General features: G+C 34.4%; 2 protein-coding genes across 2 annotated transcripts; one reads left to right on the top strand and one right to left on the bottom strand.

Moving 5' to 3' along the window:
* Positions 1 to 1,895: 1,895 nt before the first annotated feature.
* LOC144446264 (slit homolog 2 protein-like) lies at positions 1,896 to 40,911 on the top strand. The gene is made up of 30 exons (XM_078136016.1): positions 1,896 to 1,900; positions 5,649 to 5,720; positions 7,641 to 7,712; positions 8,578 to 8,649; positions 9,180 to 9,343; positions 12,823 to 12,964; positions 14,713 to 14,784; positions 15,290 to 15,361; positions 16,981 to 17,124; positions 18,531 to 18,602; positions 22,720 to 22,886; positions 23,366 to 23,516; positions 23,829 to 23,903; positions 24,411 to 24,482; positions 25,862 to 25,933; positions 27,176 to 27,247; positions 27,778 to 27,849; positions 28,382 to 28,545; positions 29,114 to 29,246; positions 29,751 to 29,816; positions 30,200 to 30,271; positions 31,099 to 31,170; positions 32,444 to 32,515; positions 32,862 to 33,025; positions 33,642 to 33,855; positions 34,641 to 34,780; positions 35,311 to 35,404; positions 35,678 to 36,426; positions 36,946 to 37,155; positions 38,739 to 40,911. Exons 1-30 carry the CDS (start codon positions 1,896 to 1,898, stop codon positions 38,969 to 38,971), a joined length of 3,951 nt encoding a protein of 1,316 aa, XP_077992142.1. The 3' UTR covers positions 38,972 to 40,911.
* Positions 40,912 to 41,045: 134 nt separating this feature from the next.
* On the bottom strand, positions 41,046 to 47,226 carry LOC144446125 (uncharacterized). The gene is made up of 2 exons (XM_078135838.1): positions 45,445 to 47,226; positions 41,046 to 45,207 (listed from the first exon to the last, which is right to left on the bottom strand). The coding sequence occupies exons 1-2, from the start codon at positions 46,565 to 46,567 to the stop codon at positions 43,544 to 43,546; spliced, it is 2,787 nt and encodes a 928-aa protein (XP_077991964.1). The 5' UTR covers positions 46,568 to 47,226; the 3' UTR covers positions 41,046 to 43,543.
* Between the last annotated feature and the right edge of the window lie 7,832 nt (positions 47,227 to 55,058).

Raw genomic sequence — 55,058 nt, 5'->3', positions numbered from 1 at the left:
GGAATTCAAGTTTTGTCTTACCAAAGAGTGCCGTCATGCTGTGTAGTTGGTGTCTTTCATTTCTACAATGGGATGGTGTCAACACTTCTCAAACTACAGGACTGGTGCCACTTTGCCCTCAGTAAATACCTCCAGTGATAATCACAAGTCGAGACATATGGCATCTGCTGTTTTTGTCACTAGAGTTGCATCACACCCATATTCTGAAATTATACACGACTACTCTTGCTGATTAACAAAAAAACTCTCATAATATTGTACTCCTGTCAAAGATGCAGTAAAAATGAGAATGATACTTTCTTTGTAAACATATTCTTGTGCACCAAGAAATTTTGTCAAAAATTTTGACTTTAAAATGTAAATCACATAAATTTTTCAAGTCATATTAATTTATTACAAATTAATTCGTGAACAGCCATTCAAAATATAAATATTTCATGGTGACATTGATCAAAAGCAACTTTCTGAGTTGAGATTCCACGATGGTAAAATTACAGTTGTTATATTTTACCAGTCAACCGCCTTCCTCCCAATAATAATATTGTAATGTATTAAGTATGAGCCTACGTGCAGGCCTTTTGGCCTTGGAAAATAGTACAAGATCAACTGTTCTGAATCATAGTGGCATATATTGTACTCAGGCCTGTGTTACATTCTCCAATCGGTCAGATCTGAGAAAATATGCTGTTTTAACAAAATATGGTTTCTCTTAGAAAGTTTGTTTTGACTTCGCAGAGATTCCACAAGCTAGGTTATCTGGGGGTCTTAAAAAAACCTCATTTTGTTTTTGAAAAGAAACAAAAAACTCTATTTATGAGTACTTGAGTTAAATTTCATGTCTTAAAGTATTTAAGCTGAGATAGAATTTCACAAAATACTAGGTTTACAACTGTAAATCTATAGAAAGACAACAGACAGATTGTTTTATGCTGTAATGGATAGGATAATAACACTTACTTGCTGTAATCCTGGGTAGCTAGGGTACTCAAGTTTTGCAAGGAATATCAAAATTTCTGCAATTTTCTAGATGCACGGATAAGTAAAAATTATTACATTGACCAAATACTACTTATTACTACTAATATCTGACGTATGGAAACAGACTCATGCAGTCATCTAAATTGTCTGTTTCAAATTGTTTGTACTCACCAACTATTTTTGATCACACCACACACACACACACACACGCACACACACACACACACACACACACACGCGCACGCATGCACACAAACACACACACACACACAAGCATGCATGCATATGTGCGCGCACGCACACACACACACACACACACGCACACACACTCACACACACATATACACACACACACACACACACACAAACAATGTGCATGCAATTATGATGTGAAAAGGATAGTTGTACTTATTTTTTGTTCCTATAATGACCACTTTCCTCTATGAATTTATAAAATTATAAAATGTACCATATTTTAACTCGAGGTCAAAACAGTTTTGAAGAGTAGTTCCCAAGTGTATCCTGAAATCTCATCAGCGTCATATTAGGGGTGTTCTACTCCAGCTACTAGGCTGACATCACATTCTCACTCACTTCGTTTAACCTGTCCTAGACTAAATGCTGCTTGGTCTATACCTACCAAGTTACCTTATTGTAGATTTCAATGCAAGTACATGCTCAGAACTCATGTACAGCCTAAATGTTTAAATTCTATAGACATCTTCTGAAATATGTACTTGGCTATTGAAAGTCTGGCATAGAAGACATCTAGCTGAATTATGTGTTTAGAAAATTGAAGATGCAAAAGATTTGCTTTGGAGACACTTCGTAGGACAAAATCAAATTAGTCTGTACTATGACCACCAAAGGAGATATATGTGGTCTCCATACTAGGTTTAACGTTAAAGTCAGCCTAAATGAGGTAAGAAATTTAGCATGTCAGCAGGAGGGGATTGAGGCTAGACTCTGAAATAGGAGACAACAGTGTCATCCAAGTTATCATTGCAAATAATCAGTCTGTACTTCAGGGTTAAATAAGGTCATGAATACAGACTTCATTCTATTTTGTTTCTGTCTGTGACCTTTGACATCGAGGTAAAGCCAAATAAGAAATACAAAACAGCTGCAGTACAGTGATAGATTCTTATTTATGTTGTGAAAGGATAAGACTATGAGAGAGATTACCTTACACATTCTCTTCACTGCAAGCAGTTTTTATCTGATGGATATCTCTACAACTATTACTGCTAATGATAGCTACTGTTCTGATCATCCATACCTAATCACTTAGCCAGCCAGGGTAAATTTCCTTCTATCATACAAAAGCATTTAATAAATGTTATTTTTTCATTTACATATTTTAAAACCAATACATCTGTTACTGTTATCTGAGACTGAATAAATATTAAGATAGTCTGATGTAGATATCTGTCATTGCAAGTTGTTTATGTCAATGATTCTGTCTGATGTAGTTTCTGTCATTACAACTTGTTTATGTCAGTTATTCCATCTACACATTATCAAGTGTATTTAACATTCCATAATGCTTAGAATGTAGTGTGTTTCCCACAAAGAAATGAAGTTTCCAATGACTACAGTGATGTATGATGTAGTGATAAATCTCAGTGACCAGACATTGGACTACCATAGTCATCTTCTTGATGTTTACCATGCCATTCATTTGACCTTTGTACAGAGTAGACATACAATATTGCACTCCTTAAACTTCAAGAATAAAATATTACTGCAGCTAATCATACAAATAAATCCCAACTTTTTTCAGCCTGTACATTTATTTTTAGAAAACATTGGTTATTATATATGTTAGAAGTTAAAAGTAAGAAAGAGAAAAATTAGCCAAAATTGCCATGTTATGTGGTTTTTTGCAATTATTCAAAATATGTAATTTCAAAATTCTCATTTTAGGAATCAATTTTATTTACAAATAATTTTGGATTTTTTTCATAAATATGAAAAACACCAACTTTCATTGGATTCTGGGATTAAAACTGTAATTTTGATTACATATGTATTGAAAATGATACTTTCTTCTTTAAATACTATCCTACAAATCATTTGGAGGTCAGCACAATTGGTCACTAAAACCAGTATCTTCTCTGAAATAAGTCATATTTTGGTATATTTTGTATTTAAATAGCTCCACATTGAGCTGACATGACACAAAGTTTACGAAATTACATTTATTTCTTGGAGTGGCACCCCCCTTTAATATTATCACTAAGTAAAATTCAGAAACAGTCATAACATTTATTCACCAACTATTAAGATTGACACAGTTTGATTCAAATAACTGTGTGTGTGTGTGTGTGTGTGTGTGTGTGTGTGTGTGTGTGCGTGTGTGTATGTGTGTGTGTGTGTGTGTGTGTGTGCATGTGCGTGCAAATGTGTGGGTGGGTGTGTGCATGTGTGTGTGTGTGTGTGCATGTGTGTGTGTGTGTGTGTGTATTAGTTTTGAGAGTCAAGTGTGACAATTTGAGGTTTTCACGGAGTCAAGTCATGTCTGTATCTCATCAATGAAGTGGTATCTAAAGGATCTGATCAATAAAACCAAAGTAATCTATCACAACTAACGGTCTTAGCAAGGATCAAGATTCTAGCTCTGTGCCAAATGAGAAACCCTACAAGAGCAGAATAATGAATGAGGTACACTAGAGAATGGTTGCATTATTTATTTACACAGTGCTTTAGTAGGGCCATAAGAGGAGCAAACCACAAGAAACTACAAACAAACATACCATTTGGTAACCCATGTGCACCTAGAGATATTTATTTTCATTCTCTTTTGGGAACAGAGGTCAGAATTTATTCTTGCCGCTCATTTGAGAGTTGCATTCTAAATAAAAGCATGTCGGCTATAATAGTATTGTAATAGTTCAGAACTAGAACTGAATGGAATATCAGGTTATTTGCTAACAGACAAAGGATAAGTTCTGGGGATAAGTTTGGGTGGGTCACAATTTATGTTACAGTGGAATTATTATTGATGCGAAAAGTGTGTTCACATAGCTCAGAGACTTGTTCTGGTCTCACTAATATCTCAAGCCTATCCACCCACCTAGTTTTGAGGTAGTGAGTCCACAGCAAGTCTCTGGACTAGTGTTCTTGTGACTGATACCTTTGAGTTAAGAATCCTCTCCTTTCATAACCCTCTTCGTTCATTTGAAAAATTGTCAAAGCTGATCACCTTTTTTCATCGAGAATGTATTTGTTAGTCAGTGTCACAGGTTCCAATCTAAAAAAATGACAAATTGACAATTATAGCTGTAAGAGGAGAGCTACTTCATTAATGGCACAAAATAATATTCTATGCACCTGTCCTAGTTCTTAATGGAAAAGATTGAGAAATAATGTGAGAACGGCGATTGTTTCTCTAAAGCTTGTGTCTTAATATATATATATTGGTTGGATAGAGAAAAGAATCAGTCTTCAGTCGACTATTAAAGGTATAATTTATTGTGGTATTAAAGCGGATTGTTCAATAATGCGATAATTCATCCTAAAACCAGGATGAAGGATGACGTGATCCCTCAGAGCTGTGAAAGCTATGAAAGCGTATTATATATTAGCCTTCAGGTGGTGCACCTACACAAACAAGCAAAGCTCCTTTTTTGTGTTGATGTCACAGTTTTCACCTAATTCTTACATTTAAACCTGGGTGCTTAACTCTACAAGGAGGGTCAAACTCTTTCTAAAAATAAAGTAGGTCTTAGTTACAATTATCAGCTAGTTTGTACTATTTATTTAGATTTCTCACTTCCAACATTCAAACTTTAGATATCCCAGATATAAAAAGTCATGTTTGCACACAGTTTAGGGTCCTGGGATCAGGAGACAGTTGTGAATCAGAATTTTGTTGATGTTCATGGTGTGGTTCAGAGATAGGACCCTCATAAACAGAGCTGCTTTATATTGTTTGCTAATACATAAGGTAAACCTGATCAAAGAAGAAACTTAAGAGATTCAGTGCTGCATGAATAACTCACAAAAAGCTGTAAAATAATAAAGATGTAATCTTGCATGGGTGATGTGGAATTTGATCTGGTAGTTAGTTGGCAAGGGATAACATACACCACAAGTCAGTGGCCAGAGAGCATACTGTCACTTTCTAAACTTAATCAGGGAGAACATAAAATAAGTGTACGGTTCTTAGCTCCATACTTCATGCCTAGCAAAGCAGAACACCCCAAAAGATCAGATTTTCAAGTTTGCTTCTTTGGTTTCTCGGTTGTTGTGTATGTTAATTGTCAACAAACTTGTCGTTACTTAGGTTGCGCATTAACCACAATTTGACACAGAACTTGCAGTCTAAAAGCAGAAAAGTTGTGATCAGAGATATAGAATGACCTATATTACCTGTAGGATTGTATGGTTGGCAAAATAGTGCATAGAAACATGAAATTAAAGGTTACAGTGGTGTCTGTAAGTTCAAGACAAACAAACACAAAATTATAGAATTAAAAAGTCTGGTATAAATGTCAACACAAATTTGCCTTGTAAGAATATATTTGTCTTTATGTTTGGAGAAATGATATATTTGTACGTTTATAAACAAAAAGCATTTTGAAAGCAAGACTTGATCATAAATGCAAAGTAATCATTTTGAATTTTGCAAATTTAATTCTCAATTTCCATTTCATTATATTTGACAGAGATCTGAGCTATAATGAGTTGGTTGTAATTCGAAGGAAGCAATTCAGAGGGGCAACTTCAATGACAAATTTGTAAGTATAAATATTAATTTGTTCTTATTTTTCAAACATCGTTATTGTTGTTTTACTAACTGTCTTCCTTGTCAATCTTGTTTTTAATAGATGAATGGCATTGTCTTTGTCATTACATTAGCCACTGTTTGTTGTTGTTGTTGTTGTTGTTGTTGTTGTTGTTGTTGTTGTTGTTGGAGGATATTTTACTATTGTTGTTACCTATCATCCTTGTCACTTTTTGTATCATATGATCAGCATTTGTTTTAACTAGGAAATGATTGATAGCTAAATATAGTTACTTCAGAACAGCAAGTGTGAAAAATGTTTGCGACAAGGTAAGAGAGCAAGTCAGTCAAATGTGTATGTGACAATATAAGAGAGGTCAGTCAAATGTGTATGTGACAACATTGTAAGAGAACAAGTCAGACAAATGTGTGACAACATAAGAGAACACTGAGTCAGTCAAACAGGTACATAATAACATGAGAAAGCAAGTCAGTCAAAGGTGTATATAACCACATAAAAAATCAAGTCAGTCAAATGTGTATATACAACAATGTAAGACAACAAGTCGGTAAAATGTGCTCTTGCGTACAGAAACACCTGTATGCTTGTACTGTATGCATGGATGCTTTGCTTTCAGGGTGTCTTCACTGATATGTAACATGACAGTAGAAAGTAAAAAAGAAAATAGGTGTAGTAAGATTTGCATGGAAGGTTTTGTTTTGCTGTAGGCATACCACTGAATGTCAAAACTCATAAAGTTTCCTGTGATAAAGGTGTGCTAAACATGGTTCTTGTTTTGTTGTATTCATTTATCACACAAACATACAGACAAGTACAAATAGTATCCTTGGATACATATATGCTTATATAGTCTTAGTGTTTAGGATTTGTTTGTATTTAGAAGTACTTTCAACTTGTTAAGAACACTAAAGTTTCAAGCTAATTTACCCAAAATGAATACTTGGTTTCTCGTATTAGTCTATACATCTAAAGCTGTAAAATAGGGTGTTAGTCTTTAGCCGATTAAAGTTCTTAATACAGATACGGATATTAATGATAAAACTCATCAAAAGCTTTTGGTAAAAATGTTACAATGAAATTTCTTTAGCAGAAAAACAAATAGAGGGAAATTAAAGGATGATCAATTTTGTTTATATCTAGATCTCTCTGACACTACCAACACTGAAATCATTAATTGTTAGTTCTCAAATAATTCCCTATTACCCTGTCTACTTGCTGGATCTATGACTAAACTACATTCATTCACTATTGTGTTGTGGAGACACATATCCTACAAACAAACAAACAAACAAACAAACAAACAAACAAACAGACAGGTTGATTCTGCATGGACGTTTGACCAAGTAGCAATTCGACACTTTCACTTCAGTAGTCAGAGAACATGATTCTTGGTCAAAAATTTACAAGCAAGTGATGGCCTTACATTTTACAAAACCATATTCTCTTGTAATTTTCTCCTTCTATCATTTAAGCTATCATTACCATATATTTTGGACAGAAGGTTGTTAAATTAATACATAAAGAATTTCTTTGCCAAATAAAGTAACAGACTTGTGATCCTGAACCACTCATGGCAAGATGTACTACTGTACAGCAGTGTCCGATTGTACAGGGTGTACACAATTAGTCCTGCTTGCAGACGGAGTATGGAACTCGATCGATTCTCATGTTGTCCCTAAACCCTTCCTAGAGAAGGAAAGGGACATTGTGAGAATGGAATGCTGACTAAATCCATCTGCAACATGACTGGTGTGGTGGTTTTAGTTGATACTTTTATTTTAAATAACTGGAAAAAATTGACATGGAATGCAGTTTCAAACACAAATGATATCCTCTAGCTGTTCTACATGATGTGCACTCACTTCAATTCAACATGGTGTTTGACAGATACCTCATTTTTTTCAATTTCAGGCAAATAGATCACAACCGCATTGCATGTCTTGAACATGGAGCTCTACGGCCTCTCAGAAACTTGGAAATTCTGTAAGTTTGTAAAATCAAGCTATATTCAACTATATTGACCTATTTTAATCTTGAATTGTTAAGGCCAAGAAGTAAAGTGAAAACTCAAAGACTATGTCAGATGTTTTGCTACAACAGAAACTTAGTATACCCACCATATGCAGTTGACATGTGTAACAGTGTATGAACTAAGGATATGCAGCAGCCATCTTTCTTTCAAAGTTTGTGTACATAATTATGCATGCAAATTGCTCAACCTCAATACTTTTTTTATCATTCTAATGTGCATAGAAATTATTTTAATAATAATCAGTGGTGAAAATTTTGTTATAGAAGAAAAATTCTTTAAAAATTTGTAGTTTGATTTTTAAAAAGAAAGAAAGAAAAATAAAAAGATGTATTTACCCACAGTCCTTTGTTCATACAAAATGGCTGCTTTGTTATTGTTGTCTTTGGTCGTCTGCCTTTCAGAGGGAATTTCAACCCTCCTACAAACCAAAATTTGGTTTTACAGCATTGATGTAACTTAATGGATGGAAGCCATAGGATAGAAAGAAACATGATTATTTCTAATGTGATAGAAAGATAAAGGGAGAGAGAATATATGTCACTTCTATGACTGCTGTGATCCTCAGGCTCAGTGTGTGACTGCGATTATGTTCTGCCAATGTTTCAAAAGTTAATGGCATATAAATGGCCATCATAAATTTTGAACAAAGTTTAGGTTGTGGACCTATATCAAGAGAAAGGTAATGTATTTGCTTAATAAATACACACTTTATATTGTAGTACTGGCACAAGACCCTGGCAGACTCTGATATTCCATACAATCTGCTTTTGCGTTGTATATATGTTTATACCTTTATTATTTTCCCTTCATCTTTAGCACTGTAAACAACAACAACATTACAACAATGGAAGAGAATGCTTTGATACCAATGACTAAAATCAGAACATTGTAAGTTTCAACTAATTTATGTACACTATGAATTTTAAAATATCGCAGAATAGCGATGGTTGTTTTATTTTGTTTATCTTTGTCTATCTTGACTTGAATGCACTATGAAAATGACATGTAAATTACCATAGTGATAGGTCAATATAGATTAAAGGTTTAGGAATGTCTACACTTTCACTTTGCATTTGTAGATATATTCTAATGTTTTATACATTTCCTTATATGTGCCGACAGTCTGAAGGGTGATCAACATTCATTATTATTATATGGGGGATGGCTTGTGTTTACACTTCAAAAGAAAAATTTGCATGCCCATTACACCAATTACTTTAAAGAAGTTGTTATACTCATGTTTTCTGGTTTTGCTATATTAAATGTAATTTTTCAATTGATATAAAATCCTAAAAAAAATTTTTTGATTGCATAAAGTTTAACGCTAATAATTATAATGTTAAAAAGATTTAAAACGGGAAATATAGAATGAAAAAAACATAGTGAAAAACATACACTAACTTTCAAATTATTTGCAGGAGAATGGCATACAATGATTTCTCTTGCGACTGCCATCTGACGTGGTTAGGAAAGTATCTACGTATGCACCCAACACTTGCTTTATTTGCAAGGTGTACAGCTCCTAGGAATCTTAAGGGACTGAAAGTAGCTGAGCTCCAAGACGTGGATTTCAAATGCAATGGTAAGAGCTTGTAGTTGTACGATATTGCCACCATCAGCAGCATCACCATTGTAGTGAGTTAAATATAGCCTGCAGTCATGCCTCATGGTTAGACTGCTAAGTAAACAGTTCAGAAACTTCTGAAGCCAAAGTCATTAACTATTGAAGAAAAGTTTAACTTTTAGTTAACTCTGAATGACTAAATACTTTGATGAGATAGAAGAATACAGGGAGTTGAAAAAACAAGCCTTGAAAATTGAAGCAGGTTTGTAACTTTTCTGAGGTCATTGTAAACATTGACAACATTTGCATACCACTGGGTAAGTTAATTAAATGTGATTTGGATGACATGTTTCTGTTTGTAATAATACTATCAGTGGAGCAGTTACATTCTGAAAATAACCTTGAATGCCACCACACCTTTAAACCTACATGTGTGTTTAATCAAAGACATGAATATTTTTAAATGTCTATTCTGGGGGGCCTGATGCATTTTAGCACATAAACACAAAATTATTGTGCCATTGCCAAATCTAGACAGTGCTATTTTAATAATCCTGGGTGTCAAAGTCATGAAGGTTGAAGAGTTCAGATTGATCAGATCGAAAAATAAATGAAAGATACTGATTTCCTTCTTTGTAATTTTGTAGAGAAAACTTATAGCAGTTACATTTAGAAATAGATGGATAGATGTGCTCAATCTCACCCTCCCCCTCTAAAAAAAAAATCCAAAATATTTGTTATGTTTGATGTTAATTCTTAAATAGAATGACAACTAAAAGATGCTTTGCATTTTCAAAGACTTTCTGAGATGAAATCATCTTCAATTCCCCTCCCACCAAAAAAATAAGTAAAAAATGAATAAAAATATTTGTTATGTTTGTTGATGTAATTCTTAAATAGCATAACTAAAAGATGCCTTGAATTCTCAAGGACTTTCCCAGATGAAACTTTATATGTTGCAGATTCTCTTTCTTTCTTTTCGGTTGAAGATTTCTGTTTGTGTCTGAAAGGCATGTGTGAAATGAAAAGTTGCTGTACCATAACATTGAATTATGTGCACATCATGAACACTCAAGTCTGTGTCAGATCTTACTGCCGGTATCATGAAATGGAAAAAAATGAATAATTTTTTAGAGAAGCTGTGCTTCACATGGCGAATGGACTTAGGGCATCAGAGAACTGCTTTAATGTTATCACACTTATTATCATTAAGAATTCACAAGTTGGTTTTGGTCACAATTACCTCTCTTTCATTTTCAGTTTGGTATTTTAATTACCTAATATAGAGATTTACTTTTGGTTGTGATGAAAATATTGATATGAAGCTGGGGTAAAAGTCAGTGTTTTGACGGGTGAAAGTTGTTTGTCGGTGTGAACCTCACTTGAGATAACAATCTATAGATCATATTGGTCAATAGTATGGCCTAAAGCATCAATTAGTTACAATTCTGTTGTGCACAATGTCAGCAATCAGGATATTCAGGAATTCCCCCTTAAGCCATCATTTCTCGGATAAACTTACATATTTTTGAAATGCCACACTGCAACCTAACAATCGGGTAGTTGCTGTAATTTCCCCCGACCTTTACACCAAATGGTTGGTGAAAATTAAAAGTTCTAGGGTGGGAAAGCAGTTGTAAAGAAGTGTCTTCCAGTACATTTGGTAAACTGAATTCCAGAGTAATCAATAAGGCTGCAGAATTAATGAAGAAAGTAATGTCAAGGAGGAACATCCTGAATGTGGTCATTGTAGGACACAGAATTAGACTTCCAGCTGAATAGGGTATTATGGCCTTATGCTGTGCTGCAGATGCTTCGTTTCTTTCTCCTCTTGTACCAGGGTGTGAATAAAAAACAAACACTGTCCAAACATGGCCAGGTACTAGACAATAGATGTATCACAGAAACAATGGTCCAGTAGCTAGCAAGTGTTCCAGGTGTTCTTTAATGAGATATCAAATCATCTTAAATGAAATTAACCTCCTTGTTAGGATCCCCCACCTTTTGTTTCAGATAGGCCCCCAATATAATGCACATGTGTGAATCTCTCATCAAACACTGAATAGTCACACAATTAGTGAAAGTTAGCAGCCTTCTGATATTTACCTACCCCTTTTGGTTTATGTACAATATGCATGTACTGCTTGAGATTGACAATCAAGCCTGCAGTCTAATCCATACAGTGAAACGTGTCCAAGTCAAAGAATTCATTCGCTTTCTATTCTTTAGCCATACAATTCTAGCAGTAAGAGGTAAAACTAAATAAACAGGTATCAGATGTTCTGCAGGCATATCCATGTATTTCTAAATATTCTTAGTAATTCTCACCAGTCAAATTGGCAGATGTCCCCATGGTTTTGTAAACATTGCTGAGAGCCTTTCCTTTCTTTTCCTAAAGAGAGAATTTACATTTATCCTTTAAACTGGCATGACTCCTCTCAAGGTAGTCCTTTTTTGAAACCAGATATCCACTATGAAGGGAAAGTAGTTTTTGAATTAGTATTGCAATTTACCATGGGGATTTCTTTACCCCCCTGTCCATTATAAACTCGTTTGTCTGAAGTACATGAGGTAAATGACACTATGTCATCACAATTTTGTTTTTCAATAGACAATATAAACAAGTATTGGAATTCTTAGTCACGTACCATTACAGGTACGGTGTACACAGGGTGTTGTCACTATTAAACTTTTAATACTTTGGTATTCTAATTGACATAATGTCTAATGTAATTTTCATGTCTTCATTCATTCATTCGGTTGATGTATTTATATTCAGGATTTGCTGAACCATAATCAGGCAGTGGAATTAAGCCATTATTAATTTTGTCATTCCATATTTCAACTTCCCAATGAGACAATTTCCTGTTATTAATCATTTAAGTGTTTTTTTTTGTGAATAACCACCAGATTTGTGAACATTGTTAACTCCAACTGTATCAATATACAAATTGGTTCTTAAACAGATTCATCTTTGACCACTTTATTAGCCCATACTCAAATAACTAAATTTTGATTTGAAAATGCAGGATAAGCTTAATGCTATCACTTTTTTTGGCGGGATATACCTGTAAAAGTCATTGAATTTTCCCTCTCAAAGTCCAACATATTATGTTACTGTATTTCTTTATTTCAAAATACTAATGATAAAAACCAAATCAGCTAATGCAGCTGATAATACTAACTGTAATTTCAACCAGTGTTATGGCTCAGTTTGAGAAATTTGATATTTTAGATGGGAACTTTGGTAGAAGTTATATAGGGTCCTCGATATACATTAAAACATAAGTTGGCTATTTATTGCTGTAAAAAAGTAATATCTTCCCTTCTGATGAAACTATGAAATCAAAGACAGAAAAATATTCCTCCCCCACTTTAGTTTCAGGCTCAATTTTTGTGACAGATGTTAGTGATAATAGCTGATAAAGTTATGATGAAGTATGATATTAACTATTCAACCACAGTGCCTGATTATCAGTATTTATGACTTTTTTTAGGTATGGAAAGAGACCACAGTCAGCTGTGTAAAATTGAACCACTGTGTCCTGTCAAGTGTTCATGTATTGAAGGAGTTGTAGATTGTCGTGGAAAAGGATTGACAGCGATACCAGAAGTATTCCCAGAAAATTCAATAGAACTGTAAGTTTATAAACTTTAGATGTTGATGATATTTTCTATTCTACCACACCTCCAACAGACAGACATTGTACTCTTGTATGCATGCATACATGCATACATACATACATACATACATACATACATACATACATACATACATACATACATACATACATACATACATACATACATACATACATACATACATACATACATACAGACAGAGACAGACAGACAGACAGACAGACAGACAGACAGACAGACAGACAGACAGACATGTGCATACACACACATGGACTAGCACAAATCAAAGGGTAAACAGTCATGAATTTTGACAGAATTAATCTTATGTTTACAGTAGTTTATCTCAATGACAGCCTTGGTACTCCATACCAGATTTTATATGTAATCCTAATCACAGATAATCTCAGTAGCTTTATGCAAACACAGCAACTGATATGATAGAAGCTTACTAATAAAATGTAATGTAACAGTCAAAAACATTAGCCATTGTCTGGGATGTAATTTTGATTTTGGAACTTATGGACACTTAGTCTAAGAATGTTAATGTATCGTAGTTAAAATCCACAAGTTTTGGATATTAAAAAATGTGTAGGGTGGTGTTTGTACATTGTGTACAAAATTCTGCCCAAAGACAGATATATTTACTTCACACAAAAAGGAAATACAAATTGGAGTTGCATGATCTTATCAGAAATAGAAAAGTACTTGTTATCCTGATCCAAATTTTAACACAACCATCTCGAAAGTTAGATTGTGTCTCTACATCGGCTTTCAGGAACTTCATGGTCTAAATGAAATCTTTGTAGTAATCACTAAGACATATGTAATGGAAGCACGATTTATAGATGTCAGGTGTTGTCAGGTTACATGTCCTAGAAGCCCGAAACAAATCGAACACTATTTACATTTTACTTAGGATGAAATTCATAGGCAGTGAAGTGGAAAGGGTTTGAATTGATCTAAAGTTGCACAGCTCTACTCAAATAGCTGCTGAGAGGTGTAGACACAAAGTTTAACGTGTCAACGCTGATGTTTCGACTGAGGTTTCATGTCTGTAGAAATATACGATACTGGATAGCAGTCCCAACTGTAATGAACAAGTCAACCACAAGTAATGCAAATTGTCAGGTCACTGCTACACAGTAGGGAACCTAGACGTTCATTGCAGGGGAAAACCACCACAGCTATTTTATCAACAGCATGGGTTTGGGTCCAAAACAATTGCTTTTGTATAATTGTAGCAGCATGACTCTAATTATATCAATTTGTTTTCACTGTTTTTTCCTTAGCTTTGGGAACCCAGTAGCAGACAAGGGAAATCTTGTAAACTCCTAGGTTTCCATACTTTGAACCATGATTTTGATGTCGAACCCCAGTAAAATAACACAGCTTTTGAATATTTATGTTGCTATGTTTAACATTTTGGTAGTTAGATAATTCTGTGCCATGATTTTGATGCCAGATACTATTCTATCATTGTATCAAGTCCATCAAATATATTAACTTCATTTGGATTTAAGATAAATGCCCTGGTTTGTCAGAATTGTGAAAATCGACTGCCATCATTTTTGAGTACGTAGAAAAGAAAAACACAAAAGAAATCACATTGCCACCCTGCTAAAGTGTCATTTTGAAATTTGTTTTATTTCCATGTGTATTTAGTTAATTAAAACCTTTTTTTACCCATATCAGAAAAACTCCTTGTATTTCCTATGTTAATACTTTAAATGTTTATTTTTTTGCAGGAAATTGGAACAAAACCAGATTACAAAAATTGGATCCCGATCATTTGCTGCCTATAAGAAACTAAGGAGAATGTAAGAATATTTACAAGAATATTTTAGAGGAATTAATTGTAAACTTTATGAATATGCAAATATCAACTTGAAGGTGAAATTGAATCCTCAAAACTCAAATCCGCATTAGTTTTATATGTTGCAGACCAATACAACTATGACAATTGAGGGATCGTAGACACAAACTAATTCCATTGTTTCAACATGTTGTTGAATGGACAGTTGGCTTAATTATACTTTCAGTATGGGTGGTATTTCTGATGACTTCCATAATCTTGCAATGTACATTTTGGAGATTGCCAGAGTTTACACTGTCTTCATTACAGGGTGATTATCTGCACACCATAGGCTCCACTATCAACCATTTGTGTACGAATATACCACATCAAATAACATTAATTTTCGTTTCTGTTGATCTTAGTAAGTTGAAACTTTGATTGCCACTGTCATATTTCAATGACGACGTTGCATGTAAAGTGCACCTATGTATTAAACTACCAATAATTCTTTCTTTTTCCTCTTTCAGTGATCTAAGTAATAACTTAATATCCGAGCTTGCTTATGACGCATTCAGTGGACTTAAATCACTCGCTTCATTGTAAGTTATTGCCAGATTTTATCAAGTTTGTCTTTTAAGCAGAGTTGGGAAGACGTATGAGTAGCTGTGCATTTGAACAAAACTGGCACTTATTATTATTAAGGTGTATTTTACAGTTGAATCCATGGGGGTTATAATGAATGTTGGTGACAACACAGGAAAAGAACAACTGAAATAGACGCATCGGAAAAGGACTATGCTACATTTTATGTCATGTAAAATATATAGTGACATCAATCTAAAGTATTGATATATTTTTATCAAAATCTTACATACATTATTAAGCAGATGAGTTTGAAATATTTAGGAACTAAATGTATTGTTTAAAATTCCTGATTCATATGTATAGCAATACACAATTAATCTGTACATTTGTATCAAAGAAAAAATGTCAATTTTGAGTTGTGATAATGTCTAACTTATAAAAAAGCAGTGTTTTAATGCTCTAGGTTTCCATAGAAACATAATAGATTTATTTTAAAAAGTAGACCCAGTTGAAGATTTGTTTTATAACCTTTTCCATCCTTAATTATTATTTAATGGTTTTGTTTGATATATTATATGACGAGAGTGATAACCCGTAACCCGTAGTGATGGAGTAGAGAGAAGTAGATACATTAATGTCAGGATGACAGTCAGATAAGGGTTTATCTTCTTTGCAGCAAATTTATCCATCTAACTAATGTTTTCAATCCATCATCATTTGTGAAGAAAAAGTAAGACAGTCAAGTCCTAAATGTACTTGTCACTACCGTAGAAATATCAAATAAGATTGTCTAGAAAGTAGTTCAATCCTTGTATATGGTGGCAGTGTCAAATTCTAATCAAGATAATGATCATTTATCACATTTTATACCATTTATTTTTGTCACTTATAGTTAGTCATGACTTAATCTTCATTCTTTTGCTTTGTGAAGCATACTAAATCATATGATGGGAAAATTGTGCACATCTGTACAATTATATAAATGCATAGACATAATACCAAAGATTTGAGGTACATGCACACTTTTTTGCCAAGGTTTTCGACCCCCACTATTAAACAGAGATGGAAATGTAGTAAACTTGCTTAGATACACATATCTTAATTTTTGTAGTGAACCCAGTAAATTACATGAGAAAGTCCCAGAGATTTGACCTTACTGCCATTAACAACACACAACATGCAGAGAAAGCAATCAAACATTTTGCAACCAGTTTCATTTAATGTTTGCTGGTATTCTTTCAAAGTAAAAGCCGGATAATTTATTAATCTTATCTCCAGTGATTTCCTTTTCCTGGTACATGTAGTAATTATTGACTGGCAACAAATGATTTGTTTGAGTTGTGTCTTGAAACTGTATAGGGCAAAACAGTTACTGTAAGTCTTTGAATTGTATAATGAATTCATTGAGTACATAACAACATGACAAGAGCATCAAGTTAGGTCTACTTCCAGCCTCTATTCACATATAGTATTTAATTTCAAATAGCAAAGTAGTACAGTGAAACCAAATTTGTGCGAACGTTCGGTTGCATCTTTGATTACATGGGAAAATTCAGTAATCGTGAGATCTCTAAGTAGTGATATTGTAGGTGTAATGTAGTAGAAGTTGAACTGTACTTATGTCTCTTTGCAGGGTGTTATATGGAAATAAGATAACAGAACTTCCACCAGGTTTATTCAAAGGACTCACCTCTTTACAGTTATTGCTTCTGAATGCCAATAAGATATCATGTCTCAGAACTGACACTTTCAAGGATCTAACGTTACTCAATTTACTGTAAGTATCAAGAGTTTCTAGAAATGCAAAAATCAGTCTTCACTTTTCATCATTTCATCAATGTCGATGTGTGATTGTTGAGTTGGTATTTGGGGAATGTTAAATAAGAAGTGTCTTTGATAACTGAGTCTTAAGACTTGTTTGATGATGATGATGATGACGACCTTGACTATGACCGTGGCCATGATGACATAAATGACCGTGATGATGACGACGATGACGATGACGATGACAACGACAATGACGATGATGATGATGATGATGATGATGATGATGATGATGATGACGATGATGATGATGATGATGATAATGATGACGACAACAATGACAATGACAGCTATGATGATGAGGATGATGAGCAGATGATGAGAAAAATGACAAAATGATGAGAATGGTGTTAGATGAGTATATGAATAATCAAGATAATTAGTGTAAGATGATAATTGTGATTACATGATGACCAATTTTTTTACACTAACAAAAATGGAATGAAATTATGATGATAACCGGGATGGTGATGTTTATTTGATGCATAACATGAAAAACAGTTCAACAATTAGGGAATAAAAACTATTTTTACTGAAACAGACTGCCTACATTGCATGGAATTATGTCTAACAGTTTCAAGCTTATTTGGGTATGAAAGTAAAAACATGACATATTTTGACCGATTCATTAATGTTTTCTTTTCTACCATATCAATATGTGTTATATTGTATAAACTAATATCTTGTTATTCTTTGTGTGCATATGTCATAGAATACATGTACTAACAGTTGAAAGTTGAATCAAATACTTGAAGGAAATAACACGTGTACTTTAGTGCAGCACTGGTAAATAAAAGTGATTTACTTTGAACTCATAAAATGTCATTGTTAAAGGTGGAAATAAAAAGGTGCAGTGATGTCTAATGAAACAGAGTGAAACAGGTCAATAACTAGCCTAGTAGTGAATATCAATGAAGGTTATTTGGCCTTTAATAAACCACAGTTATCACTTCTTGAATGTTAAAGATACAAAGAGAACAGATATGTTAGGTTTGGTGACAAAGTAGGGAATCAGGTAAATCGATCACACAGCAAGGAAAACATATTGGAATGATAATTTACTTTCCTCCTTTAACAAACCACAGTTCCACTTCTTGAATGTTAACACTAAAAGTAGTTTTGATGAAACCATCTGATTGCATTGTAGAAATAAATTTGAATGCAGAGCGGATATGTAAGGGTTGGATGACGAAATAGGGAATCAAGTGAATTATAGAAATTGGTCACAGCATGGAAAAATGTTGGAATGATAATGTATTTTTAATTTTTTTATTTGAGCAGATATTACATCTTTTATTTGAACACATTTTATTACAACTTCAATATATTAGAATGACAGTTTTCACTGTTTTATTCTAGCTCGCTGTATGACAACAACATCCAATCAATAGCAAATACAACTTTGTCAAGTTTGACCAGCATACAAACTCTGTAAGTATATGTGATTTTCATTTATTTCCACCATCTATACCATCATTGTGATATCTGTCGATGCAAACACAATTTGACCCACTCAAAACCTTTACACTTCAGACAGAATATATGGATGGCCCCAGTGCTATTGTTAAAAAACTTGTACAGCCATCTGAAGAGCTGACAATTAGCACCCATCTTGAATGAAAAAAAGATGTGTTGTTGTTTGTATGTTGAGGCTCGTGAGTGTTCAAGAAGTAAACATTTATATAGAGTGAGTAGAGAATAAGTGGTCAGTCTCACTATCTCTCATGTGCACCTCTCATCTTACCTCATTGAGTATTCAAATGACATTCAGCCACATTTATTCTTGCATGGCAGTTCTTTTCAAAATGATAGTGAACATTTGCATATGAGTCGAAAACCTGGCTGCTCAACCTACTCAGTGCATGATGCATAGCAACAACGTAGAGTTGACAAGTTGAGACAGCAGTCGGAAGATTTACGAGAAATGTTGAATGTCGGCTGGCGAACATTGGTAAAGTCAGTTCCGAAAGACAGATCAAGTGGGAAATGATAGGAGAGACAGTGAGAACGATTACTGTCTTGTATTGTTCTTTTGAAATTCATCGGTGCAAAGTCCATAAAATACTGCCTAATCCAATTTGCCAAAATAACAATAGAGACCAACCAAGCATAAATCTTCCAAAGCATGGTACCATTCATCCCGATACAAATCACGATCCAACATTTCCATCTCTTTGCCGAAGACACACAAAACAAACCCTTTAAAATGTTCACACCTTTTAAACAACTTGTAATCAACCAGAAAAATAAAAAAGAGAACGACTTCAATAATGATGTGATCAAAGATCTCACAAATACGATAAATATCTAGCACTCTATCTATTTTGTTTTGCGTTTACTGTATTTAATCGCTTCATTAGGAGAGTTCAATTAATGCTTAAAACTCTTCTCTTAAATTCTAAAGGAGGTAAAGAAAAGTAGCTAATCGCATTTTCTAGTGAGATGTACTGCCAATGCTTCACATTATTTTCAATATTTGAACGTCAGACAGTGATAAACAGAGTGAACATTTAGTGTCTGTTGATGCATTACATCACCTAGCAATGCATTCTTATACTAATCAGTACTTCTTAATTTGTATTAATTGAGATAGCGGACAGACATATTGTTTTCTAATTGTCTCAAACTTCCTGTGTGGTTGAAACAAATGAAAAGGAATGCCTTTTCAATCTTATAGACAAAAACCATCCATTTGGAAACTTTCATCTTGCTCGATTACAAACTTTGTTGACTTTAATTGGTTTTTTCTTTTTCTTTCTTTCTTTGTTAAAAAGGAATGTCTTTTCAATATTATAGACAAAAACTACCCAAATGAACACCTGCTTCAGATTTTTAATTACAAAATTTCCTTGGCTTTAATCACTTTTAACTAGTTATTTTTCTTGTCTTTTCCCCTGCTATGAGTCACAATTGTTGCATTCTTAAGAGTTGAAAACATAAGTATTTCCTACCTACACCATGAATTACAATCAAACAAATATGTTTCAAGGAGATCTCCAAATAACAAAAACACTATTGGGCATGAAACTTTTCATGTGATTAAAATAAAGTTATTTATATCTGATCATAAACTGATACACCTTTTCTATCTTATCAACAAATCTCTCTGAAGGTTACACCTTTTCTATTGGAGACAAGTTACATAATTATGCTGTATGATTAATATTCATGGTCACATAAAATGTCCAATCAACACCTTAACTAGATTTAATCATAGAAGTTCATATTCCTGTGGTCTGATACTTCTATGATTCAACATTCCAGCCATTTCATGACCACTATTCATACCTGCTCCTTTGTGGAATTAATAGACCTGCTGTCTTTCAAAGATAAATTGTGTGCAACCCCCCCCCCTATACAATGCCATGTATTCTGTACACACAGGGGGTTTACACACTGCTTAGGGGGATGGTTGTAACCTAACCATGCCCTGGGTATACCAGTAAAATTATTCTCTTGTCATTGATGGCATTTAGTCTTTGTTCTCTAAAATCAGTCATAATTGAAGAGGTCAACATGGCTTTACATCATTTGACAATTAAAATGTTATTTCAAATGTAATAAAGACAATATAAGCCTAAATGTAACAACATAAGTGACGTCTCATGCAATGCACCTTGGCAACGGAAATTGACTATTGTAAAGGTAGTGTAGGTGTCAAATTGGTAGTCTAAGAGTATTATGCATATACATTAAAATTAAATCCGTTAATGCCAATTTCATTTTATGGTGGCATCCATTTTGATAATGATAGCTACAATTTAGCATATGCATAGTTCAAGTGTTAATTACATGCAAGTTCCAAATATGTTTTTCAACAGTGACTTAAAATGCTGCAACTGGATCATGTTTTGTTGGATATAATGATATAATTATCCATAATATTGTACACCTTGCACAGTATTGCATCACCTGTGTGTAAATGTAGCACCCGTACACGTAATATGGTATAATAAATCCAACCAAACCGATATTTGGGTCTGGATCCAAAAATCAGCACCCCAGATGTGATCATGATTTCAACCTATTGCTATAGTACTGGATACAACCAGTCCCAAATTTATGTACATCTAATTATTGGTGTTTATAACAACTTTCTGTGTATATATTGTTGGTTGTCTGATCAAAAACATTATACTGCAGCTATACAGCTTGTGCAGATTTTATCTTATAGCATATATCATCAAATACATATACGAGACTCCGGAGAAGATATTAGGTTAGATTGAAATCAGCATTATGACTTTAATGTATAAATAATTCATCAGGTGAAAGTGATATCATGTTCAGTGAATTGTATTTGGACACGGTACAGGAACTGTAATCCCTTGTATTTGAGCTTTTAAAAGTGGAAATTTATTGCAAAACAGTTGACAATATATCTTTGTACCCATGATGTCAACATCTCAACGACCTCAATTTGCTTGCTGGAAAATCAGCACTTAGCAAATTGTAAATAAATTACTCTTTATTTTTTTGATGTACACTAAGAGCTTTCAAGGTCCCACAATAGCACCAGTGTTATGGATCCCCTCTCTCTTGAGAAGGTACTTAACAAAAGTTGAAATTCTTGCATTTGTGCAACCCAACGTAGCAACTGTTAACTAGCATATATCCCAATGGAGGTGGAAGGTAGCTAACTAAATATTGACCTATCCCAAGTTAAAAAAATGAACATAGAGGGGAAATGAAATTGAGTACCACACACGTTGTTTGAGGAATCTAGCTGGAATAAAAGCCATTGAAATTACAGGAAAACTTGTCTACTATCAAAAGAGAAGAGTGTTGTCTCAGACAATGGGAGTGATAGTGATTTATCATCAAAAATTAATGATGATAAATTGCCAATAGAGGGCGCTGTCACTTTCAATTCAAGAGTGGTAACTTTTACAACCAGGACATGTTATCTGTTCATATCCAATGTACCTTCTCATTGTAATGGAAAATGTTATAGTGAATATGCCCTTTCATGTCCTCTCAACCACTTCTAGTTCTACATACTTCACTATTATATGCAATTCACAATACCAACATTTTTCATGTCCCTCTGTTAGCTTTTGATAATGAGGTTACTGTGTACAATACTGAGACCACCTTTAGCAAACAAATTTAGTGAATGGTACATGGTTTACATGGCAAAGGAGCATAATTAATGATGATTGTATTTTTAAAAAAAATCAAATTTAACTCTATACGCCCTTGGTTTCTAGAAAGTGTATGTTTACACCCTAAAAATAGAGAGAATTAAGTTGCACAGGGAAACAAGTAACAAACTTATTTATGAATATATAATAAGATTTGAATATGGTTGATGAAATAATCATGTTAATGTAGAATCTTTAAAAATTTAGAAAAAGATATAGTTTAGGCGGAGTTTTTAAGTACAATTTTCTTGATGTGTATACTGTCATGTTTTGGTTGATAGAAGGGGAATCAAATATGAGACCAATAATCTTAAGTATTCTGTTGAATATATCTGTTGTAGACATTTAGCTAAGAACCCATTCATATGTGACTATAACTAACAATTCTTGTATATCTGTTGTAGACATCTGGCTAAGAACCCATTCATATGCGACTGTAACTTGAAATGGTTGTCTGAATACATCCATAATAATCCTGAACTAGAGAAAAGTAGTGTTAGATGTGAGAATCCCAGACGTATGAATAATAAGAGAATGGAACAAGTTAAACCAGTCAAGTTCAAGTGTAAAGGTAAGGTAACCAAAGAGACTCATGTCAAGTACATCTTGCCCAGGTACTAGGTTAAAATTAAGTGAGTTGTCATTATTCTATTTTTGCATATTTGATGTCATATATTTGATCAACCATTTTACAATGACTTGTTGTGTCATAGTGAAGTATCAGCTATTTTTTCGGTACTCCAAAAGTGCTAGAAGTTTTGATTGGCCATAAGTGTTGCAATTTTTTATTGGTCATAAGTGACTCAAAATGAAGTATCGACCACTACAAAAATGTTACAAGTCAGGGAAAACACTTCAAGGAATTATTTATGCTTTCAATCAGGAAATGATCATTTGATATGATATATTTTTGATTAATTCATTGTGACATCATAGTAAATTATTCAGCATTTTTTTGGTCATCCTCAAACTCAGAAAAAATAGTCAAGGAATTACTCATTTGACAGGAAATGATCAGGCATTTGATATATTTGATGTATGTATTCACAGGTTCAGAGGAGTTCCGTACCAAACAAGCTGGTGAATGTATTATATCCACAGACTGCCCTGATAAGTGTATATGTGAGGGCTCTGTTGTTGACTGCTCTGGTGTTGGCATCAAAGAAATTCCAGAAAACATCCCTAGATTTGTCACAGAATTGTAAGTCCTATTTATATCCTAATTATCTCACTCCATTAATTCTTCTGTATCGTACTTATTGTTGCGTTGCCTTGAGTATGAAGTCTTGCTATCTTTTATCTTTCATGTAAACAAGTACAAAATGTTTCTACAAGTACTACATATCTAGTAAACATGTTTTCCTTTATTTGTCGGTACTTTTGTACTACATTTTCTACCAAGTAAACATGTTTTCCCCTTATTTACCAGTATTTTTGTTACTGGTACTTTGTAATACATATATATCAAATTTAGTAAACATGTTTTTTCTTTATTTACCATTACTTTTGACAGACGTCTCAGTAACAATGAGATAATTTCAATTCCTGCCAATGGAATGTTCCTTATGCTGCCAGACCTCAAAAAACTGTAAGTGACATACCGACCACTCTATACTGATAACAACTCATAGATTTTTATTATGTAAATGAGTGTTAGATTTGTGATGGTCACCTCTAATAATTTATCTAGAATGTCATGATTGGTATGGTGTATATGTGAAAATAAGAGGTAGTGGATCAGTTGTATAATGAATATCATCAAGTCATCATCACAAAAGGGAGCCATGGTATTAGAAGGATATACAACTCAATAATAACATGCCTTGTTGTATTTCCTTTACAGATGGTTTTAATTCCATATATAGCATGGCAAATCAGTAATATCTGTTGTATTAAATGTGAGAAGATATTACCAATATCTTTTATGTGTACTGTGACATAGAGTCTGTATTCTGGGACATGTTGAATATCATACTAGAATATATAACATATATATATGTAACTACACATTTGTTTGCTAAAATCAATGGAAGATGGTGCCAACTGGTTTACTGAATACCATGATATTAAACCCATGTCACATTATGTCTTGTAGGGATCTTCGCAATAACAGAATCGCTATTATACAGGATGGAGCCTTTGCTGGTGCTTCAGAGCTAACTGATCTGTAAGTTGAAACACTAAGCAAAACAAAATGACAGATTATATGTCTTTTTTTCCCTAACCTTCAATGGGTCTATGGAATCACATTGTACATTCATATTGGGATTTTGATCATGAAACCAATAGACCTGACAAACTGAAAAGTGGAGATTATGTACAATCTAATCATATCATTTGATACTAACTAAACCATGTGTTGGAGTCAAGTTGAGTATGGTGTTGATTTTAATCATGATAATGATATACTTATTGAATATACTAAATCATGACACATTGTGTATATATGTGTAACTGGAATATTATTTTGTCAAATATGGTAGTGAAAAGTTAATGTCATACAGACTTACCAGTTCACAGGATCATACTGAACAGCATCAATTATTCATGACATGAAATATGTAAATGAGTGAATGACATCATGGATATGCAAATGAGTATGAGTATGATTGACAGCTCATATTTTTTTTTATAGTTTATAGCTGTATGAAGTAATGACACCCCCTCGTAGTAGTAATCTTCAATTCATTATAATTTATACTCCTAAATCAGGCTATTGTTTCAAGGGACATGAATATATAAATGTCTCGCTGGGAATTATTGCTCATTTTATATCAACAAGTTTTTGTTATAGACCAAAAATGTTGGCTACAGCATTCACGTGTGCAAAATTCAATCATGACAGTATTGGAGAGGTACACTTGAAATTTCTAAATTCAACAACATCATGATGATCGATGACAGTCATGATCAACACTTACTTCACCAACTATATGTAAATCAAGTTTTCCTTAATTGTCAATGTCATGGTCTACTAATCGTTATTTCAGTGAATATGTAAAACTAAACTTGGAATCTATCAACCAACTTCCATTTTGTATAATGTACATTTGTAATCGTAACCCTATTGTGGGGATATAGGGATGCAGCCTTATATGCAGTCAGTTTGGCAGCTGACTATTTACTGAATATGAAAAGCTTAATATAAAACTATCAACCAACTTTAATCGTTAACCATACTCATTTTGATATATTATAAATGTAAAGGGAGTACTTTTACCTTATCATATGCACTTTGTATAATGTCAAAACTGCACTTTTTTGCACTTAGTGTTTATCAATATGTGCGATAGAAGGTGTTTTTTGAATCATAACAATTTTTTTTACAGATAAATTTGAATTACCTTTTCATTTCTTTTGTCTCGTAACTTTTATGATAACAATGCATAAACAGCAGTAATATTTTGTATTCTTTTTTTTTGTGGTCACTGTTAAGGATTTTATATGTAAATCATACGTTGCTGTATGGTAATCATTTTCTTTCTGTGCCTTTAACATTGTTTTGTGCCTGTTTTGCTTTCTATGTTCTTCTTGCAACATGCGAAGGTTATTAACTAGTAACAAGCTGGGTAACGTTAAGGGAAGCATGTTCGTTGGACTTAGAAATTTGAAAACCTTGTAAGTACCATACACATGGGTACTTATTCAACCCTCCATCCCCAAATTCTAAGTACTGTGGTGCCATCTCATCATTATCAATATGTGGGTTGGACCATTCTACTGGAAAATGGGGGTGAGATGGATGTTGAAGAATTGGTGACCATTTTGAATTGCAGTGTTTTTGGAAAACTTTGAGTGTTCATTTTTCATGTTTTTCTTTGTCTGCATGTTTTGTGTTTGCATGTGTCATCATCATCCATTAATTAATAAATAAATAAATATTATTTATTTACGTGGAAAGAAATAGATAGAATGCTAGTACCTTGAATAGTATTTCTCCAGTAGTTACCAATGAAATGAAACATGCATTAACAAAGGAAACCTGCATATATACCTTGTTCCTTTTAGAACTGTACCACCGATAACTATCCAATAGATATGCCCTTAAGTTTAGTGAAATATTTCCAAATACCATGATAAATATAGTAGTTGGTCTCTCTGTACATATTCGTAGATATTGAGATTCTCTATGTACATAGGTTGGGGACCAAACTACACAAGATAAAAACAAACCTTAGAACATGAGAATCTCATTCTGCATAGTAGATGTCTTGTCACCCCATCTTTTTCAACTTGGTTTGGTCCTATTATTGTGACTCGATGGGACATACCAAAGCATAGAAATGGTAGGGATGACAGGAGTCAGTTAGATAGCTGTAGTACCTTGTTATGCAATGGAAACTTTAATCTTGTCCACCCTGGCTACCTATAGTATAGCATGATGATTTGACATTTCTTTGTTCAGGTTTTTATATGCATCTTGTAAATATTACTAGCTCACCAAAGCTTTCACGAAGTATCTACTGTAGCTTCGTCACACTTACAAAGCCATGGTGGATACCTAGTGAAAGCTTAGTGAGCTAGTAGTATTTCTCGGTGCAAAAGGAGTAAATTTATGAAGATAGACTAAACTTAAATTTACACAGATGAGCTTGCAGCATTCCATATGTGCAAACCTGTCCTTGTGTTGAAATAGTAGTCAGTGACCATTTCAAACATTTACAATATCTACAGTGACATCATGACAAAACAATTACAGTATCAAACTTGACTGGACGACTGGGTTTGCATTTGACACATGTAGTATATTGAAGACTTTTGTGTAATAGTTAAGCTTTGCAGTTTGATCTTTTCCAAACAGAAAACAAATTTCTATTGTTTTGTTTTGTTTTCAAAACTTCATTAATATTGCTTCTACAGGATGTTACGCAGTAATCGTCTGACGTGTATCACTAATGACACTTTTGCTGGCTTAACCAATGTCCGCCTTCTGTGAGTAATACTTCTGATTTCATCTTTCTTCTGTCAAATATTTTACTCCCGTCAATTGAGACCTGTCTTGATGTGATTAACGACAACTCAGTATGCTGTGAAATACTACATTTTAACTGAACAGTAAAATAGGGTTTCTGTCTAACAACTACGGACCTTGATCATGCAATGATTTAATTACTAGTATATAGTGTTAATGTCTCACTCTGAAAACACAAAATACGATTCCACCAGTTTCGGAGATACAGACATTTATGTTATGTAGTTTGATCGTTACATGATCAAAGTCCATAGTAGATAGATCAAAACATTGCATTCATTTCCAATTTACCATCAAAGTAACTATAATTTACTGGCCTATTGGTTCTTGGAACCATGAACATTTAGTGGAAATATTTCCAAATAAGCTTTCTTTGTTGAAATTTTTCATGTATATGTACTCAAAACCCCACAACTAGAATGGAAGTAAAAGTTAATCATCCTAAGTTTGTAAATCAGTTTTTCTATATTTCTCATTTTCCATTTTCCAGATCACTATATGACAACCAGATCAGGACAATTATGCCAGGATCCTTTGACAATCTCAAAGCACTTTCAACTTTGTAAGTTTTAAGAGATTTCTCTTTTACATAATATTGTATATTATTATAAACCAGTTTTGAATCACTTTCTCTCAAAAAATCTAATTTTTGCAAATTTTATTTTTTGTACAAGATTTTTTATCCTCTGTATATTACTACCAACCAATATAGGATCACATTCCCAAAAACCCATTAGTTGCATTTTTGAATTTGAATGAATGAATGAATGAATGAATGAATGAATGAATTGAATGAAATAAAGTTGACTGAAATAAAGTATTACTAGCTTGAACCACCACCTCTCATTATGAAACTTAGAAATTGTAATTTTTTTAAATTAATAATTTTTACTGGGCCCAAAACTGTTTTACATCAATACAAGGAAAGTATTGCTTACAATGCATTACATGGTTGCACTGTCATTTAACAATCTATAACTCACCACATGTATGATAAAAGCACTTTAGGTCACAATATCAGGAATTCAACCCTATTTCTTGATAAGTGAGGCTCACATTTGTTCTTATCTTGTATGTTATTTTTTTCCACTCAGGAATCTTCTATCGAATCCATTCAATTGTAATTGTCATATGAGTTGGTTAGCAGACTGGTTGAAAACACGTACAATTGTGACAGGAAATCCTCGTTGTCAAGTACCAAATAATCTGAAGGAAATACCAATCCAAGATTTAAAGAAATACGACTTCAGTTGTGATAGTGAGTGTCAAAGCTTTAATTATTATCATAATACAAAACAAGAAAACTGGATGCTCTCAACACTCTGGCTAGGTTTCACTCTTCACAGGGTATGATCGAGCCAGCAAAAACAAAAAGACACAAAACAAACAAGAAAACAATGAAAATCAAATTGTCCTTCCTCATGCATCTATTGTGAATCCCGCTGTATGTGTGTGGAGCCTATTGGAATAATGCTAGCCATAAGTTTGATTCCTTACTTGTGGTAAATGTTATCACTATGGGCAGTTAGAGTCACAATACTTTAGGTGTATTCAACAACTTATATTATGGGACCTGCATTTACAGGGATGGCTCGTAACAGTAAGACAGACACTGCTTTAGGTCAATTTTACAGTATGACACAATTACATTGTAGTGTAATGTTCTTTACGTAATGGATCTTTCAGACAGGAATTGAAATATAACATAAAAAGTATTTTGCCCAGTATGTGAATTAAGAAAACAGTTAAAATGTAGATGGGTAGAGTATGAATTTATTTATGTCTAAATTTTGTGTAATTTTTTACATTTATCCAATGCTATGTAGACAATAATGAGAACAGTTGTCTGCCATCTGTTGACTGTCCAAGGAACTGTGCATGCTCTGGTACTGTTGTCAGATGTAGTAGAAAAGAACTGGAAGAACCACCTCATAATATCCCATCAGAAACTACTGAACTGTAAGTCTTTCTATGCATTGGGTCACGTTTCATCACATTAAGTTCTGAAACACAACCTAGCAGAACTAGTTTGTAAATCTTTCAAATTTATTTTCATCGTAAAGTCTTGATTTCCAGTCCTGCCCCCCGTTAGTTACTGAAGGCTCCCTTATGTAGTGTACTAGTCACAGAAGTTTGCTCGTGTAGAATCGATGATGATGATGATGATGATCATAGAAATGTTAGTACAATGGGTTTACTGCAGAACAGTCCTAAAGCAGAATGCCCCAGTATACTGTCATAGTATTCAAATAGACATTTCAGTAACCCATCATCTAACAATTCACAGTACGGGAAGTGTTGCTATGAAATGAAGTTATGCATCCATCATCCATGCTGATTAAAATTCTCCATTCATGTAGTGTTTATTTAATTTTTCATTATATTTCAAGTATTAAGATGTCGATAATTTGATGAAAGCATTCCATTCATTCAGTGATTATTTGTAATTCTTCACTATTTCAGGTATTTAGACGTCAATAATTTGAAGAGTATTCCAGACTTGTCATACTTGAAAAATCTAGTCACAGTGTAAGTTATATATGTATCTCTATGTTTTTCAAATCATTGTTCAATTTTTGAAGAAAAAGAAAAAGAAAAAGAAATGTTGAAAAAAACTTTGACCTACTGGTTTCCATCTGTGAGGATGAGTGACATGTGTTGTCATGACGACTATGTCTGTGGAACAGTACCAGTGCAAATATTCTTATCCATAGAACTTTGAGGACATTAATAACTAAAAAACTACATTTTTTATTTTGTTTTCAACTTAGTTGTGATTTGTTACTTTCATAACGTTTTGGTCCAGAATGTAAAAACTTTTCTCTGATTCATGAAATCTCAAGATTAAATATGTATGTTTGTGAATGAAGTTATGTGTAACTTTGGTATGTCTGTCTGTTTATTATTTTCAGTGATTTGAGCAATAATAATATCAAAACCATCACCAATACAACGTTCACTAACTTGCCCAAGTTGTCTACCTTGTAAGTATCAAAAAGAATTTTGTTTACTTTGCCAATAAATCAAGTCATTAAAAATGACAGATCAATTAAATAGGATGTTGAAGCACTGAGATGAATTTTGATCTATGAGGAGATATTTGAAAAAAGCTGTCATGTGCTTAAAGGATTTTTAATGGCATAATCATGTCACAATTATTAACACAAAATGCACAATGAACTGCCCAGTTGAGGGCACCAGACAAGTCACAGGATGAGCATGTAGCACAAGAATACATGAAATGAATGAAATAATTCCAGCATCTTGAAATGATATCTTGATATTATACAGTATGATATTTTAATACAGCATTGAACTCTGAGACTAACTATTGTTATGGTTACAACCATGCAGACACAGACCTGTTGCTGGTTCCAAGATGCATCACATGTCTCCCTTTTACAATATACACCATGTTTTGTATACACAGGGGGTCTGTTTGCACATGCTACTCATGGGATGGTTATCACCTGACCATCACCCTGGGTTTACCAGTGAAATTATTCTCTAGATCTGTCATTGATACTCTTTAGTCTTTGTTCTCTAAAACCACTCTCAATTCAATAAGTCAACATGTCTTTCCATAATATCATGATGAAAATGTTAAAGAAAGAAATAATTACAGATTGAGAAAGTAAGCCTAAATGTAACAACAAAAACGATGTCATCTCATGCCATGCATCTTGGAACTGCGATATCGACTATTGAACACAGAGCTGAGACTAACTGTTGTTATGATTACAGCCAAACAAATCCTCTTCCCTCACAGCTATAACCCATATTGCTTCCCATATGTTCCTTCCCTGCATAGAATCCTAAGTTACAATCACATTGGTTGCATTCCTCCTGGTACTTTCCAAGGACTACACGCCCTAAGAATTCTGTAAGTATGACGTGACGTTCATTCGTCCCTGCAAATCAACATCTGGACATACTGCATAATGCATATGGACTGGTGTTGGTTGTTGCCTTCCGTCTCTCTATTCTCAAATCATTTGTATGATTCTTATAGGCTGTTAAGTTTTAACCATATTTCATGCATAAGGCGTGAAGTATTCCAGGGACTCTCTTCACTGCGGGTTCTGTAAGTATCCAACACATCTGCAGGCATTTTTCTCTCTCTTGGTATGGTACACTGTACTTGTAATTGAAATATCTCCTTTTAAAAAGCCTTTTGTATACCATATTTCTCCCGTAGATGTCAGGAGAGGTTTTTCTTTTTTTGACTGTGATGTTGTTTGTTTTTGTCCTTTTGGTACACTAGCCTGCACCAAGAATCAAGTTGAATTGTTTTCTATTGAGTAGCCCTTTGTTAATGTGATTTCCCGTATTTTCAAGTTTTATTTACATTGTTGTAAATTTTTCTATTTTAGTTTTCTTTGATAAGTCCCAGGAATCTGTTTTCTATGTATTCTTACAATGTACTTTCCTGTGTATGAAGTCATATACTTTTATCAATTTTGTTTGTGATGCCAAAGTTATCCACACTGTATATTATAATTAACTGTATTGGCATATTTGCATGAAGATATTTTTCTGAATATTCTACGCTAACCAGCATTTTTCACTATCAACTATTTAAAGAATATCGTCTGTCACTATCATAATTGTCTCAAAACTCTTTCCCTGAGCAATCAAAAGTACTGGCATTAATCAAAAACTTTGTCATTGTTTTAAGACTCATTATCAGCAGGGTCTTGCTGTGTGTGTGTGTGTGTGTGTGTGTGTGTGTGTGTGTGTGTGTGTGTGTGTGTGTGTGTGTGTGTGTGTGTTTGTGTGTGTGTGTGTGTGTGTGTGTGTGTGCGTGCGTGCGTGTGTGTGTGTGTGTGTTTGGATTTGTTGTAGTTTTCTTTCTTTCTTTCTTTCTTTTTTTCTTTCTCAGTTTTCTACAAATGTTTAATATATGGGGCATAAATGTACATAATGTATATTAGCATAAGTTGTACAAACTTTACATTTAGTATCAAATTTTCAAAGTTATGCTCTCAAGCAAATAATATTTTATAAGTGATTCACTTTCAACAACAACAAATTAACTGTGAGTAGAAATTTTCATTTGATACTATGAACCCAGAGTCCATGAACATTCATTCTTGTTTGACATTTAGCATCTAAGCCAAGTGTTACATTTGAAATTATGTTTTATGTTGACATAGATCTCTGCATGGTAATGATATATCTACTTTGCCAGAAGGATCTTTTGCTGATTTGTCTTCACTCAGTCACATGTAAGTACTTGCACCATTATTTGTCATCAAATGTTAATGCAACATTATTATAATGTTGCATTAACATTTATATTATTTCAGCTGCATCATTAATACTTTGAAAGTTGCTTTTTATTAAAACAGACAACATGTTTGAAGTGTCACTTATGACCATGCACATAAACAAATATATATGCACACACACGCACGCACGCACGCACGCACGCACACACACACACACACACACACACACACACACACACACACACACACACACACACACACACACACACACACACACACACACACACACACACACCGTACACACATGGACTCAACCAACCTTTTTTGTCCTTTTCCCATGCAGTGCTCTAGGTGCCAATCCTTTGTACTGTGACTGTGGACTACGCTGGTTGTCAGACTGGGTTAAATCAGGTTATAAAGAACCAGGTATTGCTAAATGTGCTGGACCTTACAATTTACAGGAAAAACTACTGCTTACAGCTCCTTCTAGGAAATTTGAATGCAATGGTAAACAATATCTTCAATTATTCTTTACTGTTGTAATTTCAGATCATATTTCTGTTTAGAACTTCACAACCATCTATTTTCTGAGGCCTTCTAATTGTACAGCATATGAACTATACTTTGTACTAGAGACTGGCACTCTATAAATTAATTGTTTGATTGATTGATTGATTGATTGATTGATTGATTGATTGATTGATTAAGGAAGTGAGAATGAGTGAGCAAGATTGAGTGAGCAAGATTGAGTGAGTGAGTGAGTGAGTGAGTGAGTGAGTGAGTGAGCAAGTGATTTAACTGAGAAGCATTATATTATAATCTTGCATCTAAAAATTTTTGATCACTTATAAAGTCACTGAATTAACTCAAAATTCCAAAAACTTCAACAAAAAAATTCTACACATTTTGAGAGTTGTTCTTATCACTATAGAGATACTTTTGTGATAAGTATTCCTTAACACTTTGTTTAGCAGAGTTTAATGTCTATAACAAGGAGAATTTAAAATTAATCACTCAAGAGAGCTTTATTTGATAATGAATCTGACTTTCTTGATACAACATGTAGTAGTTTTTACACCGCATTCAGAGCTGTTGTCCTGTAATTTGTTTGACTTTGTTCCAGAAGTACCTGATCTTTCAGTCTTGGCTAAGTGTGAACCTTGCCTGTCAGAACCATGTCTGAATAACGGAGAGTGTGTCAATGATCCTTTGGATGGCTATATGTGTCTCTGTGCTAAGGGGTACAAAGGTCAAAACTGTGATCAAGAGGTCAATGAATGTGATGAAGAACCCTGTAGAAACGGCGGCAAATGTTTCAAACAAAAACAAGGCTTCAGGTAGGCTTTTTAATTCTTGCACCACACATAAATGTGACCACCTAGGTACATCATAAAAATAACACTTATTGGATTACTTGGTCAACACATAGACACTACACGAAAGTAGGGTCTATATATAGTTAACACCATGACTTTTGCACCATGACGTGCTACACATGCATTACTTCTATATGTAGAGTGACAATATGTTGCCTTCATCTACTTTGACACTCTATAGCATAAGGTAAAATGCTATTACGGATACCCCATGTAAGTTACAACTAATTTGAGTAAATTTATGTCGCCATGTTTTTAAGGGCATGTAAATAAGATCTGCCTATAAGTTTTGCAGGTAATTTCATACCACAGTTTCTATGTAGTTGAGTAATACCAGCATGAGTTCCCCACCAATATTATGGTACAGGTGTGTAAATCTATGCAAGACATAATCATTGTACATCAATATACTCGGCTGTGGAAGTTCCCAAAGTTTAGTAAAAGCAGTGTGGTGACATAGAACATTTTGTAGTAAAGTGTGAAAACACACCCTTAATTTGTGCTTAGACATTAGAGTTTCTCAAACATCTATGATTTATGTAATATTTTGATTGAAAGAAAGTGATAGTTATATCTTTAGAAATCAAAAGAAAATTTTGAACTTGTCTGTATTTTTAAGAAGTTTATACTCATGCCAAGTTGCTTGTAGCAATTAACTTTTCGCTTTTACTTTCGGAAAAAGAGAATTAAGGGTTATCATATGACATAAATTTTATCTTTTTTTGAAAAAACTTTTCATGTTGCAGATGTGAATGTCCAGCAGGCTTTGTAGGTGATAATTGTGAAATTAACAGAGATGATTGTATTGTACACAAGTGTTTGAACAATGCTACATGTATTGATGGTATCAATAACTACACATGCCTGTGTTCAACTGGATATACAGGTACAGATGCTCATATATACTATTAGAATTTAATACTTGTGGTATTTTAATAACTTGTGGTTTAGAACTTTTTGTTCAAATATGTACTTGCAGCTGTGGTCATTGTACAATAAAAAGTGTCTTAATAACCTTAGAGTTGATTACAACAATTCTTTGGATTACTCACATGATTGCAGCGCTAGTGTAATGGTTGTACAGCATGCAATCCCCACTTTTGGGGCACTCAGATGTAAACTGGTATATCATTATGAAAACCATATCAAGTTTGTGTAGAGTTGATAAGAAACGTGTATTGATACCATTGAGCAGTATCTTCACCACAAGCTGCTGTCAGTATGACTTGAATTATCATTGATACATGTACAGAAGTTTAGGCATGGGACTACAATGTTTCAATAGTCTTGAGTGAAGGCATTTCCTATTCAGTATTTAATCAATTGGGAATATGCATGTAGTAAAACAAAACATTGGTAGTAAAAGAAAAGAAGTGGGATGACCATTATGTAAAATTTTGTGTTTTATTTTTTTAGGCGTATTTTGTGAGAAAGATATAGATTTCTGTGAGTTGTTTATCAACCCATGTAAGAATGGTGGTACTTGTATGGACCTCATAGATGGATACAGGTAGGTACATTTACTGCAAATACCAGATTGGCTTTGCATATTACTGCACAATGATATCAGATTATCTTTGGACGTAAATACTTTGTTTTTTATCTTTGTTTTTAAGCTAAGCTGCAAGAGTTCATTATCCCTTAGCAATTAACCCATGACTGAACCTTTACAAATATACAATACAGGAAGACAAGAGAAAATGTATGTAATTATGTACAGTACTATAACCATCACCATGCATTTTCCAACTTATCAGTCATCTTTGATCATTCTGTTTAACAGGTGTGATTGCCCACCTGGTTTCACAGATCTCCACTGCAGTTCAACCAATCACAACTGTAAAGATGCTAAATGTGAGAACGGTGGTACTTGTATTGACGATGGTACCGATGGTGATGGATATGCATGCAAGTGTGCAACTGGTTACAGTGGTACATTCTGTGAATTTATGCCAAGGGTATTTCCACAACACACCAGTCCGTGTCAATATCATGACTGTAAGAACTATGGTCAATGCTATTTCAATAATCAAACCGGTAACTATGGCTGCAAATGTTTATCTGGTTTCCATGGTGATAAATGTGAGATGATTACTGGTGTTACGTTTACACAAAAGGATTCGTATGTGCAGTATCAACAGTTACAGAACAAACCGCATGCCAATGTAACAATGATCTTCGCAACAACACAAGAGAATGGCATTCTTATCTTCAACGGACATATGGATCATGTCGCTGTTGAACTCTTCTACGGACGAGTACGTGTGAGTTACGATGTCGGGAATCATCCGGTATCTACGATGTTTAGTAATGAAAGAATCAATGACGGAAAATTCCATGTGTTGGAAATCATGATGGTTAAAAAGAATGTAACGATGACCATAGATGATGGCCGGCCACTTTTTGTGATTAATGATGGTGACAATGAATATTTAAATGTAGACACACCGTTGTTTATCGGTGGATTACCAGAAGAAGTTCGAAATCATGCCAAAAGACAACTCCACGTCAGAAATGGTACCAGTTTCAATGGTGAGTTGTAAACAATTATTGTAGAAAATTATTGTAGAAAGTTTCTCTTATGAAGATATTTAATTTGTGTTTAAAATACCCAATTCATAGTTGTTTGGTGTAGATTTTAAATTGCTTTCGTGAGAAGCCCATCTAAAGTTCATGTAGAAAAAGTATTTTCTGTGGGAGTTCATTTTTAGCAAAGAATGACATCAGCAAAAATTAAACCAAGAATGACTGCTAAAAGATGGGGTTCTATCATACATCTGTTGGTGTAAACCTAATCCAAAATTCTGATCTTCTAAGTAAAAATTTGTTAATTTTCATTTGCCTTTTCATGAATCGTTTATGCTATTTTGAAAAAATCAACAAAGAAATAAGTAAACTTGAACTTATATATACAGGATTATGTATTACTTTTGAGAGTTAAGTTGAGATGCAAAAAAAAAAAAGTTAACAAATTTAACTGATTTTGGTAGGAAAGTTGTAAAGAGAAGGTCGAGACAGTTGTAAACAGTATGGTTTATTTCTCTCTGACAGGTTGTATGAGGACAGTGTTAGTAAATGGACAATATGTAGACTACACCAAGAGTAGAGAAATGCGTAAAATCATGCCAGGATGTCCAACCTATGATAAACCCGATCCATGTATGATGCATATGTGTAAGCAAGGATTCTGTCGTGCTTTAGATATCAATAGCTATGCTTGTGACTGTCTAGATGGCTGGATGGGACCTATGTGTGACAAACGTAAGTACTGGTATCAGTTGTGCCCAACAGTAATTGCGGTACTCAGTGTTCTGTCTGTCCCAGTCAAATAAACTCTGTTAAAGGGGAATCCCACTCCAGGAAATAAACATTTGATTGTGGTGAGTCATTTCATGATTTCCCATCACATAAAATTCACTTTACTGTCATGAAACCCCAAATTAAAAGTCTTTTTTTTTTCCACTTCTATCGTTCTAGCAACAGTGCATTGTTGTACCATGGGTCTTAATATGTATTAGGTGATCAGTAACTAAATGTTCATGACCCCGACCGAAGTGCTTATGTTAAGATAAATAGTCATGAATTTTGCACTTTTTATACTGGGTTGATACATAATGAACATTGTCAGGAAATAGATTTTTTTCTTTTTTGTATGTAAGTAGAAGAAAATTACTAGATTGATACTTATTGGATGCCAAGGTAACTGCTTCCACTATCTTGTGTTTATGATTCTTTCACCTTATTAAAGTAGAATTTCAAATTAAATTAGGATAATGCTATCAGTTGTATAACATTGATAAAGTCCTAACCTATAAATATGCAACGTTACTTTTGAAAATTCTACTCGCAGAGTCAAAAAATTTGTTGGATCACAAATTTTTGCAAATGCTTGTCACCCCTGATGGTGCTGACTAAATGTCAGGAAGCATTTGGTATTCGCTTCCAACAAATTATTGACTCGGTGAACAGAAATTTTTGTTAGTGACTATGAACCTAGAGTCGACAAACATTCACTCTTGCATACAACATATCAATGTGTTTGAAATGCAAGAGAACTTGTCAATGGTATGCCCCCTAATGAGGATTGATTGTGAGTTAAAATGATTTTTTTGGACGTTTTTTTCTTTCTTTCTTGAGTCACCATATAGCAAGGGATAGATAACGTAAAAAATGTTGGCATGTCGCAATAAATAGGTATGCATGTGTTAATTCCATATGTCACATTGGCTTAGCAGGCACACACTGCTTAGCAACCTGTTACTGTCATCTCAGTATCTTGCGTCAATGAGATTAGGATTTCAAATAAATTCAACAACATTATTACCACTTCACACTGTGTTGTATTGCAAGATTAATTAACAATCAGGTTAATATCCTGTGAAAGCATAACAGGTATCACAGCAACTAATCAAAGTATTTTGTTTGTTTCTACCTTCAGTGGGGTGTAGAATTTTCATTAACAGACAATTTAGTAGTCACTATCCAAATTGGGATATAAACAATTAGTTTCACACTTCTTGAAACACTTAACCACATAATGCTGAAACCAGTGATGAGAACAAAAAGAAATTCCTGACATTGTTAATTTCCCACAATGCTTTGCAAGTGTACCATGGGCCTCTTCTGAGCCAACTTGCCAATCTGTTTTAATTTTATTTCAACAAGGTCGTTCGATGCAGAGGTGATGAAAATGTATTTTCTTGGTCCTCCAAGCATAGATAAATGTAGCTAAGATAAAAACACCCTTGCTTCTTTGTTTCCCTGCAAGTTATTATTATTATTGCTGCTTATTTAAAAAAACAAAACATTGAATACACTTTTGCTATTTTACTATCTTTGCACAGCAACAACATGTTCTGGTGAAGCCTATCGCGAAACCATTGAAGAAGATGGCTGTAAATCTCGACGATTGATTGTCAATATGCGATGCTCAGGAGAATGTGGCAGTTCTTGTTGTCGACCACAGCGTGTTAGAAGACGCAGAGTAACACTTCATTGTGAAGATGGTCGACAACGTACAAAGCAAGTGGAAATCACCAAGAGGTGTGCGTGTCAGTGGTGTGGGGAATTAACATAAAGCCAATAGGACGATTTGTCAACTTTATGATGTATAAAAGACATTGTAGGCTGTCCTTACTTGAGATATTTACCCTAAAGCTTCAGCCCACTCTATGAGACATAGATATACAAAGAGAATTCATTTTAATGCTCAGATTTAATTTTATAGTCATTATAGGATGGACAAGTGTAAATTATTTTTGTCAGAGGATACCTTTATGTAGTTACACATTATTTTTGTCTAAAATAATAATGAATGATATTCCTTATATTGATATCAACCATTAACTGATTAAAGAAAGGTTGACGTGAATTTTGTCCACGCTTGATTTTTTCAATTGTGGCCCATGAGAGGAAAAAAAACCTGAATGTAAAAATATATATCATAAGGACACTGGAAATGTCCATGTTTGAAAGAAAAAAAAAGTAGTCAAGGTTTCAGCCATAGAGGGCGCTATTTCCAGGTCTTCAGTCCATTGAGAATTTTATTTTGACAGGTGTGAGTTTATATAGATATAAAATTTACACATTTCAGGAAAATTTGTTCTTAAAATTGACAATAAACAGTGTTTGTTTGCCTTAGAATGACAAACGGTAATCAAAATGACAAGAAGTCCAAACTATGAGACATTTTCATCGCAAAAATTTGTTCTGTCATGAACCATTGAAGCAACTGGTGATTTTGACAAAAAAGTTTTCCATTTTTGATTATCCTATGTGATTGGATGACCAAGGAAATTTTAACTGCTTCATATTTTGTAGAAATAACATTGTAAAAAAGTTTTAATTTATTTTCAGTGATCGGCATTGTATCCCACCTAGTTTAATAACGTGATATTTTTATATGCTATTTATACCTAGTGTGTACCTGTATATTACTTCTGACTTCTATCCACCAGATTTTTGGAAATTTCAACAACAAAAAAAAAATATGTAATGTTGTTCCTTGGCATGAAACTGACAGAATGTGCTGTATGTGAATGATATTGTATTTTAAACCAGTTTGTACATGCAGCTATATTCTATTCATCTCGATACCGTCAAACTGACAGAAGTGAAAGTTAATCTGAAGATTGTATAAAGTTAAATTTTATGTGTGAAGTGTTTTGGACTACATGTTGAGATATCAGTGGTTATGCAAGTTCAAGTCAGTCAATAGAGACTATTTTACCTAGTAGACAGACATTTCAATTTCTGTCTGTTTTTCCTTTCAAAGCTTCACAGTAATAGATTTTAAATGTTGATGCATGAAGGGGGCAGGTAAGTGTTTGGGGAAAGGTTGGACTTATACCCCCTGTGACATTTCAAGTATTATTTTAACCATTATGAACAGCCACCTACACTGAAATCCTACCTTATATTATATATGGTAATATATAAAATCAGATTATATATTGGGTGTGGGATGGGAGATGAAATGTGTATTATTTCATCATTATTTTCAACGAGTTGCTCTCTTTCCAAATGAATTACAGGAGAAATGAAGTTGCCTTGGTGTTTCACTCATGGGACATGTAACAATAACGGAGACACAACACACACACAGCAGGATTCTTTACCCAATCACATTAAAAAATGATAAATCACTGTTAGTCTTTTGCAGTGTAGTAGAAACAGGCTTCGGCTGAAAAAAATGACACATGGTCTTGATGATTTTAATTGTGTCAATTGTTTACTTTCCAACTGATAATCAACATGATACTTGACTACTTCTATACCCCTGCTGTGCACGGCACTTCTGCAATTGTTTGTTTAAGTTGTCTTTGTCTTTGCAAGGCAACTTCAGTTCTCCTGTAATTTAGAATAGCAGTAAAAGATGACATTGTGAAACATATTTGATATCAGACAATCCAGCACCATAGTGTAGGAGAAATATTTAGAGTAATAAGTTACTTTGTCTACCTCATTATTAGGGAGCCACCCTAATATATAGACCTTAGGCTTTGTTGGGTGACAGCAGGAGGGGTGGGGTAGGGTGGGGGGTGGGGTGAAATTGTACATACATACATACATGACAGACATTTGCATTGAACTCTAGCTTACCCAAACTGAGTGTGTCCCTCTTAGCCAATTAGATGTGCCATTGATACACAGCATTTTCTTGGTATTTCCCCATCTCTTACTGTGTGTGGTGACTAAGAAGAAACCCAGTTTGTATCATTGTAACCCACAGCAAAATAATTTGTGTTTCATTAGAGAACACACTGATGAGTAAATTACTATATTACTGCAAAACCAAATGATATCAAGCAACAAAAACACCTGATTATAATCCTGTAATTATTTTCCTCAATTACCTTTATTTCATTGTTCAAAGACTGGCCATATTTTTCTTGAATATTCAATTCGGGATCAAATACAAGACCAACTCATACACAACACAAACATGTAGTACAATCTCAGATGAATTCATAACCTGAAATTATTTTTTATCATAATATTTCAGTCAAAATTGATGTCATTATAATACCACATCTTTTAAATTTTAGATATTGAAAGCTTCTTAACCTAGGCAATAAATAAAATATTAATATTGCCATCATATAAGTATCTATATTATAATGTTGGAATATTTCAACTTTATTGGGCAATATATGTATAGTATTGCCCTGTGTATAAAACATCCTGGGCAGTAAATGTTAATAGTGCCCTTGTTCTTACAAGTCAATTTCAATTTTACACAAAAACTGCCTATTCGTGTAAGTTTACTGTTGTTATTAGGGTTTTTTCACTTTATAACTCAAAGTGAATGAATGACATGAAGGAAACAGTGAACAAATATTTAGGTGGCTTAAATACAAGTCATAATTTCCATGAAGCATTAACAGTAAGTATTTGGGTGGCACAAGTTATAATAGGGGAACTTGCAAACCTGCCATATTGAATGTTGCATCATGGGAAATGTGATAATAAATGCTAATCAATTAGTATTATGAACAATATTGTTATATTGTTTGTAACCACAAATGATCAATTTATAGTCACCCTGACCATTGTGGGAGGTTTATTTGATTGGTAGCTCCAGATTAGGTAATACGATAACCTCAGATAATCCCATAGTCCTTTGCGTCTGTGCATGCTCAGTCTGGATTGCAAGTTCCCTATTGGATGATATTGTGCATAGACAATGCTAGTAGAAAACAAAGTGTTGAAGTTTACAAGTCTGGGTTCCCCCCATAAACTCAAAACTCAAAATCAAAATCGTTAGTCTAGAACAATTGCATACAAAAAATAGCCCCTCCATTTCCAATAATGTTGTGATTTCAAACAATATCTGCCATTAATTTCAACAAGTATTCTCTAGATGTGAGGTTAATAAATTATTGTCTAAATAAATCTTAAGACTTTATAGAGAAATAGTAACACTGTTGATTTTCAAGGTTAGATATGGAAAAATGTAAATTCCGATAATAATGTATCCAAGTTTTTTTAATGTAAAGTAGAAGTTCATAACTGAACTTTACATTGTCCAATTCTCCACATTTTTTTGACACTTGCCAGTTTATGATGTTTGAGGTTATAAAATACAAGAAATGATGAAATGTTCCACGACTTGAAGTTGTAGATGTTTGTTTTTTTGTCAGCAGTTGATATTAATTGTCATACAGTTTCAGATTGTGATTGATTATTGATTGATTGATTGATTGATTGATTATAAGTAGAGATTGACAGAGGAGTGATGAGTACCAGTTCACACACAGGCTGCCATCTTGTAGGTGTAATAAATGTAGATGAATATTTTACACTCAGTCCATGTGCATTTACGATTATATTATGTGTATAATAAAAACCTTCCAGTTGACTTTACATGGACTGTGCGAGTCATAATTTCATTGTATCTGAGGAACTCCTGTGTGTGTGTGTTAAATTTGCACCGTAACTACTGGAGTATTTTTTCTTCAAAATACTAATACATCCTGAAAATTGTTCAATCAGGTATTTTTTGTCCTAAACGAACAACGTTCATTTATTGCGCTTGTGCAACATTGTGCGATCTTTCCTAAGTTAGTCCTCATGTGTAGCAAAAACTGACTCAAAATGTTTCTATCTCTTTAATACACTCGGTTATGTTGTGCATTGGAGACACATTTACTCACACACATGATGATAAAACATTACACTAGACTTAGTCTTTAGTTCAGATATCTCTGTTGTTAAAATCTCAAAAAATATACACTTTCATCAATCATGTATATTAAATTTGATATTGCAGTCAGAGCATGGTTAAAACAAATATCACTCCATCATTGTTTTATGCAAAATTACTTGGTATCAATTGCATATGTCAAGTGAAAGGTTGATTATACCAAATATTAATTTTCATTTACTGTACTATTGTTTTGTAAATCCATACAAAAATAGACCACTGTTTTGTATGTTTGGTTGGTGCAGTGTCTAGTAGAGACTTTGTTGAACTTGTGGCATACAATGGCTATTTCACCAGCCACAAATTATATCTTCAGTAACCGTCGTCCACATACACACCTGCTGCTATAATTCCATGTTCTTCTGCAGTTTATTTTGTTAAGTGACTGTCACTACCAAGTGTATGTTTTATTTTGTCACCTGTACCATCTGATACATGTATCGTTTATTCACTGCAACTCTGACTGTATGATACGTCTGTAAATGCTTGAAATAGGTTGTCACGGATTGGAGCAAGTTTAGCCAACTTTTCATCATCAGCAACACTCATTTCTACATGATTCAGATGGAAACATTCCACTATGGGGAAAACTTTCATCTCATCAGGTAGATTGGTATCATCTTCTGTGATACAGAGCACAAGTTGGCCATGTTGTCGTTGACTTATTTTCTCAGCTATCAGAGGCAAGGCATCTTTATAATCACGGATGAATCTACGTGAAACAACAATGACCATGCAACAGCTCTTCATGACAGCATTTCCACATTCAGTGATAAAGTCTGCCTCTTCCTCAAAATCTCTGTCTGGAAAACAGCAATCGAGACCAAGATAATCTTCAATAATAGACAAGAGGACTTGTCTTGCAAACTCAATATCATGGCGGCCATACATGACAAAGATGTCATAATCAAATTCTTCAGATGGCAAATTGAAAGTTTCTGCGAAGGTATCTTGGAAGATGTCTCTTGGAATGTTTAAAGCTATTTTGGATTGCTCATTCACAGCTTTTCTATTGATGCAGTGCATCATTTCTGAGGTGATGAAGTAACCATTTTTCTTCAACAATGTACCCAAAAGTCTGGAATTACAGCCACCATGTTTGTTCAGATTATCTATCAGCAAGTCTTCAATTTCTTTATCACTGGAATCTCTGTGATATGCAATCTCTGACAGCTCTAGTGATTCTGAATAGCTTTCAATTAACCTGTACAGTTGTGCTAGCTCCTTCGCAGGTCTGGCATCACTTCGTTGTGTTTCATTTTCTGTCTTCAGTATGTCTTCTAGTGCTGGAAATGCCATTATGGCATGATATTTGACTTTGGCTGCACTTTCTATTGCCTTTCTAAGTAAATTCTTTCCATTCTCCACTTGGCCATTTTCAATTAAACATAGACCCCATTGTTCATAGACTCTGGAAGCATCCAGGGGAGTGTTGCGTACATTTGGACCCAAAGCCAAACAAAAGGAATCCATAGCACCTTCAAAGTCCTCACCAAGGGAAATATTAACCCTTGCAAGATCTACTAGAATACAACTGCCTCCATTTTGTGCTAACTCATCTGCTTTTTCAAGATAACATTTGGCTTTCTGGAGTAAAGGGTTACCACGGTCTATCACATTTTGAGCTTTCATCATGTGAGAATGTTTTCGTTGTGGTTTGGGTGAAAACTGTTTCTTCCTTCCTTGGTAAGTAGTGTGAGTCTGATAACCTGCTGGGGTAGATTGCTGTTTTGCTGTTGAGTTGCTGTTTCTTCTGAACTTGTCAGAGTTGGAGGAAGTGTCATCCTTTTCACTGAACTGGTCCAATCTATCAAGTCCTGAATCGCAATGCCTGGAACTTTGGTCACACTGAGAGTCTTGTATTCTTCTCTTGTCATCATGTCCATCGATCTCATGTCCACTGTACTTATAGGGTCTTATACTATTGTCATCACAATCCACTTCATTTCTGTCATGCTTCCTTATAAAGATATTGGTCTCTTGATCACAAGGATTCGTATCATTCGTGTTTGGATCTGGTATTGATGAACATTCTGTTAACTGTTCATGAACTTCATGATCAGTTTGAGTGGAAACTGTGTAACTTTCATGTCTTGGGTGCCATTGTCCTGTTGTATGAAAACACAATATGCATCTATCAATTGCCTATGAAAATGTATTAGATGTGGGAAAACAGTTTCAATTTCATACATCTCAAGGTCTCAAACACTTCTGATTTATCAAATCAACTGTTGTGAAAGTTACCTCATTTACAAAAAGATGTTGTTTTAACTAAGTGTATTTTGACAAAATAGATGCCTTCAATTATGTTATATACTCTGCAATCAAAAGTTCACTACATTTACCTGTTTGTCTCCTGAAAGTTTGTGATGAGTTTCTTCCCTTAACATGTCCTCTGATCTGATATCTTTGTCTCTTTTCTCTCCTATATGTACCAGTCATTCCCTGGTGGTTTCTTTGTTCTTCATTCTCTTGCCTCCATTTGTCTCTGTAGGCCAATCCCAGATGGTGGTATGCACAAGCAGTTGGTAGTTTAGTAACAGCTCTCTTAAGATAGGAGATAGCTAAATCATAATCTCTCTTGGATTGTTGTGTGTACCATCCCACTCTTTCTAAAACATGGTGATCATCTGGGGCAAAGTAGACAGCTTTCTCAAAACAGTCATCAGTGGAGAAATTATCTGGTAGTTTGATGTTCCTCTTTTTTAGAGACTGTGGTATGACACTGTAAGCGTTGCTTGCTTCAGCCAACTTAACCCAGCCCTTTCCTTTGAAATCAGGTAATTCACAAGAAGTTACAGTTGGGTGTAACAATTTGATAACTTCGGCATAATACTTATCAGCATTGAAGTTATCATCTTCACAGTAATTTTGGTCCTTTAAGCACCTTGTATAAACAACTGAAAGGCGATAACTCCACATCACAATATAGTTTGAATGAACTGTATTGTCTTTAGCTTCCAACAAAATTTCCTTGAAGTTTTCAATAGCAATTTGGTGGTATCCTGGTCCAAATCTGGAATAACTATATGCTAATTCTGCCTTGGCAATGGTAACTCTGGCATTGATAATGCCTTTTCCATATTGTTTCTCATCCTGCAATTTCTCTATTTCCTGCAGTACTTCCTTAGCCTCCCTAATTTTTTCCTGCTTGACAAGCGATATTCCTTGGTTGGTTAAGGCAATGAGATTTTCTGGATCTTTCTCTCGCACACTTTCAATTATTTGTCTTGCTTCGGAATATTTCTCAAATTTCATAGCAATAAATGCTATCAGATTATCTCTTTGTACCTCATCAATAGTATCTTTGGGTTCACTCTTTTTCTCTCTCTTCAGCTTCTCATAGGCACTTTTTAACTCACGTGACAGCTGTTTCGGCTCCAATATCTGCTCCAACTTCAGACTAAATAAATTTGGGTAGTTTTGGAAACACTCCAGAAGTTGTTCGTTAGTTCTTACAGACGCCATCTTGCTTTCTTGTTATGTTGTAATCACGACATTGCAATGGCTGTGTTCATGATTCGCATCTTGGCAAGTTTTGCAGAGACGGTGACCTAAAATGACCTTTACAAACGACGTTCCCAGTTCTGTATATTTTCTTCTCCTCTCTCTATGGTCTAGAGAATATATCGCTACGTACAGGCATGTGAAGTCCATGGATAGAGTTTATATGTAAGATCACACACAACACGAAACTACACGGGAAAAAAACTTGTTGTTCATGACGTAATGCTGATCTCTTGAGTTACGTACGATTGTTTACTAACTGTTCACAGTAGTTGCGCGTTGCACAAACTGACATCTGTATCGTCCTTTTACCCCCATGTACGTATGTCAAATACGGTCCTGAGGTACTAATTCTCATCCACGTCATAACACGTATACGATAAAGTTTACAGTGCGAGGCTGGAAGTCGATGGTAGAAGCGCGATTACATTAATGTCAAAAGTTGGCGTACACGGTGTTTAAAAATTAAAGGGCTAGGGACTAGGAGTTTCCCACAACTCTTTGCGAATGTTTCGAAATAGTAAACAAGAGGTCTATCATAATTGGTCAAATTAAAATAAAGACGTGTATGATGTCATCTAGGACGAGACAATATATTTCAATATTTGCATATCGTGAAGAGTGCGGGTCTGGTGTCTATGTATGGGTTTGCCGACAGAAAACAAATCCTTCGGTCCGCTTCATGATGCGATGACAAATGATTCAATTATACAGTCTCTTACGTAGACCATGATACTTCCATGCGTAGACGAATCAAACTTCATGTTACTGAAAGCTTTGTGTGCCTGTCGTCGCTCTTCTAGAACCATCTAATGCCCGAATGACCTTAAATGAACTCAGTTAGCTTATTGTTGTACTTCCGAGTTCGAGTACTACTACGTATACTATTATGGATAACGGATAGCTGCAATAGTTGTAGCGTTAGTTTTGATTTTGAGTTGTATTATGTTGTTTTGTAAACTTTTTTTTTCATTCCGGGGTTTACACGTAAATGCAAGTTAGTTTTGCAATTAAACCCCGGAACGAAAAAACCCGTGAAAACAAATTAAAACAACGCAGAATCAAAACTAACGCCACAATGTACGACCATGTAGTTGCAGCTAGAATAATGAAGTGTCTAGATCTATTATAATGGACTATTGACACACCAGGGTGGTACTAGACCCTGCCTTATGATAATCTACCAACACAATGTTACATGCACAACAATTAACCAACCCTTCAGCATAATAATATAATCGCTGGCTTCCTTTTGATGTATAAATCATGTTATTGTTGGTTTTTTTACGATAGTGATTGGCATATTATTTGACCTTAACTTGGTGTGATATTTATTAATGTTACCAAGTTGACAGAATCAGAAATGTCTGATATTGTTTGTGCCTTCAATAAGGTTCGTCCACAAGTATATGTAGATAGGATTCGATAGAAATTGAAATACATTTAGCTATAATGAATAAAATTTAGCTGTGTTTATATAAAATGTTAATCATATCCTTTTTACACAAGGATGAAGAATATATATAGTACCATCATACAAATCAACCCAATAGTACAATTAAACTTGAATAACAATGTCAAATAGGTCTTTGGTCTTTATTTCATATTTGGTCCTGGCAAGAATTAGAATGTATGATAACTCAATAAGAATCACATTCACTATTTCAAAGTATTTTGTATCAGTATTATGAATTTATGTACATACCATATTTCTTAAAGATTACACTGATTTCATAGTCATCACATTTAGATATTTGTCTACAATAAAGTTTTTCTACTTTTTTCTTTTCTTTTTTGGTTTGTTGTTGTTTGTAATTTGTCTTGCATTACTCAGCAAATGTAAAAGGGTCCAGCTTGGAATCTATACATATAAGTTGCCTGTTCAGGCTATGTCGCTGCTGTTTGTTTCTGAATGGTCAATAAACCACCACTGTGTCTTAAGTTAGGGATATGGTAGAACAGTGGACAACTTTAATCTGTTATGCCTTACTGGTGGGTAGCAAGAATGTGTGTTCCAAGGAGTTGGAGAAATTAAAAGTGTCACTGTTACCCCAAATAAAATGTGGTGCATTTGCTTGCTAGTGGCAATCATGAGCGAGATAAGTTCATTCAAAGACATTTAATGTAATTTGTGTCGGTAACTCATCAAAGCATAAAACCACTGGGACCCAGATCCCATAACTCTATTTACTGATTAAAATGCTACATGTGATTTGAATCAAGTGTGACTGTTACTGTCAACTTCAACATTCATCAGTTGGTACTAGTAAGTCAACACTTCAAACTGATTACCTTCCACAGATACCTTCTACAGATATAAACAAACCGATAAAACCATCTCGCCTCCCTACATCAGAGGCATATATTCACATGTATATTGCATTCATATTGTTATTATTATTACACAAGTATATGTTATAGTTTATGTATAATTATTGATAAATGGAATAATCGAGAAGCTTTTTCAAGGAATGTGACAAGATATAATCTATATCTGAGTACTGAGCATACTTCATTTATTTTACATGCTTTGTCACTACAAAACATGGGGATATGACACTTGTCCCATGGCTATTTCATCAGATAGTGTGCACTATACACACAGAAATTCCCCACAAGTGTAACTCTACATGTACTATGTGTAACTGCAGTGTTACTGACCTTGGTGCTACATCTGTATACCTAGATTTTTAGCGGTACCATCTGTTGAGTTTCATACTCAGTGTCGTACATACAATGTATCAGCAGTGGAGAAATGTAGCAGTATGTTAATGTTGAACTACACTAGTGTACCGCTGCTGGTGGGCTACCAGTACCATTGACAATACACTACCAACTGGTGGTACACTGACGTATGTACCACTAACGTAACGCTGAAATGTCTTCACTACATACCAGTGGCAGAGTCATGTAGTGGTACATTAGTGATGGTCTATATCAGTGAACCTTTAGTGCAGAAGGTAATGTAACACTTATGTACTTTCACCACTGTGTTACACTGCTGGGGGAATTTGCATGATAAATATAACGCAAATCTGATTAAAATCTGATGTAGAAATATGACTTGATTCGTTTATTTGCTTCTATTTTATTCATACTGTCATTTGTTTTTCATTGTCATTCTGAGAATGATCACCACTTCCTACTTTGTGACACATACATGCCTCTGGAGCTGGAGCCACATGTAATGGTTCAACAACTCTGACTGTATGATACATCTGTAAATGCTTGAAATAGGTTGTCACGAATTGGAGCAAGTTTAGCCAACTTTTCATCATCAGCAACACTCATTTCTACATGATTCAGATGGGAACATTCCACTATGGGGAAAACTTTCATCTCATCAGGTAGATTGGTATCATCTTCTGTGATACAGAGCACAAGTTGGCCATGTTTCCGTTGACTTATTTTCTCAGCTATCAGAGGCAATGCATCTTTATAATCACGGATGAATCTACGCGAAACAACAATGATCATGCAACAGCTCTTCATGACAGCATTTCCACATTCAGTGATAAAGTCTGCCTCTTCATCAAAATCTCTGACTGGAAAACAGCAATCGAGACCAAGATAATCTTCAATAATAGACAAAAGGACTTGTCTTGCAAACTCGGTATCATGGCGGCCATACATAACAAAGATATCATATTCATAATCAAATTCTTCAGATGGCAAATTGAAAGTTTCTGCGAAGGTATCTTGGAAGATGTCTCTTGGAATGTCTAAAGCTACCTTGGTTTGCTCATCCACAGCTTTTCTGTTGACTCGATGCATCATTTCTGAGGTGATGAAGTTACCATTTCTCTTTAACAACGTACCCAAAAGTCTGGAATGAGAGCCGCCATGTTTGTTCAGATTATCTAACAGTAAGTCTTCAATTTCTTTATCACTGGAATCTCTGTGATATGCAATCTCTGACAGCTGTAGTGATTCTGAATAGCTTTCAATTAACCTGTACAGTTGTGCTAGCTCTTTCACAGGTCTGGCATCACTTCCATATCTTACATTCTCTGCCTTAAGTAAATCTTCTAGTTCAGGAAATGCTACTTTGGCATGATACTTAACTTTGGCAGCACTTTCAATTGCCTTTCTAAGCAAATTCTTTCCATTTTCTTCTTGACCATTTTTAATTAAGCACAAACCCCACTGTTCATAGATCAGAGAGGCTTCCAGGGGGGAATAAATTAAATCCGGACCTAAAGCCAAACGAAAATAATCTACTGCATCCTCAAAATCTTCATCTAAAGAAATTTTAACTCTAGCAATGTCTGCCAGACCATAACTGAATGTGCCCTTTGTCAATTCATTTGCTTTTATGAAATATTCCTTGGCCTTCAGAAGTAAGGGATTACCAGGGTCTACTGGATTTTCAACCTTCTTCATCTGGTAGTATTTTCTTCGTGGCTTTGGTGAAAACTGTTTCTTTTTTCCATGATAATATCCATCTGGTGTTTGGTAATGATTTCCTCCAGTTGAAGTTTGGTGAGATGGCTGCAAACTTGAGCTGTATGGTGCATTACTTCCATACTGGTGCTGAACTATGTGTTGATCATGTAATGTTAGTCTGCTGAATCCACTCATCATTTCATCACATGATGTCCCAGCATTCACTGTACCATTACCTCTCCAAAGATTTCTCTGATACCGACCATTTCTCACAAACCCATCATCTCTCCTTCTATCTGAATGCAAAACTCTCTCACTCCCATGGCCTCTGTCACTTCTGTTGCTACAGTCATTCCAACACTCACCAGTTCCTCCTTGAAATTCTCCACTTGCTCCTTCCCTATCATTACTACCCCTTTTTTCAATTGAAGTATATTGATGGCTCATAGAATGCAAGCTCCCTCTGCGTCCAAAGCCATGACTGGATTGATTTCTGCTTTTTCCACTTCTAGAGTTATTAACTAATGAATGAGTAGCTGCAGCCCCTTGAGGACATGTGTACTGATCATCTCTGTTATGCACAGCAGGGATTGGCATTGATGAAAAATCTCTAAACTGGTCATTTGTTGCATGGCATTCAGTTTGATAGGGAGCAGAGTGAGGTTCCTGTTGTGGTGTTACATGACCTGGAGAAAAGAGATGACAAACCAACATTACATCATTCTTGTATTTACATATAAGATATAAGTCATGCCAAGAGACGTGCAGAGATGCAAAAAAGACAACCGACAACAAGTCAATGACTATAGATACACTTCAATTTAAGACTACACATGATTAGCAAGGTTGTGAACTTGAACTATTTTTGTCAATGTTATATACAAAATAAATCATGAATACAACAGAACAGCAAATCTAGCAAAAGGTTTGGCCAAACTGTGTGCTAAATTTGCTGTCCAATTTAAAAAGTTTGAATTAAAAATATGCCATTGAGATATTTGACTAAATATGACGCCATACGTCTCCAGGTTACCAGTTGATAAATGTAAATCATATGTTCAGTAAGTAGAAAAATATATAATATTATTATATTCATATGAAACAAAAATGACACTGAAAAACTCTTATCAATTTTCAAATAAAATTCTTTTCTTGCTTTTAAAATGTGAAGTTACTGCCGCAAATGATTTCATTCAAGCTACAAAATGATTGGTAGAATTAGAAAGAAATAATTTCTAAGGTGGTTTACTATTCTGTACCTGTTCTTTGCTGTGTTTCATATGATGAGTAGCGATGATCTTGATCATAACCCCTACCACGACTTCTCCCTCTCCCTCTTGCACGACCTCTATTAGACCTTCCTCTCCGAGGCCTATCCCATCTTTGATATCTTCCACATGTTTCCAGTCTTCTACGGCGTTCAATATCTTGCTTCCACTTGTCTTTGTATGCCAAGCCAAGATGATGGTATGCGAAAGTTGTTGGTAAAACATCACATGCCCTTTCAAGGTACTGTATTGCTGAATCAAAGTTTTTCACAGACTGTCTCATGTATCGGCCTATTCTTTCCAAAACATGGTGATCATTAGGTGCAAACTCTTCAGCATTATTGAAACAGTCATCAGTAGATAGATAGTCCGGTAGCTTAATATTCTTACGTTTTAATTTCTTTGGTATAAAGCAATAAGCAATACTTGCTTCACCCAACTTGACCCAACCTTTTCCTTGGAAATCTGGCAAATCACAAGAAGTTACAGTTGGATATAGTAGTTTGATTATTTCTCTATAATATTCATCTGCATTGAATTTGTCGTCTTCACAGTAATTGGATGTTTTCAAACTCCGCACATAAACAAGTGAAAGGCCATAATTCCACATCACTATGTAATCCGATGAAATCACACTGTTCTTGGCTTCTGACAAAACTTGATTGAAACTTTCCAGTGCAAGTTGATGGTACTTTGGTCCAAATCTGGAATAGCTGTATGCTAATTCTGCGTTTGCAATGATAATTCTTGCTTTGGCAGCATCTTTTCCACACCGTTTTTCATCCTGCAACTCCTCAATTTCTCTTAGTAAATTCTTTGCTTCATATACTCTTTCACGTTTAACAAATGATATTCCTTGGTTTGTTAAAGCGATGAGATTCTCCGGGTCTTTTTTCCGTACACTGTCGATTAAACCTCTTGCCTCGGAGTACTTCTCAAGTTTTATAGCGAGAAAGGCAAGTAGGTTGTCTCGTCGAATCTCATCCAGAGTATCAGTTGGTTCAATCTCTTTTTCTCGTTTTAGCCTTCCATAAGTTCGCTTCAATTGACGAGACAACTGCCCTGGTTCCCATTTCTGCTCTATCTTGAGATTGAATAGAGTTGGATAGCTTTGGAAACGCTGTAGGAGTTTTTTGTCATCTGTGAACGACGCCATCTTGTATACTAGTTCTGCTTGCCCTAGCCCTTCGAGGGTCATGTAACCTAGACCCGTGCACCGTACCGTCTGCAAGCAGGACTACTTGTAGGCGTGAGTGTGATACCCGGTGTCATGAATTATGGATTATGATCATCCGAAAATATACATAATACGTAAGCTATACTCAGCTTTCATGTCCGTGAAAGCAAAACATATCATTTCATTTTCGCAAAGTTTCTGACTGTGTTCGTACAATTTCAAACAATTGCGCACAACTTTGGAAAGTTCGATTTCTTGGAATCGGATTGCAGTCTGTGACCTTCTATAACCTCTTGCTTATAGCATGGAAGTATAACACTTCCATGCTTATGGTGTTTAAATATTTTTCCACAGAGATAGTCACTTGTGCGCTAAAGATTGGTTCTGTACTATGTAGTATAATTGAAAGTTTGTTTCAATAAAGTAGCGCTGTAGTATGAAGCTATAAACATCAATAAATATACCGTAACGCAAGGGTCCAGTGGGCGCGGCGTAGTACATAATCTTCAACCGCCGCATCATCAAATCCTCTTGGATATATCATGTATCAAATGCCATGCGTATGAGGGTCACGTGCACGCTAAATGTGTCGTATACCATTCCCAGGGGGTGTTTGAATATACAGTCGCTAAAAAGTCAATACAATTTACAATACAATTTACAAAACTTTATTTTTTATAATCATCACATTTTGTAGAAGATGTGATTTAAATTTAGTTGATGATGAGATGCATTTTATTTTAGACTATTCAATTTTAAGGTATACAATGAAAAAATGTGATATAAATCAGAAATTTATATATTTTAAATATTATATGCAATACATTTTACCACCTTCTCCTTGTATTGCTAATTTTTTGAAAACATGTAAAGTTATTAATGTGTTAGTGTTAGAGAGAGAGAAATTGTTTTATTGTTGTTATTAATGTTGTTGTTGTTGTTGTTGTTGTTTACCACACTGTAGTCACTGCCGATACAGTTGTGTAATAAAGTTATATATGTTGACGACTTGTCATATCGATTAACATCTCTGATACCCAGAGAGACTGGGTACTCTGTCTTTCCCAGGTCTTTCCGATATATTTATTTGCATTATTATACTCGTCAATGGAAATATTTTAGTCATCTCGCTCCCATTTACTCTGAATTTCATATACTTGTAGTGCATGATATATATTTTGCCTACTACCTTGTCTGCATCAAAGTCAATTACACAATGGACAATTGCAAGCAATTTTGATGCACGTCCTAGATCATCTTATGACAAAACTGTTACAGTAAAAATATATTTTTTTAAAAATAGATATCAAAAAAACAAGACAATGAAAGTACCAATTTGCACTTCTCAGTAGAATATATCTTATTTGGAAGGATGTTTGTATTACATGTAAATGTATCATAAAGATTATTAATGCTTTTGACTAATATAATCCCCACCCCACCCTGGGGTATGTGTTGTTTTGCTTTCGGTTTAGCTATGACCCATAATCCTTTGCAAATGTTTCCGGTAGTTATTTGAAAACTCACTTCTAATTGGTCAGATTCCTCAATGGTCAAAAATGATTACAACACCGTGCTATGAACTAGGAATTTTATTTCTACCTGACTTAGAGCATTTGCA

The sequence above is a fragment of the Glandiceps talaboti genome, chromosome 15 (assembly GCF_964340395.1).
Source record: "Glandiceps talaboti chromosome 15, keGlaTala1.1, whole genome shotgun sequence".
Classification (NCBI taxonomy): domain Eukaryota; kingdom Metazoa; phylum Hemichordata; class Enteropneusta; family Spengelidae; genus Glandiceps; species Glandiceps talaboti.
This window is presented reverse-complemented; position numbering and strand designations above follow the sequence as displayed.

Coding starts and splice junctions, on each gene's coding strand:
- LOC144446264 (XM_078136016.1), top strand. Junction 14,785..15,289: donor TATAAGAAACTAAGGAGAAT/GTAAGAATATTT, acceptor TTCCTCTTTCAG/TGATCTAAGTAATAACTTAA. Junction 30,272..31,098: donor TTGCCCAAGTTGTCTACCTT/GTAAGTATCAAA, acceptor TTCCCTGCATAG/AATCCTAAGTTACAATCACA.
- LOC144446125 (XM_078135838.1), bottom strand. CDS start 46,567: ATGGCGTCTGTAAGAACTAACGAACAACTTCTGGAGTGTTTCCAAAAC. Junction 45,208..45,444: donor AACTTTCAGGAGACAAACAG/GTAAATGTAGTG, acceptor TTCATACAACAG/GACAATGGCACCCAAGACAT.